Below are 54995 nucleotides of genomic sequence, written 5' to 3'. Positions count from 1 at the left end.
ACAATGCCCTTTAAGTATAGAAGGAACCGTTAGACCTATTATTTTCATGCCCTAACATATACTTTCAAACAAATTCACAGTTTTTAATTTGTGTAAATCAGCCATTAACACCTTAAATTCGATCACACTGCAAAACTAATCTAGGAATATGTAAAAAAAAATCTCAAATTAATTGTATATACCCTTATTATGTGTAGATGAATAAGATGATTTGCCAGAGAAATGCCTATTTTTATTCTTAAAATAAGATATTTGATCATATTCACTTTAAATAAGACAAAGTAATTGTTTATTTCTTATCTTAAATCTAACTTGTGTTCTGCCATTGGTAAAGTGTCTCACTTTGCCAATGGCAGAACATTTTTTTTATGTCTGCTTCTGTCTCCTTTAACCCCATTCGGCCTCAGCAGATGGCCGCTCTCATTGAGCCTGGTTCTGCTGGAGGTTTCTTCCTGTTAAAAGGGAGTTTTTCCTCTCCACTGTCACTACAAGCATGCTTAGTGTCAGGGATTGCCTTCGAATCAATGAGTCTATGCATTTAACGGGTTTTCTTTAGATGGAAAACTTTTAATCAATTTGACGGATCTGGAGAACTGTAAAGTGCCTTGAGATGACGTGTTGTGAATTGATGCTATATAAATAGTACTTACCTCCTCGATTCAAGAAAAAATGCACTTATTATAACAAAAAATAACTTTTTCGATTTAGATTTTTTGCTTCTATAGCATTAGGCATGAATCCTGTGAAGTCAGCAGATGGAAAACTGGTGAGGAGAATAAGCAACAGCACCCCCTAAAGTCACAATACATGATGGGGCACAGAATATGGCGTAACACCAGCACAATCTGGTACTGCAATGCTGTATGATTGCTTTTTAATTACTGCAATTAATAAAAATATTTGTATTTTATTGTATTACATTAGCCAAAAATATTACACCTAGCAAAAGTTTTATCACAAAACAATGGTTCAAATACGATTTAATGTTAACTTTAATAATAAAATATAAATGTACACTCTTACTGTTGTTCTATCATGTGAGAGTTGAGGTTAGGCCGAATTTTATATACTGGTTAAAATGCAATATATGCAGGGAGTGAAAATACACTTTGGTTTAATACAGTGTCATTACCTCCACCAAGAAGGACTATTTGACTGTTTTCTAAATAACTGAAAAAAATTTTTGAGACTTCTTGTGACTGGCAACAGATGATAAAATTGTGGTGTTGATCTGGATCACCAACTATTTTTTTATTTTGAAAGGTGGAAGTTATAATATGTGGATCTACGTGGCGGAGGTCCGCGATCTTTTCTTGTTTTTTAGTGTGTTTTTTTTATACTCAATGCAATGGTGTTTTAGGATTATTGCAGTACCGTGGAGCAATAAATCCTCACCAGTTATAAATATTGCATATTAAACTTTGTCTTGCATGCATATGTGATTTGTAAGAAGTGATTTAGATATCAGCATTGTTGTCAAGTGGTTCACACTTTTTTGTTTGGGATTTAAACTGCAGGTTTACCCTCCTTGAAAAGGCAGCTTGCTTCCAGAGATTTCACAGGATTTGAATCAGATTACCAAAGTTGATTCTTTCCTTTTTCTCCTTTATTTTAAAGTTCAATCAACGATAGTAGCATTGATAGTAGTAGTAGGTCAAAAAACCATTAAAAATAAAACACAGAGAAACAATGATTAACATCCTTTAAATAAAATTATTCCTGAAACAAAATATAACATTTAAACACAAAATCAAACATATTCAAAGCATTATTGAGTGTTCTTTTTTTTTACATTATAGTATTCATTTACTTTCTCAAATACATTTTAAATAATTCCTTTTCTTAACTTTTCATAACATTTTAAATATTCAAACAATTTGTGGCTCACCGGCTCTTTCTCTTTGGAACAACCTTTCCTGCAGTGTCTTCACCCAGGCACCCTGTTAGTGCTCATTGCTGCCCTGTGAGTGAACATCTCCCAACTGATTATCTTCACCTGGGGTCTGCTATCTCCAGGGTGGGACACACTCACCCGTATACTCAGCAAGAGGAGGGCTGGGCATGAATTCAGCTCAACAATTTTCATGTCAGCAATAGCCCTGACCAAAAAAAAAAGAATCAGTCAAATATATATAAGATAAAAAAGTTATCCCCAATGGTGACCTAAACTGATATTCCTCCAGCATGAGATTCTAACCCCCTGCTGCCAAACACATGACCCCTGAACCACCCCCACCTACCTAAACAGCAAACGGAAAACAGCAAACAGCACGACGGTAGATGTTATCAGCACCCTGCATTGGTCCGGCCGTTAAAAAGAGAAGATGCACGTTAGAGTATCTCCTTCTCTGCAAAGCAGGATAAACTAGGGTAGTAAAAAATAAGCTTTTATTTGAAAATGTATTAGACATATGTGTGTACTTTTGCCAGTATTTTGTACATTATGGGCATGATTCTTTGAATTAATAAACAGTAATCCATTCCTGACCCCTAAATCTATTCAGAACACAAACTCATTCACTGACCGATGGTAGCAGGCACCAGCAATTATTTTTCCTGCTTCTACCTTATTCCCCTTTATGTTAACACTCTACTTTTTGTCTCATTACTCTCAGGATCTTTCTGATGTGTCAAAAAATAAAGGTTAACTCAAACGACCATACATGGACATGTTTTTGGGCAAAGATTATTATTTATTTGGTTTATTAGAATCGAATAGAATTCAACTTTATTGTCAATAAAAGTACTAAGCAACAAAATTTAGTTTGCTTTTATTTAGAAGTGCTATACAGGATATACATATTTATTTACATGTGTACAGAAACTATGTATGTATGGACAAAAAAATGTATATATAAACAGAAAATGAATGTAAGAGACTATAAAATAAATATATATGGAAACTATATGCTGATTATACAGGAAAGTTAATTAGTTAAATTAACCAAGTTCTAACCAAATATTATTAAAAGCAAAGTGGGAAAAAAAATCTGATGTTGATCACTGATCAAGGATAAATCTTTTATTTGTACTTTCTAATTTCTTAGCTTCTATAGCTTAATGTAGAAAGTAAGAATGGGTTTTTTGGGGGCATGAGGAATAATGGTTAGATTTAAAGTGTTTCATTACATACAAACTTTATCAAAAGTCTAGTCTTTTGTCTGACAATGTGATGTGAACGAACATACATGTAACAACTATCATATGTTTAACCTGGTGATAGAACAGAACTTTTTCATAGGTTTTAGATGAAGTTTTTGGGGGATAGGAAAACGTAAATGGTCTGTTGGTTAGTTACATATAAATATAAATATTTTTAAACAAAAAGCTTATTCGTGTGTTTGTGATTGAGTAACACGGGATGACCATATTTAACTTTTACACGGCATTAAAAGCACCCACATTTTCCAGGAAAACTACTTAAATAAAGTTAAGTAAATAGTTTTTATAAAAGAAATTTGCATGAAAAAGGCAACATTTTTGTGGCTATCTTATCTATGTGGAAATCTGATAAGTCTGTCATCAAAACTCACCTTTTACATTCCTGTTAAACTAATAGATCCCCACTGGTACTGTTCTACAGAGTAATGCCTTAACCTGAAAACATTATTTTCTGCTTTCTTGGATTAAGAAAATAAAAAAAGTAAATACAGAATTTTTTTTAAGTAAAACACTAACAAATGTGAGATTTTTATGGTTGGCCAGAGACATAAAACAACTACTTGATATAACTTCTACTGATTGGAAATAAAACTAGATAAATCTGTAGTATCATAAAATTAAATAAAAAATACTTGTCAAGTGCTGGATTCAGATTATATTATACAGCTAAGGTTTTTTACAAGCAAAATCTCGTACAGCTAAAAAGCATTTACAAAATGCATTTTTACAAAATGTTCCTACAACACATGATGCTGATACCAGAATGTTTGTTTGTTCTTGTGTTTGTTGCAAGACAATGTAGGGATCAAGAAAAGTTTAAGACAAAAGAGGTGAACTTGAAACACGTTACTTGGTGCTTAAACTAAAGATTAAACATTTTCCAAAAAGAAAGCAAGGGCTGTAAAAAAAAAAAAAAAAAAAAAGTGTTGCTATCAAATTGTACATTTTATTTTACCATCTATGCCGTAGTGACCAATCTGATAAACTGCCTGCTTTACAAAAACAAAAAAGTCCCTCAGTTATCTTGTTCAACAAATATAAGTTGCACCATGAATGTAGTAATGCCCCAGTTTGTTGTATTATATTTTATTAGAACTTATTTAATCAGACAATGATTAAACATTTTAAAATGTTATTGGTCACTAGTGTCCCTTATTTATTTTATTATGATTTTTTAAAATAGACAGACAGGAAATAGGATTAGAGAGCATGGAAAAACATGCAGTAAAGGTCAACTGGCCAGATGTCAAACTCATGACACAGGCTTCCATACCAGAGTCGCACACTTAACACTTACGCCACCGCCGTGCCTGAATGTGATAAATTTATGTCCTATTTTTTTTTTTATAACTAAAATCTTTAGTCTATCCTTGGTTTATTAGAAGGCTGGCTTACTTGCTAAATCCCTCTTCAAATGATAACCAAATACAAAATGAAAAATTAATTGAAGATCTCAATTTTCCACTAAATGAAAGAAAAAATTAGATTTCTAATTATAGAACGAGAGAGCTGATTTTTACAGCAAATAAAAGGGTTTGATTGGACAAAATATTTCATAAGACTGTTATGAAGTTGCAGCTTGCCCCTTTATTTCATACAATGGCAGCTAAAGACAGGAAATAACTCCCCAAATGACCTAAAGGATTAAGTGGTATAGAAAACAGCTTGAGGGATGGAAAATATTCAAAGGTTTAAGTTGTCTAGTTGTTTCCAACCTCAGACGGACGGCTGCAGTAGCCTGACGTAGTCCGACTCAATTCTAGTCAGAATATGAGTCTGATACTGCTCCATAGAGCTGTGATTATGGGGCGTGTTTCGAACGAACCAGGAAAAAAAATGCCTCTGCACTCAATTGGATAGATCTACAACCAATAAGAGCAACGGAGTGCGTGACGTATGTTAAGCCACGCATAGTTGTTGTCAACACAAATCAAAGCGTGCAGTTGCACGCCTATAATAAGAATATGAGACTTGATCGCGTTTCTCTGTTCCTCTTTTAAAATTAATTTGCTGTCGATATCTTCTAGAACAGACCTAATAGCACAATCTACTCACCTCAACTCTCCAGCGGCAGCCATTATTGTTGTCACCCAAGCGCGCATTGGTCACGTGGTTGATTACGTTACTGTTTGTCATCTGTCCATCATCGTATAAAGCTGACAATTTGATTGGATCGCCTGACAGTGGGCTTTAATACTCGCGCTACTATGGAGCAGAGCCAGACCGAACTTCCCCGACCTCAAACTTTGTGGGCGGGACTAAGTTCGGACTGGCACCCAGGCTACGGCTGCAGTGGACACCGCAACAAATCCTGGAGGATTTGGAGGAGTTGTTAACGAGTTTGTTTAAACGTGTATCACACAGACTACCCCACTGGTTTATAATAATGAGCACAAACAGAGAGAGAGCAAATTTTCATTGCCACATGGTAAGTGCTTCTATCCCCTCAGAGGAAAACATTACTATACTCTGCCTGTCTGCCGCCTACCTTGAAAAAAAATAATGCATCCGCATTTGGCATTTACTTAATCATATTTAGTTACTTTAACACAATTATTTTACATCATACCCTGCTAACATAAAACAATTGTGTTAAAATAACTAAAATATGATTAAGTAAATGCCAAAAAATGGTTGCATTTGTCAGGGTTTGGTTTTGGTTTTTAAGGACCCAAATGCAGAGGCAGGGAGGCAGAGTAGAGCTTCTTGAAGATTTAATTGAACGATCGCAAACAACTGAGGCAGGCAAAAAATCTAACTTAAAATGTAACACAAACCAGAACCATGGAGACATCAGAGAAAAAGATCACATGGAGCAAGGAGAGACAAGGTAAGACAAGTATTGTATGGTAGACTGAAGAAAGAGAGGACTAACGAGCAGATTTGGAGCAGGTGTGAAAAGAGGAGTCTAGAAAAGAGCTAGGGAAAAGGAGACCAACACAAGAGGGCAACAGAGAGCAACAAATAAAAACCGAAGAACTCAAATATAACAAGAAAACACAACAAAATAGGAATTAAACCAATAAAACTAGAAAAGAAGGAGCAAAGTAAAACTGAATACTCAAAAGAAAACATAACAGTGTACATTTCCACAAAGGGAGATGAGCATTGTGGGTAGTCGAGAAAGAGGGGGAGGTATATCTTTGGAGGGAATGGCAGGTCAACCTGTCACACTGTCCATACTAATCCTCAGCTACTCTGTGTTTCTGTGGCAAAGTAATTGCTACCTTGTGGGGACAGCGTAAGGCTAATTTCCCAGGAAAATGCTACATTGTGAGGACCTAAAGGCATGGGGAAGAGTTATCCCCTTGGGCAAGGGGATAGCTTTAGTTGTAAGGTGAGAATTGAGTCTTGGTTAGGCTTGGGGTTGGGTAAGAGTTGGTATGGGATTAGGGTTTTGCCATACAAATGAATTACAGTCGATGCAAATCCCCACAAAAAGTGTGTGTACTTGGTTATGTTGTCTACTTAGGCCCATTTTGGGTAAATTTACTAACCTTTTGAGGACAGGTGGGCTTTGTGGGAACCAAAAGCCGTTCCTAAAGTGGTCAACCCCCATTTTTAGTGTTATGGAGTCACTTTAGAGATATGGTGTGAATTATTTAAGAATTGCTAATAATTAGGGTTAATTCATTAGACTTTTTTAAATTAATTAAACTTTAATTAATTAAAGGAGAAGTTCGGTTTTTAACACTTTTAGCCCATTTTGTGTAGTGTCCAGGATGAAATCGAATGATCGACACCAAAATTTTGACAATTGGTCCTGTCTCTGCTTTTTGGCTCATTTAGAATCCACCCCTGGCTGCTTCAGAATGGCTTTCATAGTGCATGTCCGATAATGTCCTTAAAACAACCTTAAACGTTCTTTTTTTTTTATATGCTACTCACCGGGTCGTCAGCGCTGTTCAATGACGTTCCAAAAAAAGTTTCGTGAAGAAAAAACGTTCCTGTAGTGTTTTATTTAGCATTTTGTAAATCCCATTGAGTTCTGTTGGAATAGTCAATATTCCGCTGCCACCGGAAACGGAAATGGAGCCTGTTTACACAGTTGTAGTCTTTTCGCTTCACTCTGTGTACTCCGACGTCGAGGTGCTAACGTCTCTGTTAAACACTTTAAAAAACTCTGAAAATGGAATACGAAAGGTGGATTCTTGATTCTCGACGTCGGAGTACACAGAGTGAAGCGAAAAGACTACAACTGTGTAAACAGGCCCCATTTCCGTTTCTGGTGGCAGGGGAATATTGACTATTCCAACAGAACTCAATGGGATTTACAAAATGCTAAATAAAACACTACAGGAACGTTTTTTTTTTACGAAACTTTTTTTGGAACGTCATTGAACAGCGCTGACGACCCGGTGAGTTGCATATTTAAAAAAAAGAACGTTTAAGGTTGTTTTAAGGACATTATCGGACATGCTCTATGGAAGCCATTCTAAAGCAGCCAGGGGTGGATTCTAAATTAGCCAAAAAGCAGAGACAGGAGCAATTGTCAAAATTTTGGTGTCGATCATTCGATTTCATCCTGGACACTACACAAAATGGGCTAAAAGTGTTAAAAACCGAACTTCTCCTTTAAACTTTTTTAGAAATTTTATTTCTATTCATACTTAACACCGATCAATGTCTGTGTGTGTGTGTGTGTGTGTGTGTGTGTGTGTGTGTGTGTGTGTGTGTGTGTGTGTGTGTGTGTGTGTGTGTGTGTGTGTGTGTGTGTGTGTGTGTGTGTGTGTATCCGTGTTTGTCAGCTGATCTTTTCCCAGTACTTTCCAAGGTATTGCAGGATTCCTGGAAGATGGTATGAGGAGGAGTAGAAAAGCAGAGAGGAGACAGCAGAGCTTTGTGGCTTGAAGCACTGTCTCACCCTCCTAAACGCGTAACTGAGTCAGGGCCAGAGGAGGGTGAGTCAAGCCTGCCCCCCCAACCGCCCCCAAGCCTGAGTAAACACACACCAGTGGTGTGGCTGAGGTCGCTGACCCCTGCTGGCCATTGGAGGATGATTTGGGTTCCTTGTTTTTGTGAATTAAAAACTATCCAAATAATATCTGTATTATTTTATCTGTACTGTTTTCATCAGCTCTTTATTGACAGATTAAACTATTCACCCACATCCTATTAGTCACAGCCCAAACATTTCCTAGGGATCGATCACTTGTGTTGGCTGTGCTCTGTTTGCCCTCTGGACCCCATAAAAGTGTGCCAGAGCTCCCTCAGGCTCCAGTCTGACCAAGTGTGGCAAAGTCTCTACAGTCCCTATCTGACCAGAGAGGCCTGGGTGCACTCACTGCAGGGTGGCCATGTTTTTGAAGGCAGTAGCAGTTGGACTGCTCCTCGCTGTCTGCCTTATTGGAAGGCGTGTTGAAGGACAGAGGAGAGGTAAAGTAAGTAAAGCTTTATGTAAAAATGCCTTTAAATCAGTCTGTAGATGTAATTTAAATTTAACATGTGTTCCCTGTACTTGGTAGTGAAATACATAAAAGCTAAAAATTTGAATTTGCTTTTGATGATCAAATAACACTCAGGTGATTTTTTTTTTTTTGAGTTTTTTTTTTCTATTTAACAATGGTGCATGTAAGCCAAAAACACGTTATCGACTTAAACTGTAGTTCCTGAGCCAGTTGAAATGAGAGGAGTCAGATATTTGAGCAGACTTAGGACTTTGCTCGACCATATGCCTCAAAAAACTGTTCCGTTGACAGAAAAAAAAACTATTCCTTTTGGTGCAAATGTCAAGATATCAGTTGAAAAACCTGGTCTACTTGATTTTTACATTTTATTTAATCTAACTTAGCCTGGAATCAATGCATTTTAATAAGGTTTATTAACTGGATCGGATAAAAAAAAAACAAAGACCATCAAAAAACATATGAAATCAGTTTCAAAAAGGCTCAGCAAGACTCAAAAGCAGACAACAAATTTATGACTATAGCAAGAGATCAATTTTCAACTCAAATCCTATTATACCACCCTCAAAATAATGCAGTACAAAAAAGTCCAAATTATAATATAAACTCGTAAATATTTGGTTTATTATTTGATCTCTGTTGGAAAGATGTTTTCTATCTGAGGAAGTCTAGCTGCATTCACTTGCTGACTTTCCTATAGCCGAGCGGTGGGCTTCTCCGGCCCTTCGGGGCTGATATTCTTCAAATTTTAGATGTTTTCCTTGATCCAACAAACCTGATTCAAATAATGAGTAATGGGCTTGATCTGAATACCTTCTGTTCCTAGCTCCTATTCCTTCACCTTTTGTATTGTCAAGGTTGAGGACTCTATCCAGGGTAGGAAAGAGGACATACATTTGAATTTTGCTTGCAAAATTAATGTAAAAGAACTACAAAAAACAAAAGTTACACAAATATAGGGAACCGATGAAGCTCTCAGTTATAAAAAATAAAAGGGGGAGTGTTGGCCTAGTGGGTTAGAGCAGTGCTCTTGTGCTCTGAGAGGGTTGCAAGTACCAGGTTTGATTCCAACAGCCTGCACGCTGGGTTCCCCATGTCATGATTTTCCTAAGAGATCTGACCCACATGCAGTAAACCACTCAGAGAACCAGGGTAAAAGTTTAACAGGTTTATTGATGAGATCAGCGGGGGTTGGATTCAGAAAGTCAGTATACTGGTGAACCGGAACTGGAAGTGGGAAGGGAAGTATCAGGGGTTAGTTCAGGGTTCCATTGGAACTTTGAACGATGACTTGGAGAAACAGAGAAAATGGGACTCGCGTTAGTGGAAAAAACCTTCTTCCCAGAATCCAGTCGGTGTGGGTCTATCCAGAGGTAGGGGCTCGTTGGAGGGCGGACAGGTTTGACTTGGTTGGATCCTGAGGAGCTAAGGAGCGGACTTTCACTTGGAAATCCAGGAGGACTTGAACGGAACTTGTGGAGGTTAATCCCCTGCTCAGTGCGAGACTAAAAAACAATCCTTCCAGGGGAAGAAGGCCCAAACATCCAGCTTGCAGGATGGCTTCCTGCCGAAAGGCAAAGACAAAAAACAAAGTTAGGCTCAGTGAAACAAAGACTCAATTAGACTCAGCTAATCTCAGCTTGGCTAAAGTACCCAAAAATTGCAAACACTCTGGCGTCGAGGGAGTGACAGTCCACCGCTCAAATAGTCCTCAGTGATGAGCCAACCAGCCGCAGGTGTGTAAGAGGACCAACGAGCACAGGGCACCACCTGGTGGTGGAGGGAGAGAAAGACACAAACACACAACCCACACAAACTTGAATCCTAACACCCCATGCGCTGCACAGTTGCAACGCACTGCTCCCCAAGGGGATGGGTTCAATGCAGAGGTAAATTTCTCCAAGGTGAGCTCAATAAAGTTCTATTATTATTAAAACATCTGAAAGTGTAGACATTAACGTGTCACACAGCAAATTTCACAAAATAATGCTTTTTTGTTAAACTCTGTCAGTTGGGCTCTGCCTATAAGGTCTTCCATGCAAAGGATTGCTGGCAGCCGTATGGTTCCGTGTGGCGGCTAAGAACAACAGGAGGTCCTTATGCCAAATGAATTGGTGCTAAAAAGCATTCTGCTTCCTCTGCCTTGCCCCTTCCTAACTACCAGCACTATTCAGACAGTATTTATCATGCCGACTGTAAAAATGCTTCCCCTGTCGCTTAATTATCCTTGCAAGTTTGAGGTATTTGTATTGAGCCATTGACTGAATATTGAGCAGGAAATTCAGCCAGTACCTTTTAAACCTAATAAACCTCCATCAGACCTTGGCTTAATGTCTGCCTTCTTTTCTGTTACCCTGTAGTCCCAATTTGACCGTTCATGTTTTTGTCCGTCGTGAATGACCTCCATGAGGATGTGTGTTCGGATTCAACAAAACATTCTGTAGCTTGATTCCTTTTCCAGGGGCTAAAATTTGCACCGCTGCCATTCTAATATAGAAAAGGAAAGAGGATACACATAGTTAGTGGTACTGTCAAGATTTAAAAAAAGAATAGTGCCCCAAGCAACAATTACTTTGTCAATACTTCCATCAAGACACCAATACAACACAGAACCTGGAAGAACTTTCTAAGGAAAAAGGGGGGAAAATATAAAAAAAGCAGCATTAGTTCTGCTAGTGGCTAAATAAGGAGGATCACTTGGCCACTTGTAGTTATCTTTGAAAAGTGAGAGTTCATGGTAGTCGTTTTTTTATGTCGTTTTTTTAAAGAGAGAGTAGGGAAAGAAAAAAGGAGCAGAAAGGAAGAGCACTCATCACTCAGTATGTCCATTTCATATTTGAAACTATATATTTCCATTTTTTTCACATAATTTTTGTTTTTCCTTGCATCTGGTTTAACTCCACTTGCATGTGTAAATGGTGTCAGCATTGATTAAGCACCGTATTACCAAGACCTATTAAGACATTGCCATCATGTCCTTTGTTATAAAGTGACTATGCTTTGGGTTTTATCGACATGTTTTTAAACACTAATCGATCAACATATCTGATTGGACAACACAATGAGCATTGTCAGTGCATAATAGAGTGAATGCATTAGAGTTAATTAAACCACAGCCTTATCATCATGCTCGTTCCTCCCAGAAAATAGTATCGGGGGATTCTCTCATCTACCTCGGCCAAGACAGAAACCCCTGGAAGCCGCTGATTCGCACCGCAGCCAACATCAGTGAGATCAGAAGGTGAGCAGGAAGTTATTATGGCATTATAAGAAGATTTTAAATGCTTCTCATTACATAGACCGTCATATTCATTGTTCTATTGTTCTTTTTTTGGGGGGGGCTCTTTTTTAACACAGCATCAAGTCTACTTTTCAGTTTCGGACTTATGACCCAGAAGGCGTGATTTTCTACGGGGACTCCGGAGATGCACAGGACTGGTTTATTTTGTCCCTGAAAGACGGATTCCCCTTGATGCAGATCAGCAAAGGGGACGTTCAAGTTAGCGTGACAGGTGGGCCCAAACTGAATGATGGGATATGGCACACGGTGAGTTTCCAGGGAGGGCCCACTGGGAATCGACAGCTTTGTTCTCTGGATTTGTTTCATGAGTTTCTTTCTTTCTTTTAAGTTGGACGTGGGCAGCAAGGGAAAGTTTGTGGTTCTGGATGTGGACAACTTACCTGGGCTGGTGGTGGGAATGCACTCCCAACAGACTAAGGAGGTTGTTTCTGGGCAAATTCGATTGGCACTCGGTGGGCTCCTGGCCAGCAAGGACAAGATGATAGTTGAGGTGCTTTATTTTTACCATTCAAAGCACTTTTTAAACTGTTTAAGATTAGTTGATACGTTATGACTATTAAGCCTGAATAACTGGAATTATTTTCAACACTTTTTTTGTATATTAGCCTCAGCAGAAGGACCTTAAAATAAATCATAAATAGATTGTTGCTCATTTTCACATTTTTTTCCTGTAACAAACAGTATTCCTCTAAAAATTTTTGATCATCTTCTCAGTTAAAGTCAATGTAATTTATTGAGCCTTTTTATTGCTTAGTATTTTATTATTATTATTATTATTTAGCCTATATTTAACCAGGTTAGTCCCACTGAGATCAACAATCTCCTATGCTTGAGAGACCTGGCCTAGAGGACAGCAGCATATAAGTTATAACAAATAAACCACATTAGTTTTTATATATAAAAGTATCTTTTACTCTGTCAAATTAGATTCAGAGCATCAGTGAATATAAATTAAGTTATGCAACATATTCTTTGTATGGGCCCTTCAAACATGAGTACGTGTACTGTCCTTGTAAACCTAAGAAAACATACTTAGAGAAAATATTTTCTTATCTCTCTTCACAAAGTGAACTTAAATGAGATATAGATTGTTTATAGACAGAGTGAAACCCTTAAAGATACAGTGGAGGAAATTGTGAATAAAAAAAAAAAGCACTCCTGAGAGGAAATGCCTATTGAACGTATGCAAGTGCGTGCAAGAGTCAATGTCTCCTCGTGCACGCTCTGTTTAAAAGTTGCTGTTTGCATCGCTCATACAAACTTCATTTCCAAAAGATTTGCAATTTTTTCTCACTATGTCAGACACACCGCCGGTAAGTGAAAATGTGGACGAGCACATAGGATGGCCTTATGTAAACATCTCAGCCGGATGATTGACAATTAGGAGAACCACTTATTTTGATGATCCTCTACTATACCTTTAAGCCATTATGTCTTGTAATTTTGATGATTATAGCATGAGGATACAACCCAAACCCAAATTCCAGACTCCCAGAAAATTAGAATATAACATAGGATCAACAACAAAGGATTTTTTTATAAAGAAAATCTGCACTTTTACCCTCATGTCAGTTTAAAAACGTATTCAGTATGTACCAATGAAATCTATCATTGTGGACAATGAAGGCTATCAGCAATGTGTATCTGTAAACATTAACTTTCTGTAGCCTTGTAGTTGGAAAGTTTTAGGTGACTTATCTGTTGGGTGTACTTGCAGCCTTCATCCATGGCAGTAATTTTTTCCTATTTCTTGTGTATCTTTTTCTGCTGGACTTTTTCCCTCCACTAAATTTTCTATTGAATATGCTTGGATGCAGGACTCTGTGAACAGAAAGCTTTTTTTAGTAGTTACTTTCTGTGGCCTACCCTCCCTGTGGAGGTTGTTAATTATTCTCCCAATGGTTGTTTAGCCAACTGACCCAGTCTAGGAGTCAGTTTAGACGGTTAGGAAAACTTTGAGAGTGATTTGAGTTTATGATCCGATTAAGATATTTAACTTTTTTTTTTTTTAAGGGTTTTTGAATAATATAAACATAATACAAAAGCAGGCCGCACTATTCAGATCTTAGTTGAAAAATAAAAAGAAATTTTATAACTCTAAATTTTTTTACCTACACTTCACGAAAACGGCCCTATTTTTTTGCAGTTGGATCCACAGATGGACGGCTGTGTGCGGGATGGCCGCTGGTTAAACCTCAGCATGCCTTGGGAGGTGGACGAAGACGAGCTCTTACTTTGCCACCAGAACATTCAACCTGGCAGCTACTTTGCTCAAGAAGGATTCTCCCTTTTTAACACTTCAGGTGGTAACGCTGAGCTAAATTATATAATATTCAGAGGATTATAAACACCCACTCTCTCTCAGAGAAATGCTCAGATCAACAAAATGTTCTGGGAAGAATGTTGCAGTGATGTTTATGTTTAAGGTGAATTTTCCATGTTTTTTTGTTGTTTTTATTTATTTATTTATTTTACAGTTTTCGACATCGATGAAGAAAGCGGATTGACAGTTGGACTTTCAGGGAACTTCAGTCAGATGGATGGAACCCTTCTGAGCGTCATGTCCTCAGAGGGAGAGCTGCTGGGTGCGCTTAGAGCTGATAATAAAACAAATGTGTGTGACTGAACGTTTTTCCCTGAAAAGTTTCATTGCACATTAGCTCTAAACAAGGTTAGAGACGAATGATAAAAAATAGATTTCTGAGTTTCTCTTTCTGGCTTGCAGAAGCTTCATGTTACCATCGGAAAGCACAAAGATGAACTTACAAACAATTGCAAGAGGCTGCAGATTACTTTTTTGAGGAGTAAGGTGGAAGTGCTTCAAACCTTAGATAAATCAATTTCGTTTTCTTATGACCAAGAAAGCACCCCTGGTTACATAACAGCATTGAGAGGGGGTCGTCTAGCCATTGGAGGCCTTCTGGGTGAGTTAAAATGGATTACACAGACCTTTACTGCTTCAGAACCTATAATGCTGTTTAAAACAAAAATTAACATAAAAAAAGAATACAGACGGTGAAAAAAAAGAAGCAAAAACAGTAAGCAGACTGTTCAGGGTGGTGCAAGTTCACTGTATTGATTGCCATCTTATTTCCATTTTCACTCCTCAGGTGATAGGGAAGATATGGTTGGCTCCCATTTCCTGACAGGCTGCCTGGAGAAGATCCAAATCCAAGGGAATAATATCGATCTGGATACAGCTCTCAAAGACAAGTCAGCTTCTTCTCACAGCTGCCCTGTATAGCCCCTAAAAGCATGCATGTCCTGGATAAGGACAAGATATTGGCTGTAGAGGAATTTCTTTGATGAATTATGAGTCTTTAAACAATAACTTGAGATACTTGTAAATAATTTCTATAAAAATGTAATAAACCGCATGCTAAAAAATAATATGTAATAAAAAATAAATAAATGGCAGTAAAATATGCACATGATGTGAAATAAAAAAAAATCACTAACATCAATTGCAAAACTCATTTTAGAACAGCAAATGGTGACAGTAAGATGTGTGACGGTTAAACACAGCTATCAAATAAAGTCTGACTACAATAACCACTGACCAGCCAAAATAGAAAAGTGACTAAAATGTGATAAAACCCAAAGCTGAACGTAAGCAACAATAATACAGTGATTAAATAATGTTGATAAAGTGAGGCATGGAAGGAAAACAAATTCCATCCATCCATCCATCCATCCATCCATCCATCCATCCATCCATCCATCCATCCATCACGCTTTATCCCTGCTGGGTCCACCCTGGACAGGTCACCAGTCCATCGCAGGGCAACACAGAGACAAACAGGATAATTAACAATTTATGCACACACTCACACTTAAGGAGAATTTAGAGACACCAATTAACCTAACAGTCATGTTTTTGGGATTGTGGGAGGAAGCCAGAGTACCCGGAGAGAACCCACGCATGCTCAGGGAGAACATGCAGCTCCATGCAACTCCATGAAGAAAGATCACGGGCCGGGAATCAAACCCAGAACCTTCTTGCTGCAAGTTCTACCCAATGTTCTCTGTGCAGCCAAAACAAATCACATAAATGTGAAAAAAAAAAAAAAACATAAAAGTGGAATTTAAAGGTATTTTGGAGGATTTTGAATTGAATTTTTTAAAAGAACTGCACTCTACACTTTAAAAAAAAGTTCACATGCATAACCCTGTACCATGTGAGGGAACGCCTATTAAACGTGTGCATGAGAATGCTTGAGCCCATTTCTCCTCATGCACGCTCTGTTTAAATGTTGCTGTTTTCATAGCTCATACAAGCTTATTGTGCCTGAACACCCACCAAACCCCTAAATCCCTCAAATACTTTATAAAATAGGACTATATAATGGACTTCATAGTGAAATCAGTTAACTGACAGTTCGGACAGATGATCACTGGTTTTTGCTCCCCTTTGGTCACTTTACTCCTCCTTCACCGCGCGGTTCCTGCGCCATCTTTATTATCAGTCGCCGCTGTCGGATAGCGACAGCCTATGGCGACAGCGGGCCGCTGTGACAGCAAATCCCATGATGCATTGTGAGGAGTGCTCTCCACATTCCGGACTATATCGCCCTCTTCGGAAACATTTCTCTTCTTCTCATACACTTCGTAGACACTTTTCTTCTTACAACCCTCAGCAATTTTCAAAGAACACCAATGAGAAAGTTGAATTTTAAAGACTGTCTGAAACCGTAGGTCACCACACACATACGCCTGAAAAAGATAGCTAACAGGACCATATCACCAGAATGATTGACAATTAGGAGGACAACTTATTTAGATGATCCACCCGGAAATAAAAAATCATACTCTAGAGCTTTAAATTCTGGTATTTTGAGCTGATGGAGACACAAAATGTATTTATATATTATTTGTGTATGACTGTTGGCTGTGTTGTGTCTCTCGTCCATTCTCAGGAGCTGGTTGTTTCTTAACCTTTTAATGGCATTTTTTTGTATTTTTCCACTCTACGTAAGACTCAGACCACTGAGTTATTCTCATCAAAGACTCCTTGTATGAATTAACTCTAATATGTTTAGGAATAATAATAATAATAATTATTATTAATATTATTATTATTTTTTTTTTTTTGCAAGATAAGATAAATAAATTGTTGGTGAGGAGGGGAGTCTGTAATTTAGCTAAATATAAAGATTAACCTCAGAAATTAACCTAAATGTCTTTTTTTAAATAAAATGTTATTCTTTAAAGGATCACTAATAATGATAATACTGGCGCATTTAAAGGTTAAATGGAGGAAGATGATGCAGAGGTGTTTTTTTTCCAACTTCAGACGTGGATGAACAATTCGGCGATTATGTTGCGCCCTCTCGTGGTTTAATAAAGGCACTGCAAAATGTATCTACTTCCGTTGAAAATATGAAAAAATATGTCATTGTGAAACGATAGAAATTTGCAGAAAATCAAGCAGATAACACATTTGTCATACATTTGGGTTTTTTGTTTGTTTGTTTTTTTACTGTTTTTTTCTGCAGTTATTGGGTCAGAAAAACTACTAACAGTTTACTTTTTTCTTATGAAAACATAAACAAGTATAAACAAGACAATAAGTTGAACCCTGGTCATGATTCACAGACTGCCGTGTGGTTGCGTCCAGATAATACATGCAAGTTTCATATAAGGCCACATATCTTAATATGGTGTTCTGATAACTCACAGGCTGTCTTCTGTGGAAATAGATTATAATAGATATATAACAAGTCCAACAGTAGTGACAATCAGATGTTTCACCAGCTATTAAGGAAAAGCCTACAAGGTTACAGTTATCAAGCATACTCTGATCAAATGAAATACACAACTGGATAGTATGACTTAACAAATGTGCAAAAGTCACATAAATAGCTGTGCAGACATAACAGCAACAGACCTTTTAAAAGGAAACATAAAACTGTGCAATTAACATTTATGTAAATAAGTCATTGAGTATAGTTTATAAAGTTTAACAGCAGCTTAGAAGGCATATTTGCCATCAGACTACTTTATGCCCTGAGGTGTCAGCAATCTTTCCAAAAGTGTCTCTTCAGCTCTCAAACAGCTTCATGCTTGGCCTAGGAGACATTGTCCAACTTTGAAGTTATTGCAAAAGTTTTTCCTTCTCCAACCATTTGCATGGTACCTTCTAGAACAGAGCTGGCCTTCCTGATGAGTCTAATTAAACTCTTCTTTTCAGTGGAAAATGCAAACCTGTTGATCTTGTAGGTCACAAATTTTGCCCTGAAAATCCTGATTTTTGTCATACAGATGACCCTTGGTGTTTACCAAGGTGATCGTTATAATGGTTTAGGAGCCCCTTTCTGTTTTACTTGGTGGTGTCGTGTGGTGTCAAACACTTGATATGATATCCTGACTGATATCCTGTGTGATCTGTGGGGTAGTGTGCCTCAGTTTTATTTTTTAACTAATTTATGAATTCATTATGAGGAATTTAAGTAAAAGAATGTCACATAGTGTTTTTTTGCCTTAACTTTGTAACAATGAAATACCTTGCCAAATAATATGTCTGTAGGTGAAATAAAAAACACAATAAAAATATAGAGGAAAAAACCATAAACATCATGAAACAAACTGTGAATCAAAAGATAAAATAAGATTGACTTCATTGATCTCGCATGATCTATATATATATATATATATATATATATATATATATATATATATATATATATATATATTTGGCTGAAGTCACTTATTTAACAGGAAAACCTAAATTTTTTTATGTCATATCCACATAAAACAGCTAATGTCTTCATATAATTCTATCCTATTATTTAAAACAGACAATGCACATATTTGTTAACATGCTCATAACAAGGTTCAACAGCTAAATATGCCAAATTTTGCCATTTTTATGGAAACCTATGATGCTCCCACAGAGAAGGCTGACTGCCCAAGACTGCTTTCCTAAAAGGAATGGCACAGTCCCCTCTGCTGTAGGATCGAGTGCAAACACTGTTTTTTTAGATGGATATATTCATGAATAGCAAATAGAGCCAGTCCATTGAAGGTTCTATATACCAGTAGAATATTAGGAAACTTAATCCTTTGAATTTTTGATGTGAATTTTAAGAATTAAGTAAGAGCAACAATGGAAAGCACGTGCATATTGAGATGCGGGGTGACTTGGTGGATCAGTTTGGACGAGGAGTATAAACATAGATATATTTAAAAAGAGGTATAAGGAAGTATTTCTAGAAAGGTACTGGGAGAAGGAGGAATTAAATAGCTGTGTATATTATAAATATCACTACATGGAAACACTGTATAGTCTAAATATGTGTATATTTTGTACGAAGGTTGAATTTATTGAAACATTATATGTTTATAACAGAAATAAATTTCATTCATTAATTAATTCATGTTCCGATAACTGTAAAAGAAAGTATAATGAAAGAAAATAACAATGATGTCAGGTGTTTGGGGCTTTTTTGTTAAGTTTTGAGAGTTTGTTTTTATAATCTCTAAACTGGTTGTAATGTGGATTTACAGGTTTGTGCGCAACCAGTCAAACAGAGGATGTGTGAAAGGATTATGGCACAGACATGTCTTTGAAACCTCAGTTGTTAAATGATTACGAATGTGTCTGTATGAGCAAGATTTATTTTTACTGCATTTATTACCTGTTTCACATGGGATTTGCCCTCTGGTGGTTAACTTTTAAAAATACAATAAAATCATAAAAATACGCAAATAAATAAAAGAGGATGAAATTATTGAACGTGCATTTCATATATCATACGGTAAATTTCTTTTGATTTCTGCATTTAGAATTGTGATACCGTACATAAATGTAGAAATGTTTTAATCAGTTAATTTTATTTTTATTATAATACAATAATCACAGATGTAAATATTTATTAACGGGTTTTCTATTTTTAAATTTGTGCCACTGCTGCAAGTTTGTTTACTGTGTAGCTCTGACGCTAAGAATATCACTACGACAACAGAATCGCCGTCAAGACAAGGGTACCGTCGCAAAACCAGGGTGTCGTAAATCCTGGCCGCCCCCATGAAGATGGCGGCGGAGCTGCATCCGCGGAGCGGAAAGCTTATCGGCCTGTCCAACTCGAACCGAACCGCCAGGCGCAACCAGCCCATCCAGGAGTTCAACCACGGCCTGGTTTTCAGTAAGGAGCCCCTGAGGGACCGGGATGTCTTCACCGTCCGTATTGACAAGAAGGTAAACAACTGCAGGCCCGCCGGTGGTTCTCCAGAGCAGAAGTGGGAGCGCCCGGGAGGGAGGGGGGTTCTGCGCCCGCAGTGAGGGGCTTCAGCCTTCTGCGATGTTCAAACAACCTGACAGCCTCAGTATCTTAATGAGCGCCTCCATTATCAGGGTTTCCTAATGGGGGAGCAGCGTCGGAGAGTAGATATGTTAAACGGTTAGCTTAATAGCGATAAACCGCTCCTGCAGCTTTGGTACCGACAGTTAGCTGCGCTAATGGGTTCTTAGCAGCAGAAACACAGGGACTGTTCGGGACCAGCCTCTCTGGAAGGTAGCCGTTGGGACCGTTGGGTCCGGTATGGGGCCCCAGGTTTCGTTTCTGTCTGGGAGGAGCTGATTTGGGCTCGTAAACAGCTTTGTTCTAATGGAGTTAGCTTATCTCAGACCCGGTTAGCACCTTCTAACTGCTGTTAATGTTAATGATAAGCAGAACTGGCCTCCTGGTCAGTCACACACAGCTTCTTCACTTGCTATTACTCATTAATTACTTTATTCTCTTGTCAGTTCTATCGATTTCTCTCATTTTGTTTTTTTTTATTTGCACAATATAGCTTTGTAGGAATATCACTGTATTACTTCTTTAGATGACAATAATAGATTCAGAATGTTTGATGATGTCTGTCTGCAGTAGACCTGCACCTGTGACCACCATCACCTGTGTCAGGTGGTTTTAATCCAAACAAAACATTTTGCATGAAAGAATATTTCCCTAAACTTGATCTGATTTATAGCAAAGTGAGTAAAAAGCATGCAACATACCAAATGCCATTATTCTTATTGACCATTCAGACAAACTTGTGTGCATACATAATATTTAACTTTCCACACACTAAGAAAATTTAGTATTTTAAAGCAAAACCCGAACCAATTGAAAGGAAATCATCTTTTAGTAGGAATCTTGTAAAATATAGCAAAGAGAGATAAACTGATACATTATTTGGTTGATATTTTAGGCCAATATTTCTAAGTTTTTATGTTGTTGTTCTTTTTCTTGTATTTGGGTTCATTAGCATATTCAGCAAACATGCCTTCTTATCAGTTAAAAGTATTTTATGTAAATAGACTTAGAGTTAGACTCAACTTTATTTATCCCTTAGGATTGATTACCCCTTCAGGGAAATTCTGGTTCCAGTAGCTTATATAGAGTAAAAAGTCTTATAATGAAATGCCATAAAGATGAAAATATAAAAAAGAGTGCATATAGTACAAAAGAAAAGCATAAAAAAGAAAAAAGTTGTGAAGTCCTTGAATATGTTTCCCTTACAGTAGTTATAAAAAAAATCTGCACAGTAGAGAGCTAAGGGAAGACTACACAGTAGTTGACTTGGGTTATTGCACTTGCACTGCAGAAATGTACTGACCATATAGATAAGTGAAAATTATACAGACTACACAGTAGTTTACTTGGATAATTACACATGTACTGCAGAGAATCAGCCCGCTTAAATCTGCATCAAATATTAGGGATCAATTAGACCACCGCCATAACTTTCTGAAGGACTGGTGTGAACATGTCCCCACCAATAATCTCCTCTGTTTTTCCCCTTTCCGCTTATTTACTTTACTCAAAGGTAACAGAGTTAGGTGAAGCTATCTGTGTTCAGAGCGTTTTCAGTCTGTGTTTTTTTTGTTTTCCTCTCTCGTGCTGCTCCTGTGTCCCGCCTCTCGGTGTAACATCATCGGACATCGGATATGTCGCTTTAAGACATCTGATTTGCAGTCGCTTTTCACTGTTAACAAAGTAGCTACATGATTGGAGGAGAGACATACAGCAGCACTCAGTGAATATTAACCAGCAGCTACTTTGAGGTTTAAGTAAAAGTTAGGAGACGGGTTGGTTAAAAAAAAAAATTGAGATCATACGAATGAAAAATCTGTATGTTGGACTTGCAGAGCTTTTTAGGCTCAAAAATGGCACCAATTTGTAAGTTTATACAAGGTAGTACTATAATGTAAGAAGCTTAAGAAAACATAGTTTGTTCTTCTTTACTTGTTAAAAAAGCTTGTCTTCTTAGAGGACCATCACTCCCAGTTACTGGTTACAATTAACATGTTTTCTTATTGTCCAGACAGAATCAGACTGCAGAGCTTCTACATATCTTGAAATGTTGTTTCTGGCATCATCATGTTAGTAAAGAGGTTCATAAATCTTTTTAAACAGAGCACAGACAGAAGTAGGGAGAGCTGCAGCTTTAAAGGAATATTACACCCAAAACATGATTAGCCTTCATTTTCTACTCACCCCCATGCTGAACAACACTCTGGAGTACTTTTTTGATATCTCAAATGCATCTGGAGATCTGGGAGGCTTCTTGCTGTCTGCTGACATTCAAATAATGGAGGTCTATGGTGACCGAGACAGAAAGGTCCATAAAAGTCCACAAAAAAGTGTCAATATTCCTCCATACTGCTCGTCCAATGTATTCCAAGTGTCCTGAGTGGGTAGCGTCCAGAATTTACTCGAAACGAAGTCATTTAGAATGTTTTTAGAGCATAAACAGTAGTGTATAGGATTTCCTGAAAGCGCGCGCCGGCGCGTTCATGACGCTACGGAAGCCGGCAGACCAAGCCAGATGAAAGTGCGCATTCAGTGTCTGCTCTGCCGATAATGCAAGCGTAGAAGAAGAAATGTGCTGTTTACCTGTGCAAAGAAAGAAACAACGAAAGAAAAATTCTGAGGACTTCAGTGTTGAGGAAGAGCATGAGTTCTTTGCCGAGCTGAATGCGCTGGTTTGGTCTGCCGGCTTCCGTAGCGTCGGGAGCGCGCATGTGCGCGCTTTCAGGAAATCCTATACACTACTGTTTATGCTCTAAAAACATTCTAAATGACTTCGTTTCGAGTAAATTCTGGACGCTACCCACTCAGGACAGTTGGAATACATTGGACGAGCAGTATGGAGGAATATTGACACGTTTTTTGTGGACTTTTATGGACCTTTCTGCCTCGGGCGCCGTAGACCTCCATTATTTGAATGTCAGCAGACAGCAAGAAGCCTCCCAGATCTCCAGATGCATTTGAGATATCACAAAAGTACTCCAGAGTTTTGTTCAGCATGGGGGTGAGTAGAAAATGAAGGCTAATCATGTTTTGGGTGTACTATTCCTTTAAAGGTGAAACAGATTTACTGGGATATTTAACACGCTTTAAACTATATCTCCAAGTTTACCGGAAAGTTTACAAGAAAACAATATGCTATGCTATAATTAAAATGCAGCATATCCATATTTTTCTGGATGGATGGAATTGAAATTGTACTTCTAGGGATGCATGATATATCGATTTTGGCTTCGGAATCGCTTCTTATTCATTTTTTTTTCAATACATTAATGTTTTTGGGCTGTATATATGTAATGCACTAAAATGCATCTCTCTAACTATCTATAAATATAAATATCAGTGTATTATAGTTCTTAACAATAAGAAAGCATTCAATAAATATATGTTTGAGCTCATTTTTGGAAAATACAAAAACCTAATGAAAGCGTTTGGGTCCAGTAACTATAGGTCCATCAGCCCCCACCCTTAGAGTGTCCCCACCAATTTTCATCACAAAGTTACACCCTTGGTTTACACTTATGTCATAATAATCAGACTTGGCATAAGCCTTGTGAACCTTTTATTGGTTGATCTCCAGTAGAAAAATCTCATGGTTCCTTTAATAAATATGACCTCTTTATGCTGTCCTTTGGGAGTATATGTTAATCTCTCCAGAGGATGATACAGAGGAATAATTTTTTAATGCTTTCTATCAATAGAGGAGAAAAAAGTTAAGGGAAAGTCACCCAACAGGATCTTTGGTTCTTTGGTTTCTTTCTTTTTCATTTTTATTTACAAACACATCTCATGAAAATGGAACATTTTGACCACCACCTCCACTTGATCCAGTAGTACGGTAATTGGTTATTTGTAAAAGACTGTTAAAGATTTGATCATTAAAAAAGAAGAGTCATAAAAATGTGCATTAAGTAAATATTGCCTCTCAGTTTACAGTAATAATATCACAGGCCTCATAGTTTCCTTATATGTATTTGTCACTTATGTTACAATAGGCCCTGGTCACTTTTTTTTTTTCTTTTGGCTAGTTTGTTGTAAATTGATTAAACTTCATGGGACCCTTGGATTTGGGAGGGTCTATTTATTGATTAAAGAGAAAAACAAACATTAGAAGCCTTAACTGCATCAATATCTTCTACGTATGGTATTTAAGTACATTTAGAATTCTTAAAATATTTCTTCATGTTTTGATAGATTAAGTTGAGTTCCACCTTCCGCTTGACTTCTTCTACCGGTGTTGTAAAAAAATCAGTCTTTAAGGTTTTATATCCTGCATGTTTTAGATCAATCAGGACCCTGTAGATCTTGTAAAAAAAACTCTTGTGCTTGTTGTGATGTCCTCAACCTGGACACATGGTTAAGATTTTAAAACCTTTAAGTATTTTCAAAACACCAGCTGTTAAATTGTATAGTTTGTAGGTTTTTTTTGTTTTAGGGGTTTCTGTCTCTGGAGCAGAGCTTTTAAAAGTTGTCGGATCAAAGCTTTGGGTCAACGTCATCCAGACCACACACCCCCTCTTTACAGTGACAGTGTGTGTCCAGCCTTGATGCATGTAGGGAGAGAGAGGGAGGCTGTCCAGAGCTGCTACGTGGCGCCATCTGCGCGCCCATAAAAAGAAAACATCTGGCCTAATGGCACCTGCTTAACTGAGTGTAAATCATTCGGCCTCCCTCATGGCAGGCCTTGATAGGGGCTCTCATTATCGGCCTCGTGACTGGATGAACATCGATTCTTCTTCCATCACGACGACCTGCCGCCTGACTGAAAACACAGCATACTGGCATCTGCTGAGCAGCAGGCAAGTAATGAGAGAGTTTATTGGACATTAAAGCCTGATGTGAGTCCGACCCAGTCAGAGGTTAAGCTTTATTATGTGAGATTTACTTTGACAGTGGTGAAGAAGGAGACACAAAGATTTCCCTCCATGAGTCTTTTCCATGTTTTTGTGATGTTCCAACCCCAGATGTCGATTGCATTGCATTTTTTTGCTGAACAATTTCCTACAAAAATATCAAAATGGAAGTCAAATAATGCATTGAGTTTTAGATCATATATATATATATATATATATATATATATATATATATATATATATATATATATATATATATATATATATATATATGTGTATATGTATATATATATATATATATATATATATATATGTGTGTATATGTATATATATATATATATATATATATATATGTGTGTATATGTATATATATATATATATAGCCATATAGTTTAATTCACTATCAATTATATGACTTTCAAACTTCTTTCAAACAGTTTTTTCAATATACTTCTCAGTCTATGATTAAAGCATTTGCCACTGACTGATGCTCTGGATTTTTTTTGTTTTTTATTATAATTATAATCGATACTGAAATATCTAGGGCTGCTGCTAACGATCATTTTGCTTATCGATTAATCTGTCGATTCTGTTTTTTTTTTTTTTTTTATGAATCCATTAATAATCGGATAGGCAAAAGTTCCTTGAAGTTTGTTTTACAGAATTAAACCAGGTTAGACTAAAACTTTTCCCCTTGAGGAGTTATGGATAGAGCATATTGCTTTTTTTTTTATTATCTTAAATGCACAATATTTGATTTATTTATATATATATATATATATATATATATATATATATATATATATATATATATATATATATATATATATATATATATATTCTTTTTTTTTAAAACAATTTATGGTGTAACTGCTGCTCTAAGTGGGTCGCTCTGTCAGCTTAAGTCCCGTTTTAGAGTCTCTATACCCCATTTAATGATAAATCGATTACAAAATTAACTGAAGATCATTTCAATAATAAATTTATCATGATTAATTTTGATTTATTGTTTCAGCCCTAATCTTATCGAAATTCAGTAATGCATTGTGATATAAGTTTAGGGCCATATTGTCCTGGTCTAATTTACAAAAAATGGAAATTGAAAATGTTTCTTAACCACCCCAAATAATATTTAGTGCCATATACTGCCTTCCTATAAATGGTATAATGGTATGAACCAGTGGATGATTTTTAGCTCTGTGTGAATTAGGGCTGGGTGATTAATTGATTTTGATCAATCCGTTCATCAGTTCATCATTGTTGGGTCCTTAGGTTTTTAGCTTAGGTTGTTTACAGCTTCAATTTGGTGGCCCTTTAAATTCATGTCACCTCCCTGAGGGGATGATTGAAATAAAGGCTTATTTTTTAAATCAGTGTATATCATTTGGCATTTTTATTATGAAACTTAATTTGAAGAAATCCATAAATCAGATTTGATAGGAAAAAACTTTTAGATTTGATTTTGGAGATTCATTATTGCATTATCCAGCTCTAGTAGGAATCCAGATGTTCTGTTTCTGACCTTAGAGGTCGGGTCAAGTACATTAGAGATTATAGCTGTTGTTTAAGAAAGGCATAGAAAGTGAGAATTTAGGTATAGTTGTTGGTTTTTATGCTTTCTTCTCTGAATCTTATCTGCAAAAGAAAAATAAAAAAAAAAAACAAAAAAAAATGTTGTAAAGCATATATCTATTTCGTCTAGCTTTACAGTCATTGCGTGCTTAGCTGGTCTGTTTTATAAGAACCCTTTTGCATCTAGTGAAATTTTAGATCTGATTTATTAGACACTGTAGTTTCAGTACTCTGCTGCAAAACATTGAACAGTTTTCATTTGATAAATAAAGTGTTAAATCAGAACAAAACCAGCTGCATCTTTCTCTGCAATATTAACAATGAAATGCAGCAAATCTTTACATTACTAAGGGTATAATTATTTTTTTTTAGTGTTTGTATGAACTGCCAATAAAAGATGCCCACCGGGTTTATTCCTCCTTTGCTTCTCAGCACCAGGACCCCTTAGTTCTCTGTCTGAGCGATGCTAGAGAGAGACTGGAGATGCTCACAGGCTGCTGAGTTACATAAACCAGGGAAGGAGACGTCTGGGGTCCCGTCAGGCCGAGCTGCTGCTTCTCCTCCATCTGACCTAGTTGTAGTAGCACACTGCCTTACATAGCAGCTCCCTGTGAGCAGTGTTTGCTCTCCTTTAGTCTCCGCTATAAGCTGCAATGTGTTTCCTTCTATGCAAACATGTTGCAATGTTCGTCTCATCACTCTTAAGGTATTACCTCTCTGTAAATCATCTTATTTTTCTGTCTCGGCGGAGACGGGGTGTCTGTTAGGAGACATCACTCTGATTCAAGAGGATTGTGAATTTTTTAAATTTGATTTCCTCCTCCAGTTAAAGGTCGCATCCGTCCAACCAAGGATTCTTTATCTAAAGTTTGATCTCTGTTGAATGTACCCAGCAGTTTCTGATTTTCACTTAAAACATAAGAGACTCTCGAGACGTCTGGATTTCTTACATTTCCTGTTCTGTCTGTTGTCTTGAAATCGTCCTGCACTCGCTGCAGCTCATTCTGCTGTCTAGCTGTGCTGTAAAGGAAACTCTCTGGTCCCACCAGAATCACAAAGGGAGGCTTTGCTTTGTGTTTCCCCCAGGGCTGGGCTGTAAACTGATTTTTTTTATGTTACCATCATTCACTACGATAACCGGCACACATTTTTCCATGCCGGTAAAAAATTCTGCCGTTTTTCCTGAGTGCGATGCTGGCTGGTCTTTCATTCCCCTTTAATACACTGCAGCAGGTGTGTAGTTATGACTCCAACGATCCATTCAGAAACGTAAACAAAGAGAATGGCGGATCAGCCCAGTGAAGAAGTATCTAACCCAGCTGTAAACGAAATTACATCAGTTAATCCTGTGGAGGTGAGCGAGAGCAGAGATGAAGCTGAGCGTGCAGAGAAGAAGCGCGCTGTCAGAGTTGAGCGCGCGGCAGACCTTTGTTTAGCGAGGGTGTGTAAGTTTAAACGATACACTTTGTTCTTACTGAACGCTCAGTTCAGTGTCACCAAAATTACGCCATAGATATTAGGCAAAAAAACACGAAATGCAAAGTTTACCTGTTGGGACCACCCAAAGCTAACACGTCCAACCTCCACCACCTACAGCACAACCACGCCGTTGAGTTTAAAGATGTGCAAAAGGCTCCATTAACTTTGTACAAAAATGTTTACAAGGGAAGTAAAAAAAAATTGTTTGTTTAATGAGACATTGTTGAATGTCTAAACCTGAATGGGTGCAGTACAAGACTTTAATATTTCATTGGTAGTAATATGTAATGTGATTTATTCAATAAATAAATAATAAATAGATCAGTTGCATTTCCTGCACATGCCTTTATTTCTGACAAATGAGCCAAAGTATTAATCGTGCATTTATCGTCATCATTGGTTTGAGCTGATATTGCTCAGCCCTGCTTTCATCAGAGCTTTGTGAGTGTAGCCCATCTGCTCATCCTCCCCTCATGTTGAACCTAAAGTAAGCTGTCAACCTCCTGTGCCTTCCTTATTTGTCTCCTCTTTCCTTCTTCCTTGTTTCCTTATTTCTTCTCCTTCTTCCATGTTTCATTCCTTGTTAACCACACTATTAATTCTCTGTTTCTGGGTCTTTCCTTCAGTGTGTCCTACCACAACACTTTCCTTGTTTCTTTCCTCATTTCTTCTCACCTGCCTTGTGTTTATATCCTCCTCCCTTCTCTCTTTCATTTTTTAATACCCATCTTGGTTTTTTGCACCCTTTTTCATTTTGGTGCACCTGTTTTCCTTTTCCTTGTGTCCCGTCTTGTTCTTCCTCCCTCCTTTTTTGCCCTTTCTTACCACCTTCTTTCATTCCCCCTTTCATCTTTCCTTACGTTCTTGTGTCTTAGCATCATTCATTCCTCCTGTCCTCTTGTTTTCTTCTTCCAAAATGCTCCCAACTAAGGAGACACAAGAAAATCAAACAAGCAAGTAAATGTAAATTATTGTGCTCATACAATTAATTTGGTTAATTGTTTATGATGCCAGGCCTACTTTCCTTTCTTCCTTGTATGCTTCCTTCCTTCCACTTTTTGTAGGCGGCTGAAACCATACATCAGCCTTTCAGCTGTGAACATTTGCCCTACAAATTCATTACTTCATAATTAAAAGCTACAATGTATAATTTTCACTAACATCAAGTGGTGCACTAGATGAATTACAATTTACTGATGCCTCCCAGTCAAGCGCATGAGACCAACTACGGAAGCCAAGGAGTGACATTCTACTCTGAATGAAAGAGACACATGAACCTCAGCTAAATAAACGATGAAACACACGGAACAGTTCTCTGACAACAGGCGTGAAAGAGGCCTTCAATGTCAGCTGGTAGAACTTCTGTTAAGAATAACAGCAGCGGCTAACTTTTGTATCGGGACTCGTCCATTGAAGGCTAACAACTAGCCGTCTCTACCAGGAGGACAGACTAGTGACCGATGGTCCTTCATTGCAACTAAAAGTAAAAGGTAGAGAGATCTACAGTCGTTTTAAACTCCTCCCCCGCCAACAACAAGTTTACAGATTCAGTTAAAAAACCAGTAAAGCTGACGAGTTTAATCCCTTCAGCAACTGTGATCAAAAATGGTGGCGAAACTTGGCGGCTCCCGTTGGGTGCACCACCCCCTATTAGGGGTGGGTATTGCCAAAGAAGTCACCATTCGATTCAAATTGCGATTCACATGCCACAGTGCGATTCTATCACGATGCATCACGATACTTGAAATATTGTGATGCATGCTGATATTTTCACTGAACACTGTTATATAAAAATACAGCCATTACCAGTGGCTGACTGGCTGTGTGTGATATGAATGGGGTTTTCAATTGATACACGACTGAAAGCCACTGAATTCATACATTGCTGTATTTATTGAAACGACTTTTGGAGGTGCTGCCATGAAACTAAATACTGGACAGGAATATTACTACCGGTATTACTGGAATGGACACGCTGACAAAAAGTGGTTGTGATTTATTAAACTTAAAATAACAAAATAAGAATAATAGGTGCCGTTTACATGGCCTCAGTGGTCCTTTAAAACAATGAAATGAAAACATTCAAATGTATTACATTTACTCTCTTGCAAATAACATGCGTCATATCAATTTCATTTTCTTCTTTGTTTTCAAAGCCAATGAGCATCCAAACGTCTGACTTGAAATGTGATGCAGCCAATTTTCTCAGTTTCCCCCATGTTTTGTTTACGAATGACTCGTCGCAGTATCCCGCGGCCGGAAAAGCTTGTGACACAAGGCGGCGGGCGTCAACACATCCGCGGAGACATCTACTGGACTGGAAGTTGTATTCCACTTGTTTTTGGCTGATGTGCATCAACCATTCATGTATTTTATTTATTTATTCCTTTTTTTAAATTAAGAGTCGATACTTGGCGTCAAGAACCGATGAAGTAGATCACAAAAATTAGAATTGCGATGCATCGTCATGACAATTATTTTGAACACCCCTACCCCCTATATATTTTTATACTACTAATTCTAAGCTAAGAGAAGCCTTTCATTTTTGATGTGAAAATATTGGACTTTTGTGATAAAAATACCTTATTTTCTGCTAGAAAAAGGCCCAATTTCTCACACACTGTCCCTTTAAAGAGAAAGTGTAAAACGTCACAAAGAAGGCTTATCCAGACCTTCCATCCTGAGTAAGGATCCTATATTTAGCTGCATTTCAAAGGACTGTTTTCCTGAGCAGAGGCACTAAAAATAGCAAGTTTGACACAGGATAGGAATAGAGCTGTAGGCAGATGTTTTCTTTTTGCTCTCATTGTGTGGTGAAGATGTTGTTTCTACATGTTTTACTGAATATTTAAAGCCAGTCTCAAAGATGTGGTTATTATAAGTCTGTGAACCGTATTTCCTGTCCCCTTCCTCCTCCATCAGGTGAACTCCTGGAGCGGCTCCATTGAAATCGGCGTGACGGCGCTGGACCCGGCCTCACTGGACTTCCCCAGCAGCGCCACCGGACTTAAGGGCGGCTCCTGGATCGTGTCGGGCTGCTCGGTGCTGCGCGACGGCCGGTCCGTCCTGGAGGAGTACGGCCGCGACCTGGACCAGCTGGCCGAGGGCGACCGCGTGGGCATCCAGCGCAGCTCCCAAGGAGAGCTCCACCTGTGGGTGAACGGCCAGGACTGCGGCGCGGCCGCCAGCGGCCTGCCGCCCAAGCTGTGGGCCGTGGTGGATCTGTACGGGAAGTGCACTCAGGTGACGGTGGTCAGCTGCGAGCCACCGCCGCCTTCTGCAGAGAGGGAGAGGGAGACGATAGAGCGGGACGAGGAGGAGGAGGAGGAGGAAGAGGAAGACGAGGTTGTGGTTCGAGGGGGTCGAGATGATGGGGGGATAGCAGCACTGATGAATGTGGCAGCAATAAATGGAATGGTGAATGGAGATGAAGGTGAGCCCGTTACTAAACATCATTTTCACCGCAGCCATCATCTGGGATTATTTCCATTTCCTGTTTCCACCTTCTCCCTGCAGTGCCTGAGCTCAGCTGCAATAACAGCCGACCAGACAAGTTCCCCAACAACCTGGAGCCTGATGCTGGTGAGTAGATCCTCCTCTGATCAGGAAGGGCTCTGTAGCTCTATGTGGTCTGATGATGGTTATCGTTTCAGTTCTCACAGAACACCAACTCTTTGACGTGTTCAACAACGCAATAGTTTCATTTTATCGCTCCGGAGACGAGGGAGGAGGGGACGAAGGTTCAGATTGGGATGGAGGAGGAGAAGGAGGAGGAGGAGATGCTGGAGGCGACTCCTCTTCCAGAAACGACAGAGGGAGCAGCAGTGGAGGAGGTGCAGCCCATAGTGACGGCGGTACAGGGACGACTGGAGGAGGAAGAGATCGGGGGGATTGTAACAACAGCCCAGCGGGTAACGAAGGAGCAGCGCCAGGCTCCGGAACGGGTGGGCTGATGACCAACGACGCGCTGCTGTTCCACGAGAAGTGCGGCACGCTGATCAAGCTCAGCAACAACAACAAGACGGCTGAGCGGAGGAGACCTCTGGACGAGTTCAACAACGGCGTGGTGATGACCAACCGGCCGCTCCGGCACAACGAGATGTTCGAGGTACTCGCCCTGCTCCCCACATAAAGCCACCTCTTTTGCTCAGGCAGTCAGCCTCATCGGCGTCTGTGTTTTCAGATCCGCATCGATAAGCTGGTGGACAAGTGGTCGGGTTCCATTGAGATCGGCGTGACCACGCACAACCCCAACAACCTGGACTACCCTGCAACCATGACCAATCTGCGCTCAGGTGAGCTCCCTACCTTCAGTACATAAACAAACATGAACGCTTCCTGACATTTCCTGACTCTCTCTGCATCTGCATCAGGTACAATCATGATGAGTGGCTGTGGGATCCTAACGAACGGGAAAGGAACACGTAGGGAATACTGTGAATTCAGCCTGGATGAACTTCAGGTCAGCACCATTGACCATATATAATCATATATTTCTCCTTACCTCTGAGGCTCTGAGCAGTTTTTACTCAGAACTGATCATCTTTATCCTGGCGTGCACTGTGGTCCAAAAAGTTGTTGTTTATCCTGAGAGGATCGATGCTGAATAGTTAAGAGATGCAACTAAACTGATCCTAACTGATGCTGAGGATATTTTGGAATGATTTTTGAAGCCAGTATTGCTTTTCCTTCGTTCGTTAAAACCTTACATATAAAAAATGTATGACAAATGTTACACACGTCTGAATTTAACTGAAATACATCATCAACAGTTATGACAAGTTATGGAGCTGAATTTGTAAAAAAAAAAAAAAAAAGTTTTTAACTGAATAACATTTTTGCAACTGAAGAAACTATTAAACTACAAGAATGTGTTTAAAGCACAATGGCACATTTGTGTTTCGGTTTCATTTTGTTTCCAGTTTTAAAAATAACCACATTTAAATCTTTACTTTCTGATTAAAAATAGACTTTTTTTGGTCTAGTTTCCAAATTCTCTTTTAAGATTCAAATAGTTTCTTTTCAGTTTAAACAAAGAACATTTTTGAATAAACTTCACGAAACCTGTTTAGCTAAACGCAGGGTAGCTACAATGCATGCTCATGATCTTAAGACATGGCTGCTGAATGTGCCGAATTGTTCTGTAGTAGAAAAAAAGGCTCATCTTCTTCAGGTGTAAAGAGGGGAAAGGTATTTATTGCAAATGGACCGATACTTTGGTCCGATAATGACGTTTGTTTGTCCTTGAATTCGCTGTTATGTTCATACATTCTCTGATCACATTAGGCAAGGCAAGGCAAATTTATTTGTATAGCACAATTCAGTACAAAGACAATGCAAAGTGCTTTACATGATTAAAATACAGGAAGATAAAACAGAATCAAAGCAAGTAGGAAAAAATAAAAAACAAATAAAATAAAATAAAAAATGCAGAAACAAAAAAAGAATATTAAAAACAGTTGGATTAAAGAAAACACGTTTTTGTTGAACTGTTTAACTAGAACAGTCGAAGGCAATCCTAAACAAATGTGTTTTTAGTCTTGATTTAAAGGAACTCAGGCTTTCCGCACTTTTACAGTTTTCTGGAAGTTTGTTCCAGATAAGTGGAGCATAGGAACTAAATGCTGCTTCTCCATGTTTAGTTCTGGTTCTTGGTATGCAGAGCAGGCTGGAGCCAGAAGACCTGAGTGGTCTGGAGGGTTGATAAACTGATAGCAAGTCTGTGATGTATTTAGGTGCTAAGCCATTCAGAGATTTATAGACTAACAGAAGTATTTTAAAGTCTATTCTCTGAGAAACAGGGAGCCAGTGTAAGGACTTTAGAACTGGAGTGATGTGCTCTACTTTCTTAGTCTTAGTGAGGACACGGACAGCAGCGTTCTGGATCAGCTGCAGCTGTCTGATCCACTTTTTAGGCAGACCTGTGAAAACACTGTTGCAGTAATCAATTCGACTAAAAATAAACGCATGGATTAGTTTTTCCAGATCATGCTGAGACATTAGTCCTTTAATCCTGGAAATGTTCTTCAGGTGATAGAAAGCCGACCTTGTAATTGTCTTTAAATTAGTTAGTAGTTAGTAGTGCATCAGCAGCAATCCTTGAGATCAAGTGGCGTCCATGTATAACCTAAATTTTCTTTTATTTTCATTTAGTAATAAATGTTTATTTTATTGTTTGAATTGAGACTTCTCTCCCATTTGTTATCATTTTGTGTTGTTGTTCTTTTAAAACAAGGAAGGAAGGAAAAGCAACACCTGCTTCAAAAATCAGTTCTAAATTAATCAGGTAGCATTTACTAGGGATCGGTTACACTAGGGTGACCATATTTTGATATCCAGATCTCATCACCTTTATTAGATAATGAAACACACGTGCCTGCTTTGTTCATGTGCACTCAGCCTCCCACTTGTCGCTAAAGTTTTTTTGCAGTTCATCTGTGAAGCTGCACTTTTGTTTCGGCATTTTGTGTCCAATGCTGGTTGCTCTGCTACATGTGTGTGTGGGGCTCTCGCTAGACCCTCCCACAAGGCAGTCCCTCGAGAATCACGTCAGGCAACAAAGTACCGTAGTATTCTGTGCAAAGCACCAGTTGATTTAAGGGTACGATTATGGTCCCATTAAAAACTGTGAAAACCGAACATTTTCATGAATTTATAATCCCCCTGCAGACACACCAGACAGAATTTAAAAAATGGACATGTTCGGGCAAAAGATGTCATTTGGTCACACTAGCTTACACTAAGGGTGTAGATAATAATCGTTTTGTATCGATAAATCGATCCAACAGCCGACAATCCAATGCATCGACACGTCTTCAACGATTTTTTCCCCTTCCAGTCTATTTTTATCCATTTGCTCCTGGATGTAATTCTGACTCCAGTGCTGCAGTGGCCCAAACCTATTTTGCCCTTCTACCTCGCTTACTTTAGCCACTACCCTCTCAAACATACTCGTGGAAACACAGAGGCATTATTATTTTTCAGTGAATGAGGTTTTCATAGGCCTACGTGGAGAACAACTTGGCTACTTCTGTTATTTGCTGTTGTTTCTCAAAGAAAATGCAGAACGATATTTCAGCTTTCATTGATTTATTTCAAATTTGAAACATTGTCCAGCCTGTTAAAAAAAAAATGTACCAATGAATCGAATTGAATCGTATCGTGGTGTATTCTTGAGTATCTAAAATAACCAAATCATTGGGTCAGGAAATTAATACTGAATCGAATCGCCATGATGGGTGTGATTTACACCCCTAGCTTACACTGACGTCAAAATAATCGGTATCAGCGTCGGCCTTGAAAAAACGGAATCGGACGATCTCTACCAGCAAATACAATGTTTAGTTTGATTTTATTTTTTTTGTTTCTTTGTTTTGTTTTTTTGCTAGTTTAGTTTTAGCTTAATTTCAGTTTAGTTATTAAACTTGACTAAAATAAAGAGGGGGGAAAAAGGGAAATAGATTCTCTATAGACCTTTGCACCGAGAAGAAAAACAACCTGACTGCCATCTGCTGGCTTGATGCGATATAGCAGGGGGAAAAAACGCTAAAACAGCAATTGGAAAATACACCTCATCATCACGATAAAGAAACAAACGTATACTAAGAACACTCTCTCTTAAAATCGTCTCTATTTCAGTTAACGAAAAAGTTTGTTAAATCTGGTCTTCATCATCTGGTCAGGAAATAGTTAACGATAATAACCATAGTAACTGGACGTCTTGTTTGCTGTCTGAGACGCTAAACAGAATGCAAGTCATTTAAGCATGGTAATAGCTGTATTTAAATCCCCGAGAAATAGAAAGGAACGACTTTGATTTGTTTTCCTGGCTCAGCATGTGGAAAACATCCCTGCATCATTATATTTTGCTAATAAATGTTAACATTGAATACCGGTAATAATCTTTAGACACACAGATGTAGGTACTTTTTAGAAGAAATTAATCAGGTGATAATTTTACAGCAGATGTGAGCCAAAGTAGGTTCTCATTGTGAAATCAAAACCCCACTGTGGACTTAGGACTCCTGTCTCACATTATTTCACTGTATAATTTAGGAGAAGTCGTCTGTAACTCTCATTTCTTCTCTTCTGCAAACCAGAGAGCTTTTTCCAACCCTGATAATCTGATTTAGCTCTGTTTTCTCTGATGAAGTAGTGCCCTCTCGTGGTCTAAAAACTGAAACTGGTCTCCTTTTTGTCATCGTAGGAGGGCGATCACATCGGGTTGATGCGGAAAGCCAGCGGCGCTCTCCATTTCTACATCAACGGTATCGATCAAGGCAAGTCTCACCATCATCCAGCTTTCAGGAGGTGAGACTGTGAGTTAACGGCTTTGTGTTGCTGTTCTCCAGGCGTGGCAGCAGCCCAGACGCCCAACGTGGTTTACGGTGTTGTGGACCTATATGGCATGGCTGTCAAAGTCACTATAGTCCACAACCACAACCACAGCGACCGCCTCAGGCGCAATAACGCCATCATGAGGGCGCTTTCACCTGATGTGGGTCGGCCCAGGCCGTCTCTGGCCCTCACTCCGGACTCAGAAGCACCTGACCGCCTTCTGTTTCACCCAAACTGTGGCCAGAAGGCAGCCATCATTTGCGACGGCAGAACGGCGCTGCGACCGCAGTTAGTGCGCCTACTGATCATCCATGCTGATGTCATCTTTGACCCCTGGTGAAGGCTTTTATTCGTTTTCTCTTTTAAAGTGCAACTGATGACTTCAACCACGGTGTGGTACTGAGCAGCCGCCCTCTGCGATCCAACGAGGTGTTCCAGGTCCGCATTGACAAGATGGTGGACAAGTGGGCCGGTTCCATTGAAATTGGCGTCACGACACACAACCCGGCCTACCTACAGCTCCCTTCCACCATGACCAACCTACGGTCAGGTAAGAGAGAATCTTTAACTTGATTCGTCTTGTTTATTTGAAAGGTTAAACTTCCCAAAATGCAGAAATCTTTCAGATATTTTGTACCAACCTCAGATGTTCTACAGGATTCATATCTGTGTTTATCTGAACACACCTTGCGCATCAGCCTACGGAGCCAATGTCTGACAAAATCTAATCTCCTTCAAGTCCACAGTGCTTAAAGAATAAGCTCTGTGTTTTTGTTTTGTTTTTAGCATAGATGAGTGTTTGTGTCAAAGAAACATAGTAAATTAGCCTTTATACACCAGTAACCTATGGATAAATTAGAAAGGACACAACCAAGGTGCATCTACATCAGCTTTTAAGGTTTAAAATATCAAATTAGGTCATTTATAAGTATATTCTTCAGAGCTTTGATAATTTTAAAGCACTTTTAGGAAAAATAATTGCAAGTACGCAGGTTGACTTTGACTTTGACTTTATGCATTATAGTAGAAGTAAGAACTTTTTCATGCCAATGTTACAGTAAAGTTCCGCAACAATGGACTCTGGACAAACAGGCTTTCAAGGTCATAAAAACACTGAAACCCCTGAGGTGTCCTCTGAGCCTAAACTTGACTGTCCACATTGTGGATCGCAGCTGCTAATAATATAGAGAACAACAGTTGTGCAACTCAAATGATGTAGCTGTTGTCATCAAGATTTTAGGAATTTTTTCCCATCTTGAAAATTGATTTTTAAATCTGAAATCTTGGGAACGATTTTTGGCCCTGGCATTTTTCCATCTACACCGGCCCATCTACCCCCCGTCCGAAAAAAAATATATATATAAGCACAGTCAAACGTGTTTGTCTCAAATTTTAAACACAATACATTCGTATTTGGGATAAACATTGTGGATTAACTGATCTATCACCAAGACTTCTATAATGCGGTTTTACTGGTCTTGGTTATTAACACGGACGCCACAGTGACTGCTGCTCTCACTCACCACATCAGCAGGGTTGCCAGATGTCACTGACTCACTTTTTCCAGCCCAAAAATTGTTCATAAACTACCTGGATATACGAAATTTCTTCCAGTTTTGAACCAAAGTCTATTGATCTATTAGGCCATAAATCTAAAGAAAAACATTTTTTTACCCATAGACGGCCATCATAAACTGCCACATTGGGAAACATCCAAACCTGGCAACAATGCACGTAGAATGGTAAACGTTAGCCTTTATATGCAAAACCCCATCCTGCACGGCAGCATATTTTTTCAAAACATTCTAACATAAATTTGGCAAATATAAGAGGAACCTCATAGTTCAGTTTAGAGAAAGCATTTTTGTTTTATTATAATTTAGTTTGTTGCAAGGATTTTAGTATGAAGAAATGGAAAAGGCCACCATATGCCAACCGTCACAAGGATGTTCATGACAAGGAAGGGCTATATATACTGCATGCAGCCTTCAGGTTGTTAACATTGTATTACTTCTTGAGTTCCTTGAGTTATTTACTGTCACAGGCAGGTGCCTTAGCCGGAGAGTAAGTGTTGGGGCCGGCATAGTTTAAGGAGGGCCGCTGAAATGATGACTGGCCCAACGGTTTTACAGATTAACAGTTTGAGCCTGGTGGTAAACAACAATTTGGAGCAGTACCAACCAAAAAGAATTTGTCTGGATAAAACAAATTGTTTTGATGGTTTTATTTTATTTTTTTCAAATGACAACAAACGAAAATGAGTTTAAATGAAATAAAATAGAGTCTATTCTTTAAATGTTAGGAGTAGAAGTAAAACGTCTAAAAAATAATTATTCCAGTAAAGTATAGATAGCCAAAACTTCTACTTAAGTAATGTTGTAGCTTTTATTCTGCTTTTATTTTTCTTCTATTTTACTATTTCATTGATGTAAAGCACTTTGAATTGTGCTATACAAATAAAATGACCTTGCCTTGTAAGAAAGTATTTGTACTTTGTAACTTGACACCTAGCAGAGGTTTTTGGTGATAAGATGCCTGTTTTTTGTTTTCTGTGGGATGCATTTTTTAGGGACATGGATGATGACAGGTAATGGCGTGATGCACAATGGAACCACCATCCTGGACGAGTACGGACACAACCTGGATCGCCTCAAGGTAAGAAGGCTTTTGATCCGTCTTTTTCACCATCTTGCTTTGAGCGAAACCTTAGATTCGATGAACCGTCCTCTTCGTTCTGCAGGCGGGCGACACAGTGGGCGTCGTGCGGAAAGAAGACGGCAGCCTGCACTTCTTCGTGAACGGCGTGGCGCAGGGCCCGGCGGCCTGGAACGTTCCGCCAAACGTGTACGCTGTGGTGGACCTGTACGGCCAGGCTGCGCAGGCCACCATCATGGATGACATGGGTGAGAACCGGAGGAGTGACCCGCCTGGAGTTCCAACCTCTGGAGGGAAAAGCCTGACCCTCTGTGTGTCTGTTTGCCATTTCAGTCGACCTCCCTCCTCTTCCGGAGGACGGCTCAGACGGCCCCACCGCCATGTCCCCTGGGACCCCCTGCTCGGTATCGGGGGCTCCCACAACCACGGACCTGCGATTCCACCATCTGCACGGCACCAATGCCGTCATCACCAACGGGGGCCGCACGGCGTTGCGTCAGAACTGCCGCAGCGAGTTCAACGACGCCATAGTTATCTCCAACAGGTAACGGCCTCCCTTAGCTGCTGCTCAGGACCTCAGCTGTGGTTAAAACAGCTGCTGTGATTTCTGCGTCGCAGGTGCCTTCGGGAAGGGGAGCTGTTTGAAATAGTCATTCAGAAGATGGTGGACCGCTGGTCAGGTTCGATAGAAGCAGGTGAGACGTTCCACCACTTATCCAGGAGATTTAGTTCATATTAGATTTAGTTTCCTCCACTGGATCAGGTGGTTTGACTCTTTTTGCCGTTTACCCGTGATCGTAGGGGTGACCGCCATCCGGCCCGAGGAGCTGGAGTTTCCAAACACGATGACTGATATAGACTATGACACCTGGATGCTGAGGTACTCGCCGTATGGAGGCGATACGGGCTCCAAACTTGAGCTCTAAACGTCTTCTTGATCCATATTTCTGTTGTTTATTTTCTCTCCACTAGTGGGACCGCCATCATGCAGGACGGCAACACCATGCGCAATAACTACGGCTGCGACCTAGACTCCCTGACCACGGGTTCTCGGATCGGCATGATGCGCACATCCAACGGTGACCTCCACTATTACATCAACGGCGTGGATCAAGGCGTCGCCTGTTCGGGGCTGCCAGCAGGTAAAGATCAGCCATAGCTAAAAGAAACCAAGGGTTTAACCAGGTGCTGGAACAGACCGATGTCTCTGTCTCTTCCAGAAGTGTATGCTGTGATCGATCTGTACGGTCAGTGCGTTCAGGTCGCCATCACCAGCTCCTCCGGCCCGTTGGACAACAGCCTCTGTACCAGTAACGTCACGGAGAAGAGCTTCCCCATCCACTCTCCAGGTGCTCCTCTCTCTCTGTACCTGTGCCATTGAGTCCTGATGAATAGTTTTTGTTTAATATCCCTATCCTGTTTTTTGCAGTAGCAGGCGTCGCTCACCGACTCCACAGTAAACACGGTAAGAACGTGGTGCTGCTGGGTGAAGGCTGCCAGGCCATCAGAGTGGGCGGTTATTCTCACGGCATCGTTTTCAGCGCCAAGGAGCTCAAAGCAGACGAGCTGTTTGAGGTTTGCTGATGATTCTGAAGTTCTAAGCCTCTTCCTTGCAAGTTCCTCTTTAATTTTTCTATTTTCCCCCTCTCCTGACCTCCCCCGGCTTGCCGTAGGTGAGGATTGATGAAGTGGATGAACAGTGGTGCGGGTCTCTGCACATCGGCCTGACCACGCTGGCGCCTACGGAGCTGCCGTCCTGCCCGCTGTCCGGTCTCTCTCCCTCGCTCCCGCAGCTCCGCACCAAGGTCACCTGGCTGCTCTGTGGGTCCGAGGTGCGGCGAAATGGCGTGCTGCAGCGACAGAATTATGGCTATTCGTTAGACCGGCTGACGGTGAGGAACTATCTTTACCTCTTTCATAGAAAAAAAACAACAATTTATAGCTAAGTTCTATATTAAACAAATAAAAAAATAAGCATTCGGATGACAGGAGAGGTGGGGTCTAAATGTGTCTCCAGGTGGGGAACCGAGTGGGCGTGAAGCGCTGTAACGACGACACGATGCACATCTTTGTTGACGGAGAGGACATGGGACCCGCCGCCACCGCAGTACCCAAAGTAAAATTGCAGCCTCACTCTTTTCCATAGAATCGGACTCTGAACGGTTTGCACTCAGCTTCAGCTCTGGCTTCTTGCAGAACGTTTATGCGGTGTTGGACCTGTACGGGAGGATAACGGCGGTGTCCATCGTCAGCTCCTCACTGACGGAGGACTCTGAGAGCATCAAGGCGCCCTCGCTGACCTCGGATAGCTGCAGCGAAGGGGAGGAGGACAGCAGCCCTGTTAGGGAGGTCAGACGACGATGAGAACAAAAAGGCAGAACAGCAGTATAGAGAAACAGTTTTTTTTCATACTTCTTTTTTTCTTTGATCCAGGTTGAGAGCGAAACGTGCCCCCTGGTTCCCACCATCATGATGTTCCTAGAAAACCACGGCAAAAACATCCAGCTGTCCAACCAAAACCTGACTGCGGCCAGGGTGTCCAGCTACAACCAGGGCCTGCTGGTCACCGCCCAGCCGCTGGCACGCCAGCAGCTCTTCCAGGTAGCTGTAGCCGTCAGTTAGGTTTACTTTTTGTTTTAGTTTGCATTTTGGAGTAAACTGTTTCTCATTTCCTTTTTGGAACTAGTTTCAGATCGATCGTCTGAACCCGTCGTGGACGTCTTCTCTATCGTTAGGGGTGATAGGCCACTCCCCTGACCGGCTGAACTTCCCCTCCACGGCCTGCTGCCTGAAACGATCCGCCTGGCTGCTGCAGCGAGACTCCGTCTTCCACAACTCTCTAAAAGTAAACGCCTAACCCCTGCGCTTGTCTTAACATCACAAACCGCTGCCTTCATCCTGACACGTCTTTCCTTCAGATATGTGAGAACTACGGTCCTAACCTGGACACTTGTCCAGAGGGGACGGTGTTGGGTCTGCTGGTGGACACCAACAGCTGTCTCCATCTCTTTGTGAATGGAATGGACCAGGGCGTGGCGGCGCAGGACATCCCTTCACCCTGTTACCCCTTCATTGACCTCTACGGCCAGTGTGAACAGGTCAGTGCAGACCCAGAGGAACCGGACTGGACCTTTAGAAGCTAATTTAGTCATCTATTCATGGTTTACTGGAGTATAGACGCTCGAAAACATGCCTTTAGCTGACAGAGCAACCCACTTAGAGCAGCAATTATGAAATATAATTTAATAAGAAAATACACTATATTGCCAAAAGTATTTGCTCACCTGCCTTGACTCACATATGAGCTTAAGTGACATCCCGTTCCTAATCCATAGGGTTCAATATGACGTCGGTCCACCCTTTGCAGCTAGAACAGCTTCAACTCTTCTGGGAAGGCTGTCCACAAGGTTTAGGAGTGTGTTTATGGGAATTTTTGACCATTCTTCCAGAAGCGCATTTGTGAGGTCGCACACTGATGTTGGACGAGAAGGCCTGGCTCTCAGTCTCCGCTCTAATTCATCCCAAAGGTGTTCTATCGGGTTGAGGTCAGGACTCTGTGCAGGCCAGTCAAGTTCATCCACACCAGACTCTGTCATCCATGTCTTTATGGACCTTGCTTTGTGCACTGGTGCACAGTCATGTTGGAAGAGGAAGGGGCCAGCTCCAAACTGTTCCCACAAAGTTGGGAGCATGGAATTGTCCAAAATGTCTTGGTATGCTGAAGCATTCAGAGTTCCTTTCACTGGAACTAAGGGGCCAAGCCCAGCTCCTGAAAAACAACCCCACACCATAATCCCCCCTCCACCAAACTTTACACTTGGCACAATGCAGTCAGACAAGTACCGTTCTCCTGGCAACCGCCAAACCCAGACCCGTCCATCAGATTGCCAGATGGAGAAGCGCGATTCGTCACTCCAGAGAACGCGTCTCCACTGCTCTAGAGTCCAGTGGCGGCGTGCTTTACACCACCGCATCCGACGCTTTGCATTGCACTTGGTGATATATGGCTTGGATGCAGCTGATCGACCATGGAAACCCATTCCATGAAGCTCTCTGCGCACTGTTCTTGAGCTAATCTGAAGGCCACATGAAGTTTGGAGGTCTGTAGTGATTGACTCTGCAGAAAGTTGGCGACCTCTTCGCACTATGCGCGTCAGCATCCGCTGACCCCGCTCCGTCAGTTTACGTGGCCTACCACTTCGTGGCTGAGTTGCTGTCGTTCCCAAACACTTCCATTTTCTTATAATACAGCTGACAGTTGACTGTGGAATATTTAGGAGCGAGGAAATTTCACGACTGGATTTGTTGCACAGGTGGCATCCTATCACAGTTCCACGCTGGAATTCACTGAGCTCCTGAGAGCGACCCATTCTTTCACAAATGTTTGTAAAAACAGTCTGCATGCCTAGGTGCTTGAATTTATACACCTGTGGCCATGGAAGTGATTGGAACACCTGATTCCAATAATTTGGATGGGTGAGCAAATACTTTTGGCAATATAGTGTATATTATAAAAATTTATTTTAAGGGAAAAAAGATGTTATTGAACATAATAATAAAAAAAATAAATAAATAAAATTAAAAAAACTTTGTGTGTCAATATGCTCGATCCAAAAGCTTTAGTTTTTCACCTGGTTTAAATTCTGTAAAAAATATCCTTTAAGGAACCTTTTGCTATGCGATTATTAATTGATTAATAATCCACAGATTAATTGATTAGCAAAATGATTGTTAGTTACAGCCCTAGATTAAAGGAACCACTCTCCTGGAACTTGGAAAGTAAGAAAGGATTCCATCCCCTTTTCTCTTGGATTATCTTCTTTTTAGCTCCACTCAGCTTCCCTGTCACTTTTTGCTAAGGAAAAGTATCAGCACAAAATGCTGCTAACTGTTCCGGGTCAAAGCTAAAACCAAACACTGTCTGCCCTCCGCATGCTCTGCACCCTACTTACTATTATTGAATACATGGTGCAAAAAGAATCCCTCTTCGGTCATAATGGTAAAACTAACAGATGTTAGCATATGACACTTTCAATGCCAACTGAAACATTCCCAGGTCTGCATCAGTTTTGCATTCCTGGTTATGTTTGAGGAGTAAACACTTTGCCCATATTCACTCTCATTCCAGCCTCTGTCGATCCAATTTAGGGTTTTTTTTTGTCCTTTCCTCTTTAAGGTTTTATTTAAATTTTTTTTTTTGTTCCTTGCTCTGCCATAAACCTTCAAAATCCGGCAGCCGTCGAGCTGTTGGACTTACAGCGAGAACGAGAACAGAGCCGTAGGATTAACCCAGTCAGTGGCACAGAGAGCTCTAAGCGTGATTTTAGAGCCAGAGCCAGTAGGGGGAGATGATTGTCTCATAAATACTCAGATCACCATCACAGGGACTTAAGGGAGTGAAAAAGTAAAATTTAAAAAGTTACTTGCCGCTGCTTTAATGGCATCTATATTATAAAGTGTTTGTTTTCAGTTCATCACATCACAGATTTGAGTTTAATTAATCACCCATCTGAATCTGAATGATTAAAAACTACTCGGGTTCCTCTGCCCTGAGATGCTAGGGGGGATCACACCTATTCTATTTCACTGGTTTAAAGAAAAGCAATATGCTAAACATTATATCTACATTCTGATTTTTCATTAAGAGGGGATCAGTGGGATGTGCGGATGAATACAAGACAGACTGAATGATTAGAGTTCAGGAAAAAAAAAAAAAAAGGCTGTACCTCTTGAGCCGCTGCAGGAATTGAATTGGCATTTAACTGCAGGAATCGCAGTGACTGTCACCGAAAAATAGGAAGCGAAAGAGAAAACACAACATTAAAGATGCTGTGGAGGAGTTATCTGGTGGTCCATCATCATCTCCGCCATTTTTTTCCACCTCACAGATGGACCAGCTAGCTCAAGCTGTCTGAATGATAATAAAAAAAATTTTTTTCATGTCGGCAGGTTACCATAGTAACGAACAATGTGCCAGCTGTGGGTGCGGAGAGCGGTGAGACGCGCTTTCAGGGAGACATGGAGAAGGCGGATATGGTTGACGGTACAAATCCACTATTTATTATTTATTTGCTTCAACCATTGCAGCCTTCAGCCTCCTGAGCAGCTTCTCTGTTCCAGGTATCAAAGAGAGCGTGTGCTGGACACCCCCTCCAGAGGTCAACCCCAACAAGACCTGCGAGTACCAGGCTCTCTGCTCCCGCTTCAAGGACTTGCTCACCTTACCAGGTATCTCTCTCTCTCTCTCTTTTTGTTTTAACTATTTCAGGCCAAATTTCCTCTTCCGACATAATAATCTCCTTTGTTGCTGCTTCTGCATCAAGATGGCTACTTTAACGAAGATGCAAAGTACAACCTGTGCTACTGTGAGTCCTGCCACAAGCTCCGGGGGGACGAGGCGTACTACAAGCGAGGAGAGCCACCCCGAGACTATGCCCTGCCATTTGGATGGTGTCGCTTCGCCCTCAGGTAGGAAAGCTGCTCCATAGACCGCCCTATCTACCCTATAGGGATTGCCCTATAAGGGTTGCACATTTAGTCTTAAGGTTTTGTGCAAAGAGAAATTAAGAAATTGTTGGAACGCTATTGCTGCCCTTCCGGTTTTTACAGTTTAATGTGTTGTCTATTCCATTCCATTTTTAATATATCAGATGATATCTTCACTTCTGGTGTAAAATTCTCAGGTTCTGTATACTTATGTTCCTACTACCTAAAATTACACAACACGCAGGAATGAATATATATCTATTTATATATATTTTTTATAATTTTTTTTTGCTGTACCACATAGGGGTGGTACGGTTCACAAAATCCACGGTTCGGTTCACGGTTTCGTGGTCACGGTTTTCGGTTTGGTATATGTTGATTGTTAGCATGACATGTTGGTCGTGTTGCTGTTAGCATAAACAAAACGTGTTGCACAATGCTCGCACACTGTTGCACTTTTATCCACAACTTTCTTTCCGCCGCCATCGTAGGTCACTCTAAATGCAAAGCGCTCCCATACAGCAGACCTATAAAGTGCTGCTGGCACATCTTCCAACTCCTGTTCTTTCCCACTCACCATACCCACACAATTCTCCACAACAACTGATTTTTTTCTGCTACACCCGGCTACGCTGCTTCGCTTCTTCTTCTTGTTTACTACTGGTGGTTGGCTTTGGTCGCAGTACCGCCACCTTCTGCTCTGGAGTGTAAACGCTTCGCCTATGAGAAAATGGAGCAGCGCATGAACCGAACGCAACACCCGCGAACCGAACCGAGACAGTCGAACCGAACGGTTCGGACGGTTTTTAATAAACCGTTCCATTCCTAGTACCACAGATTTCAAATTACATGTATTTTCTTCATCTGAATGTAACATATATTGCAGATTTACCTTCAGGTTTTATAGCTTACAAATTGGTTAAATTAGGCATGATGGGGTATAACTACGAGCACTAAACGGCTGCAAAGCTGCTTTTAAAATAATATTACTTGCAAAGCACTTTATGATTGTATAAATAGATCTCAAAGCACTACAAAGGAAAAGTTAGGAAAAGCACAGTGTCAAATAAGAACCATTTCAATGGCGCATGTGCAGTGAACCAGTACAACAAATTAAGATCCTAATAAAATATCATTGATGGGCTTTTGTGAATAAGAAGATTCAAATACAGACGGGGAGCTCTCACCCCGACATCCAGAATCCTCCGTAACCTGTTCCAGACCACCTGCTCAAAGCAAAGTCTACAGCCTCCGCTGTTCCTCCCGTCTTGCTCCTCTCCGACTTCCTCGGAGCTCGAGGATAGCATGCACAATTTTATTATTAAATTCATAGGAGCAAACTATGTGGAAATTATCGCTTAATTTAATATGACTTATTCAAAAAATCCCCATCAGCATCAAGCTTATGTGCATTTTCTGCCCAAATGTTTTCTTTTTGTTGGGGATTTTTGTAACAGGGATAACTGTTGTATGAACTATGTTTGTTCTCTACGTCCAAACTCATCATCTCTTCATCCACGCCTGCAATAAGAAGTTTCTTTTGAAGTTGATGCGTTCTCTGAGATGCGTTCTCTGAAGTTGTTACTGGATTTGATAAAACTTTTAAGCCTCTCGGTATAAAAAAATATGTTGATGGAGATGAAGTGACCCCGAAACTTCACTGCCACAACTTTTTCTAGAGGGAATGGGAGATTAGCGATGGGTTGTATTTTACCAGGACTTTACGATAGCAAACTTTACGATAGCAGAACGTACAGCAGTTTAGTTTGGTTTAAGGAGAGTTTGGCAGGATTGGGGTCCAGTCACTTTATAGAAGAACTCATCTGACAGATAAAGTCCTCAACCTCACCCAGAGGGTTGTATGAAAACTGTGATAAGTATGAGAAGTACCAGAAGTATGAATGGATGAGGTGAAATGAGAATTCATTACACTGGTCCTCCATATGTTTCAGGACTGAATAGGTTTGTGGTTTGAGAAAATTATTGATGGTTGAAAATAGTTTTTTGGAATTACAGGACAGCTTTTGATCCTGTTGGAATAGTAAGGGCATCTTGCTATCATCAGAGATTTGGAGCATGGTTGTTAGTGCTGACCGCTGGTAGGTGTTGAATGTAAGTTTTTGTTATTTTGTTGCTTTCAGGATCAAGTCCCACTGTGAGGTTTCTAATGCACTAAAGAAGTGGCACATCGCTTACCACGGCACAAGCGTAGGAGCCCTGAGACGCACACTGGACCACGGCCAGCTGCTACCTGGTACAACAAGCGTCTTTATTATCGTTGAAGATCTTTTCTGTTATTTTCTTTTTATTTAACCATTTTTATTTTGCAGGAACATCGTCCATTTTTTTGGTGTCTCCGGTGAAAACCGAAGGTCCAAACGGCTACACCGAACCAGAGGAGAACTGCGCCCCCGGCAGGGAGGTTCCCAGGGTGCGGCTCTCCCCGACCATGCGCTACTCTGGCATGGAGTCATTTGCTCCTAAAGTGCAGTGAGTTTATCATCTTTCCCCCCATCTATTTAATGGAAACCAGAGCGTAGACGTTAAAATGTCGGCTGGGGGTTTTTCTCCTTTCCCTGCAGATTTCAGGACCCGCGTTCTCAGCGCCGCCACCAGGCTCAGGTGGGTTTCCAGGTGTGCGTACGGCCGGGCTCCTACAAGGTGGGACCTCAGACACTCAGCCACAGCGAGCCGCTAGATCCTCGCTTCAGCAACTCAGAGATCGAGTGGATAACGAAGGAGCAGGGCGGCATGCTTCTATACGGGCTGCTGATCCGGGTGGAGTGAAGGAAGCGAGACACTTTTGGTGGTTTTTGATAAACAGACAACCAAATCCAAGCCCTGCCTTGAGCAAGACACTCCTCTGGAGTCCAGCTGGTCCCAACAGCAGATTGTTGACAACTCAGCATTTTTGGTTTTGTTTGGGTCACTCACTTTGGTCGCTACTAAGAACAGACACTGCCTGCACTTTATGTTTCGGACACTAGTGGGCGATTTTCTAAACGTCTCATCGACACGTTTGTTTATTAGCTATGGTTTTCTCTCCTTAATTCATCATCAGTTTGCTCTTCCACCCTGGAGTAGCTTCTTTAGTTTAGCACTTTGGACCTTTGGTGAGTGTTTCATTATAGGAGGAGGTATTTCTCACCACATTTTACAAAGAAAATGACTGAAAGGTATGTATAATTGAAAAAAAGAGGGATGTGTTTTAAAGGCGATGAAGAAATGACGCAACACTTGAATCTAAATATGAGCCCGGAAGCATGGTGTGATTGAATGCGCTAGCGGGAAGATTTTAAAACTGGACTGCGGGATAAGTTTGTTTACACATCTGTCTTTCACTGCGTTTTTCTGTCCGCTTTTTGTCTTCGTATAAACAGACACTTTTCCATCGGTTTACACAGATCTCTGAGCCGGGATAACGTTTCACCCTCTAATGTGGCCATTTATTTATCTCAAATTTTTAACCCCAGAATTTGCATTTTAAAGGTTACGCATCTAGATAATGGGTTTATGTGCCAGTCGTGTCCCCGTGAACAGTTGCCGGAAGTTGGAAAAGGATCAAATCCAATATGGCTGCTGCTTACAATAAAACTCTAAGGAATTATGTTTGGGGAGATGACTGTGGGATTTATGCATTCGTATCTAGTTTCCAACTGGAACCTGATCCAGCTCAGGTTCCTGGGTCCAATTTCACTCTGTTTCAGCAATTCTCTGCGTTCCACTCGGTTGCTGGATCCCACTGAATGATCACTTAATAGAAGTCCAGAATATGGTTGGAAACAGGTTTTACAAAACTCTGGGTGGCACTTTTTAATGTGAAATAAAATATAGTTTATAACAGCAAGTTTTCTGCATGTGGCAGCCATATTGAATATTTAACAATTTGCTTTTTAAAACCTCTAATTTCAGGGATAATTCTTGATGTATTACCAACCATGAACAAGAAACCTGAATCCTGGATGGAATGAAAACCTCAGATCAATATGGTTTCCATGTTCCCTGAAAGTAACAGCAATAATCCTTTTGTATCTCACTAAACCAACCATGTTCTATGCTATTGCTTCTGAACATGTTCAAGTTGTGTCTTAATGCATAAATCCTACTTATTGCAACTAGAACCTGATTATTTGGAGAACGCCTTCACTCTCTGATCTAAATTTGGGGGAAAAAATTTGGAAAAACCTGTGGTATTTCCTAATTGAGGTGTTGGCCTCTAGTAGCAATACATGGTATTTTAGATTCACGTTAGGAATGTCTCTGGTTCAGTTAAAAACAACTATTATTTGTTAAATAAATTGACTTTCACCAATTATTTTATTTACCTGGCAGCCATATTGGATATTAACTTGTGGTTAATACCCAAAAGTTTGCTTTAGGGGCCATTAGTTTTGCATTTCCAGATGGGAACTCTGAAAATTCAGCTTCTAAATTACAAATGAAAACCTTTTAAAAGTTGCAGCCATGTTGGATTTAAACTCCTGAGATCTTCAATGTCAACCCTGTACCTGAGGTCAGACTTTCCAGGTGCACAGAACCGATCCAAAGTTCTGATAAATGTTTTTATTTTGGCGTGAAACAGAAATAGATCAGCAGACGTTTCATAATCACAGCTCCAACAGTCAGGACTAACAGGAAATTGGAATGGATGCTAGTTTGAGCTACAGCTCATGTATTACAAGTTACAGTAAATGTCCCATAGATTTCTGAAATGCAGATTCTGGTTTAGATATTTTAGATTTAAAACTGCCCTTTCTGTTTTTGAATTTTACAATTCTTACATTTATCCATTAAAAGTAAGCTATTGGCAGCTAGCTATGGTCCAGTTCTTCCAGAAGATTCTCAGATAAGTTGGATGTGCTTGGTAAAAACTAACACATAGGTGAAGTGAGTTTAAAAGGAAAGTAGAAACTAAGTATAGATAAAGAAATATCTAAATAAAAAGATTTTTAGTGGAAGCTAAGTGCTAGCTTAGCTTAAAAGCTAAAAAATGGGGATAAAATGCTTAGGTTAGCATTCTGCACTTCAGTACAGCGCTGTTCCACTGTCTTTAAGGAACGTCAACTGCTGACAGACATATGGGAGCATAACTGTATTATTTTATAGTATTTATAACAAAGGGGAGGGGTTGGGGTATTATAATTTTATAAGTTAACTAGGTTATAAAGTTATGTTTGCATATATTTATCTGTTTTGCCCATGCTAAGCTAAGTATATTCCAATATCAAATATCCCTTCTAAAACGTCCAACAAAACCAAAAGGTATGACGACATTCTTGCTTCCAATCACCGTTTACACTCCATGCAAACCCGTCAATCCTTCACGCCTGACGCCGTTTACCGGGCCGACGCCACCTCCTGCAGGGCTCAGAAACATTTCCTTTGTTTGACATGGGGTATCCATCAAACTGGTGTTTACATTTGAATGTTTATAATTAGGGCTCTGAATTAGGATTATTTTACACTTGCTAAATGTTTATAATTCAAAACACCTGCTTGAATTGTTTACAATCAGCCATTTTTTCTTTTTCTTTTTTTTTGCCAAATCGCATCCAGGGGGAAAAGGGTTCATAGCTCATGTGTCAACCTCTCAGAAATGACAGTCAGAGAAGCTCAGTCATTAATCAGGGGGAGAAAAACTTAAAATAGAATAAAAAAAAAAAAAATGTGAAAGATGTTATTAAACGGGTTATTTCAAGCCCAGTGCTGCTTTGTACACTTTAATTTGTATTTTTGTTTTTTTTTTCTCTGTATGTTGTGTTGTACAGGCTGTTACATAACAAATCATATCTTCATGATTTATAAAAAAAAATAAAAGCAAGAGAACTGACAAACGGTAAAGGATGGTTAATGTGTTGGTTTGTGTGGAATGTGTTGGGAAATAGAAAAAAGGGCATTTTTGTGAGTTTTCTTCAAACTTGATTTAAAATCTGAAAGAAAGGCCTTGTCTCTGGCATGTTATTGCACTGGTGGACTGAATCACAGCTTTTCCAATATGTTGTCCACTAAAATGACCATTTAAGGCAGATAGTGGGATTTTTGTTTTCCACAGCTTTTAAAGACGTAGCAGCAGAAATAGATCAACAAATTTAATAGAAAATAAAATCAAAAAGCAGTCTTTCTTTAAAATCACTATCTTTGCTAATTGACTAATTTATCGCTGACGGGTCGTCTGCTCTGCTCTCTGCGGGGTGTCAAAGATGGGATGAACATAATGGCGTCAATTTTGCTTCGGTAACTAAACCCTGAGTTCTGACATCTGATAGAGCTCTGCCCTGCCTTTACCACAAATTACATTTGGGAGAAGTCATTTAGGTGAATTTGAAGTGGATGAAATAATTCATTCTTCTGTGGAATGAGGACTTGGCCACGTCCAACTATTTACTGCTACCGACATCTGTTAACCCAACGAATTGGAATAAATAACTTTACATGGTGGAAATTAAAGGTATAATGGAGGATTTTCACAGGTTTATCAAAAGACCCTCCCTCTACACTTATAAAAAAAAAAAAAGCCCAACCCTGTACCCACTCTTGGGAGGGAACGCCTATTAAACGTTTGTGAGAGCGTGCACAAGCCCATTTCTCCAGGAGCAAACTCTGTTTAAAAGTTGCACTTCGCATCGCTCATACAGGCTTACTTTCCAAAAGAAGATTTGCAATTTTTCCACAATGTCAGACTCACTTCGGTAAGTGAAAATGGGGACGAGCACGTAAACTTATGTAAACATATCACCAGAATGATTGACAATTAGAAGGAGCACTTATTTTGATGATCACCTGGAGAAAGAACATCTTCCACTATACCTTTAACTTTAGATGCAGCTTCACCTTTCTAAGTATACCTGTTACAATTGTTTTATGTTCATGTTACATAATTTCATTTTTTTATATATAAGAATTTCACACTTTTCCCAGACTTCAGGATACTGGAGTTCTGTCCTTCATGTTCACTATAAAATACAGAAGTTTACTGTGACTAAGGCTTTCAATCTAATATTTGCCAAGATTTGCATGAAAGGAAAAAATAAATGGAAGGGAAGAAAGAAGAGAATACAGGAAAAATTAAAAAGAGAGAGTACTATTACAGGAAAGGTAGGAAACAGCATTTAGATATCACTAGGAAATAAAGGCTTGCAGGTATTTTTCCAACGGTTGCTATGAAGTCAAATCCTTGTAGGCCAGTCCTACGACCTTTAGATGTGTCCTGTGCCCCACAGACCTGAATTAATGACTAAACCACCTCATTAATACAGTCTGGCTCTACAGGTCTCTGCTAAGGAGCTTTTAGTGAACCCAGGTGTGTAAAAGCAGAGATACAGAACCTCGGGTCTTTAAAGACCCCCCTCTTTCCACATATAAACCAGGGATATGAATGAATGCAAATACTAAACAATTGTTTTAGTCATCAGCCAATAATGATCTGACTTGTTCTCATGCCACAGTAAGCAGACACTCTGCATTGATAAAACAAAAATTCACTCACCTCAGCATGCTGAATGTTTGAAGTATCCGACAGGCGGGGGCAGATTTTTTATTCTGTTATTATTTGAATACATGGGCGAGTTCAGTAACTGTTTACAGAGCTTTAAAAGTTAATTGAATCCCTTCATCCTGATATAAACACACCATTAAACATAAGAGGCACACCTTAAAATAAAGACCGTAGAAATTGTCTCATTGTCTTGACCCTTCTATCGAGTTATTAAAGATTCAAAAATAGATTAGGGCTTCAACTAACGATTATTTTGCAAATCGATTAATCTGTTGATTATTTTTTCGATTAATCATTTAATAATCGGATAGCAAAAGGTTCCCTAAAGAAGACTTTTTATGAAATGAAACCAGGTGAATCTAAAACTTTTCCACTTGAGGAGTTCTGGATAGAGTGTATTGACAGATGAAAAAGCTTTTTTTTAATCATAAATGTAACTAGAAAAAGCTGTTTCGGAGAAACAGCAAAGTGGGAATGCTTTTTTTGCTGAATGTAAAAAGCTGAAATTAACTGCAGAACATATGAAAATGTGATAGGAAGTCATCAGAAACTTCAAACTGCAGAAAACAATTGAATCATCTGAAGATTTTTTTAGGGTAGAATTATTTGGCACTAAAATGGCAGAAAGAAACTCATCTTAAAAGCTGCACAGCCAAACCATACATAATATCAAAAATGTCATTAATGTGTGCACTAGAAGGGTCTTAATATAATGTCTATCAAATTTCTAGAAAAATTTCTAAAGAAATTTTGAAGTGGGGCCACCTACTGCCCAGAAACATGTCAGGCATGTTATGAATTAGCAGCAAACAGAAAAGCTTAATTCCTGTCCAGAAAAAGAGCAAAATTAAGCCAAGGTTCACAGCATAGGCTGAAAAATATTAAATTAGCTGAATCAGAAAAGAAATTACAAAGAAAAAATTTAATCTTATCTGGTTGAAGAAAATATGAGTAGCTCAAGGATGGGAAGTAAAATGTTGAGGAAGATGGTATTGAATAAGTATCAAAATTTTGAAATTGTGGAAATGTCAAGACTTGGCACAACAATTTGAAATGATTTAAAATGTGTTGGTTGATCAGCATAAAGAAAACAGTGTCATCCTTAGAGGATTGAAAATATACAAACCTATGTGCAAGACTGACCATGAGAAGCAGAGGAAGGACAGAGAGAGAAGCTTATAGAAAGAGAGCTAATACCACTTAAGGAGCTGAATTTATAAAAAAAAATTAACCTGCATGTTACGAGCCGCTGTGTTGATGACAGCACCATTGGCAGGCTTAGGCTGCATGTTACGAGGTTAGCACATGCTTTATTACAGTGTAAATCTTAGAACCTGATTAAGAAATATGCACTGAGGTGTGTGGTCAACAGGCTTTGGTAGTGTAATTTGAAGAAATTGGTTGAGTTTGGGTCATAGCTACGAGCCATATGGCACAATGAATGAGTGTATGTAAGGAAGAGGCTTTTATTTTGTAGAGTCCCTTTAGTCTTATTTTGAAAGTCTATCATGGATGTGTGTCAAGGGAAGGGTCATGCCCAGCAGTGATATAGAATCCATTCCTAAATATGAAATCACTGGTTTTCCATGTTATTGGGTGAATAGATACTGTATTAGAGCGTAATGGGAGACTTTTATTGTGAAATTTGCTCTGGGGTATGTTTTGAAAAGGTCCCTAGAGTCTAATAGAAACAAGCTGGTAGAGTTTGGGTCATAATGCTGAGCCATTTGCATCAATTAATATGCGAGTATAATATAGAGGCTTTTATTGTGTAGGGTCACTGGAGTCTTATTTTGAAAGTCTGGCAGGGTTGTGTGTTGAGAAAAGGGTCAGACCCAGCAGTGATACTTGATGACTTTCCAATTGTTAAATCACTCTTTTCCCTTGTTATTAGGGCAGTAGGTAAAGTGGCAATGGGAGGCTTTTATTTAGAAATTTTCGGTGGGGTGTGTT

At 39.7% G+C, this 54995-nt stretch overlaps 2 protein-coding genes across 3 annotated transcripts; both read left to right on the top strand.

Moving 5' to 3' along the window:
* Positions 1–8365: 8365 nt before the first annotated feature.
* Positions 8366–15332, top strand: shbg (sex hormone-binding globulin). The gene is made up of 8 exons (XM_038284898.1): positions 8366–8543; positions 11711–11808; positions 11925–12114; positions 12197–12358; positions 14015–14171; positions 14346–14482; positions 14594–14792; positions 14979–15332. Exons 1-8 carry the CDS (start codon positions 8460–8462, stop codon positions 15110–15112), a joined length of 1161 nt encoding a protein of 386 aa, XP_038140826.1. The 5' UTR covers positions 8366–8459; the 3' UTR covers positions 15113–15332.
* A 4534-nt stretch (positions 15333–19866) lies between these two features.
* neurl4 (neuralized E3 ubiquitin protein ligase 4) lies at positions 19867–49141 on the top strand. Of its 2 annotated transcripts, none has more exons than XM_038284909.1 (29): positions 19867–20065; positions 30992–31502; positions 31586–31651; positions 31723–32177; positions 32253–32364; positions 32443–32531; positions 36276–36348; positions 36421–36694; positions 36775–36956; positions 38976–39061; positions 39147–39309; positions 39395–39605; positions 39680–39756; positions 39863–39941; positions 40034–40203; positions 40282–40410; positions 40494–40636; positions 40735–40953; positions 41079–41177; positions 41258–41410; positions 41495–41662; positions 41748–41906; positions 41980–42159; positions 45011–45104; positions 45182–45289; positions 45385–45529; positions 47689–47801; positions 47878–48037; positions 48130–49141. In XM_038284909.1, the coding sequence occupies exons 1-29, from the start codon at positions 19895–19897 to the stop codon at positions 48332–48334; spliced, it is 4794 nt and encodes a 1597-aa protein (XP_038140837.1). In that variant the 5' UTR covers positions 19867–19894; the 3' UTR covers positions 48335–49141. The 2 variants fall into 2 exon arrangements, with proteins under 2 accessions (XP_038140837.1, XP_038140836.1); XM_038284908.1 differs by having other exon boundaries at positions 40491–40636; positions 48130–48334.
* Positions 49142–54995: the final 5854 nt, after the last annotated feature.

Source organism: Cyprinodon tularosa, unplaced genomic scaffold (genome assembly GCF_016077235.1).
Source record: "Cyprinodon tularosa strain WSP-4 unplaced genomic scaffold, ASM1607723v1 ctg204, whole genome shotgun sequence".
Classification (NCBI taxonomy): Eukaryota; Metazoa; Chordata; class Actinopteri; order Cyprinodontiformes; family Cyprinodontidae; genus Cyprinodon; species Cyprinodon tularosa.
This window is presented reverse-complemented; position numbering and strand designations above follow the sequence as displayed.

Coding starts and splice junctions, on each gene's coding strand:
- shbg (XM_038284898.1), top strand. CDS start 8,460: ATGTTTTTGAAGGCAGTAGCAGTTGGACTGCTCCTCGCTGTCTGCCTT. Junction 8,544..11,710: donor AAGGACAGAGGAGAGGTAAA/GTAAGTAAAGCT, acceptor CGTTCCTCCCAG/AAAATAGTATCGGGGGATTC. Junction 11,809..11,924: donor AACATCAGTGAGATCAGAAG/GTGAGCAGGAAG, acceptor TTTTTAACACAG/CATCAAGTCTACTTTTCAGT.
- neurl4 (XM_038284908.1), top strand. CDS start 19,895: ATGAAGATGGCGGCGGAGCTGCATCCGCGGAGCGGAAAGCTTATCGGC. Junction 42,160..45,010: donor TCTACGGCCAGTGTGAACAG/GTCAGTGCAGAC, acceptor TCATGTCGGCAG/GTTACCATAGTAACGAACAA. Junction 45,290..45,384: donor GGACTTGCTCACCTTACCAG/GTATCTCTCTCT, acceptor TTCTGCATCAAG/ATGGCTACTTTAACGAAGAT.